A 63,628-nucleotide genomic window follows, 5' to 3' on the forward strand; every position below is an offset into this window, starting at 1 on the left:
CCAAAGGCGAGAATTAAGAACATTCTCTGTGTCCTGCCATTGGGTTTTTTTAAAAGCTATTTTGAGGTACAATACACATACCATAAAAGTCACCCATTTGCCACGCACAGTTCACTGTCTTTGTGTACACTCGTGCAACCATCACTGCCATCAAGTAGAATGTTTTCATCACCCTGAAAGGAAACCCTTACCCGTTGCCCCCAGCCTCAGGCAACCACCAGTCTACTACTTGGTCTCAGTGGAGTTGCCTCTTGTGAATATTTCATATAAATGGAGTCACACAACGTGTGGTCCCTTGGGACTAGCTAGCTTTACTTAATGTTTTCTGGGTTCATCTGTGTTGGTTACAGCTTATATCAGTGCTTCATTTCTTTTTATTGTCAAACAGTACTCCATTGTGGGCTAAGGCCCTTGTTCATTCATCAGTTGATGGACCTTTGGGTTGTGTCCACTTCTTGCTTATTAATACTGCTGCTTATGAACATTTACTTTTTCTTGTGTGGATATCCGTTTTTAATGTCTCTGCCATCAGATTTTATCCTCTGAGTTAATTGCATTGATTTTACCATCTCTCAGCCATTACTCATGTTGTCCTTACTGTCTTTTTAGTTTCTGTTCCTATTGAGTAAACCTATGTTATTCAGACTTGGCTCACAGTCTCCTTTCCAATGAACTTTCTCTGTTCTCCCATTAGCTTTAACTCTCTTGACACTTGTCATCTAGCCTGTGGAGAACAATTTAGTCCTTTATTTGACATTGTTTTTATTTTTTTCATGACAGGTAATTTCGTCTTCCTAAGTATAAATTTAAGGGATAGTAATATTTGATACGGGTGGTACTTATCCTTGTATAAATTGAAAATACTTTAACTTAACAGTTTTTCCGATAAAATTAAGTACTTTATACCGTATCCATAAATTCTTCTTGGAAACATTGGTATAGCAAAGCTTTTATTCTAAATGTATGCTAAGAAATGAAATACTAAATTGAGGGGTGCCTGGCTGGCTCCAGTCCGATCAGAGTCTGCCTTTGGCTCAGGTCATGATCTCCATGTTCTTGAGATGGAGCCCTGCATCGGGCTTTCTGCTGTCAGCAGAGCCTGCATTGGATCTGTTGTGTCCCTCACGTTCTGCGCCACTCAGACTCATGCTCTATATCAAAAAATAAACGTTAAAAAATGTGTGTATATCTCTATACACACACACACACACACACACACACTTATATAAGTGAAACTATTAATGAAAGCACTTAATCAAATAGAGGAGAAATGTTCAATCAAATGTTTAGGTTTTTGTTTCCCTCTCACTATGAAAAAGCACGCTAAATTTGTCTTTCTTTCTTACACAGCCAGAACTGTGATTTACAGATTTGTAGCACTTTACCAAAGCAAATATCTGGGGACAGCTTTTCTGATATGCTTTTACCACAAACCCTTAATCTCTTCATCAGAGTACATGCTAAAGCAGCCTAACGTAAAGAGTATGGACATGAAATGATTGAGGAACTTTAGTTTCGCAAGACTCGTTTATTTCCATGTCAGTGGCTTTCCCTTGCCTCTGATGGTCATGTAAAGGATCTACTACTGAATCAAAGAGGTGCTATTTGTACCGTAGTCTGTGAGCATTGTTCACTCAGTGGTATAGAGAGGAAGTAAGTTAAAAGGATTATAAGTGGAAAAAAGTACTGTTGGCTAGGGGCATTGGCAAAGTTTTTTGAAGTACTGAGGAGATATTCTGGGCCTCATGCTCCCCATATGCTACCACTTGCGGTGGAATGAAGAATAACTTCAGTATAATTTGTATAGGGGAAAACTTGTATTGGCAGGCCACCTGCCTAAACTATCACATTGCATTGGAACACAAACTACAGCAACAGTAATCATGCTACATGCAGACACTTAGAGCTGACTATGTGCCACGTACCCTTCTAAGTTGTTCATCTCTTATTTCCTAATTTAATCTTCCCAACATCCCAGTGGGGTAGATACTATTATTTATTTTGAGATCATTTTTTTAAGGTCCTTTGTTTTGAGAGAGACAGAGAGACAGAGAGAATGTGGGGAAGGGCATGTAGGGAGAGAGAGAAAAAGGGAGAGAGAGATAGAGAGAGAGAGAGAGAGAGAGAGAAAATCCCAAGCAGGTTCCTCATTGTCCATGCAGAGCTCGATGTGGGGCTTAATTACATGACCCTGTGATCATGTCCTGAGCTGAAATCAAGAGCCAGACACTGAACCGACTGAGCCACTCAGGTGCCCCAGTAGGTGCTATTATTACCTTCATTTTACAGATGCAGAGATTGAGACATGGAAGTTTTAGGTAGTGTGCTCAAGGTCATACAGCTCATAATGAGCAGAACTGGGAAATCAGACCCAGGCATTCTGGCCCCTACTAGGATATTACTTCTCAAATTCTTCCATAAAATATCTTGTTGTCACTGAAAACAGCATGTTCAGTTTTATAATCATGAGAATACCAACGTCATTCACCTATGTGAATGTGTAAAATCATAGTTGATGTGGTGCTTGGAATATGAAAATAGAAATGTTTACCATAAGGTAAATTCTTATATTTCCTCCATTTGACCAATAGATACATTTGTACATTTATGTGATCATATATAATTTAAAAACATTAACGATGTTATGTTTTTGTAGGAGAGTAAGGTTGGTAAACTATTCTGTAAGAGTGTTGAAACATTTCATCTTTGTAGGCCATAGTCTCTGTTGTAGAAGCTGAACTCTTTTGTTATGATCTCAAAGTAGCCATCAATCAGCATGTAGAGGAGAGAGTGGCTGGCTCCAAAAATATTTTACAGCAGCGCTTGGGCGGGTTAGTTGGCTGAGGTCCTGACTCTTAATTTCCACCCAGGTCGTGATCCCAAATCCCACATCATGAGACCAAGCCCCACATCAGGCTTCGCCCTGAGCTTGCAGCCTGCTTACCATTTTCTTTGTCTCTCCCTCTGTCTCTTTTCCCCACTTCTGCATGCTCCCTCTCTCTCTCTCTATCTCTCTCTCAAGTCAAAAAAAAAATAGTTAAAGAAACAGGTGATAGTGTTCTACTAGATTTTCAGTGGTTAAAATTATTTTTTCTCTATTTTAGTTGCAAGAAGAACAGGAACAACATGCAGAGGCCGTAAGATATGCTGAGGAGATAAAAGATCATGTACAAAAGTATAATTTAAACCTCACATAAAATAACTTGTTTATTTATAAAGCAGATAAACAGTGTAGTATGGGGAATGTACTAGTTATGCCAGTATATCATTGTTAAGCTGGATACAAATTCCAGCTTTGAGCTATTTTTAAATGCAGAATTGTGGCATATTATCTCTCAATTTTGCACCTCTTATCCACAAAACACAATGAGAAAAATCGCACAATTCCCAAATCTTCCTCTTGACAAAATTTTAAGAATTTCGGTAATACCCTCATTTGTTCAGAAAGTATGTGATGTTGTTTTAAACTTATGTGTGAGAATAATTACCTTAAGATCTGCATTTTAGGCTACAGGTTAAAAATGTCACGCAAGAAGCAACCATCAAACATCAAGCGGCCCAGATTCAAGATTTTGAGAGCAACGTGATAAAGACAAGATTGGTAAGTCGATCTCTTAATGTCTGTCCTACTGAAAAGGAATCCGTATTTCACTAGTAGTAGTACATAAGAATGTTTTGGATCACATGGAAAGGCCCACTGATCCAAATATTTGGTTGATATTGTTGCTATTTGCTACTAGCGATGGAATTCTTCGATAGAGATGAAGTTGATTGAACTCATAAAGTAATGACCTTTATAGTGAGATTTTCATAAAAACATTGTGAGAATAAAAAAAAAGCAACATTTTATATATACCACATTGAGCATTTGTTTTAGTCCACCTTTGGCTACTGTTAATGCGGCTGTGAACGATGGCATACAGATGTGTGAGTCCCTGCTAATATTTTTCAGCTTGTTTCAAACGTCCCCAATCTTTGAGTGGTCATTTGATCTTGAATTCTGACATTCTCTTGTAATCTCATCCCTTCAGTGAGAGTTTGAGAACGGGTTATTTTAATTTTTTTTCAACGTTTATTTATTTTTGGGACAGAGAAAGACAGAGCATGAAGGGGGGAGGGGCAGAGAGAGAGGGAGACACAGAATCGGAAACAGGCTCCAGGCTCTGAGCCATGAGCCCAGAGCCTGACGTGGGGCTCGAACTCACGGACCGCGAGATCGTGACCTGGCTGAAGTCGGACGCTTAACCGACTGCGCCACCCAGGCGCCGAGAACGGGTTATTTTAATGATGATTTGTTGTAATTTGTAATTACAAGTTTGCAATTTATCCTCTTCGTTACCAATGACCAGCAGATCATTATGCAAACGTCCTTCTCAAAGGAATGGACTTTTCTCCTTGTTGGATTTTGTAAAGGAAAAGAAATGCCAGTGAAAAAGGAGAAATGGCTGCTCTGTCAGGGCCTTACCTAGGAACATATTGCTCCTACCATTGCAAGTTCAGAAGCTCATTTTCTTTTTCCATTCACTTCAGTTAGTCAGACTTTCACAGATTTCACAATTCAATCTCAGAAAAGACTAATGTGCCATTCAGGATTCTCATTTATTGATATGTAGTGAAACCACAACTGTTTTCCAAGCAGAACAGTTAATGTCCTCAAACTCTCACCCTCCTTTGTAGGATTCTCATTGTAAATCCTAACTGGGAGCAATGAGGTAGATACACGGACCAACTCATTTCTGTCAGTCACAAAAGCTATATAATATACATGCCAGTTTCATTAGACAGCTATACCCGTCAGGGGAACTAGAACATTCTGTTGACTGGTCCTTTTTGTGACTGAAGAGATACTGAAAATTACTTCCTTTTCTAGACGTCTTATTAATGAGTCACATTGTATTAGGGAACTTTTCATGCGAGTAACATGATACTCAGTTGATCAGTCTTCTATGAATGAGAGCGATAGGCATTGTCCTGCTACTGTGTCCTGAAGAAATCATTAAGGTCTCAAAAACTAAAATTTGTAAGAATATCCGAAACTGATGAAGCTTATTAAAGAATAACGAGGGATTTTCTGTACATCTCTATAGAAAGGAATTAGGGTTATGGCATGAAATTACCTGTCACTTTAAGGTGTTCCCTGTGAAACAAACACTTAGATAGCTGTCAGCCAACTCAGTCCATAGCTCTGACTTCTCTAGAAGGTCCTTATCTCCTGAATCCCCAAACCAGGGGCTACCTGGGTGAAGACATTTGATGCACACAATTTTGAGGTGAAGAATCTGGATTGGGAAGAAGAGGTAGCTCTAGCCAACTTAACCTTCCTAACAATATAGTCAAGTATGGGTGTGAAAGGAACTTCAGAAGACTTCCGTAAGTTGAAATCTCTATGGACGAAGAAATTACTCAAAAGGAAACAAAGGCAAACCAGTGATCATCCAGCCCTTGTGATAAATGTCGTGTTATAAAGAAAAGCGAGACAAAGTATGCTGGTCAGCATCCTAAGGGTAAGGGTGCCCCCTAAGACTCAATAAGAAAAACACACTCAAAGTAACACTGAAAAGAGTCCAAATAAAATGTACACGATTAGCTGTCTACAAAGGCACTCCATGTCAAGTAATGATTTTTGAGTGCGCGGTTGAGGATGTTGTCTATGAGCACCTAGATGGAAGAGCGAAAAGGACACATGGCCTAGGTAAAGGGGCCAAAGCTGGAAATGTGAATTAGAGAATCTGGTTTTGAAGCCTGAAGAGCAATTCAAAACACAGATAGCAAGGGGCAAGGACTTAATGTCAGGGATTGCCGTCCTTCAGAAATAAGGTGTGGTTAAAAGAGCAGAGGGAGGGCATGGTCATTTTTCTCAGCTGCTGCTGAAAAGTGAAGCAGGATAGAGACCTTAATAAAATTAAAAAAAAAAAAAAGAGGTTCTTGATGACCCTCAAAATGTCTTAGTGGAATGATAGGAGTGAAAGTTAGATTTTAGTGTAAAAGAAGGAAATAAGTGAAGAAACCTTGAATCTGTGGATGAGACGATACATTAAAGAATGTTCGAGTCCACTGCAAGGGGAGAAGCGGTGTGATAGGTGGACAAAGCTTCAAAAGTTAAGCAAATGGTTACTAGAAAAGGAGAAATTGAAATCTTTCTTCCTTATGCAGCTGGTGCTGTGATTTACAGAGGTGTAGCACTTTACCAACGGCAAAGCTCTGGGGCCAGCTTTTCTGATATGTTGTTACCACAAAGCCTTAATCTCCTCATCAGAGTACCGGCTAAAGCAGCCTAATGTAAACAGTGTGGGCATGAAATGATTGAGGAAATTTGGTTTAGCAAGACTCATTTATTTCCATGTCAGTGGCTTTCCCTTGCCTCTGATGGTCATGTAAAGCATCTATTACTCAATGGAAGAGGTGCTATTTGTACCGTAGTCCATGAGTATTGTCCACTGAGTAGTATAGACAGGGAGTTAGTTAAAAGTATTATAAGTGGGGAAAAAAAAGTACTGTTTGCTAGTGGCATTGGCGAAAGTTGTGTGAAGTACTGAGGAGAGATTCTGGGCCTCATGCTCCCCATTTGCTGCCACTTGCGGTGGTATGAAGAATGACTTCAGTATAATTTGTATAGGGGACCACTTGTATTGGCATGCCACCTGCCTTAACTATCTCATTGTATTGGAACGCAAAATACAGCAACAGTAATCATGCTAAATGCATACACTTAGAGCTGACTATGTGCCACGTACCCTTCTAAGTTGTTCACGTATTATTTCCTAATTTTATATTCCCAAGATCCCAGTGAGGTAGATCCTATTATTATTTATTTTTCAGATCACTTTTATAAGATTCTTTATTTTGAGAGAGAGAGAGACAGAGACAGAGAGAGAGACAGAGAGAGATTGTGGGAAGAGCAGGTAGGGAGAGAGAGAGAGAGAGAGAGGGAGAGAGAGAGAGAATGCCAAGCAGGCTCCTCGCTATCCACGCAGAGCTCGATGTGGGGCTCAATCACGTGACCCTGAGATCATGTCCTGAGCAGAAATCAAGAGCCAGACGCTGACCCGACTGAGCCACCTAGGTACCCCAGTAGGTGCTGTTATGACTTTCATTTTACAGATTTAGAGACTGAGACACGGAAGTTTTAGGTACTGTGCTTAAGGTCATACAGCTCATAACCAGCAGAATTGGGAATTCAGACCCAGGCTTTCTGGCTCCTACTAGGATACTGCTTGTCAAACTCTTCCATGAAATATCTCGTTGTCACTGAAAACAGCATGTTCAGTTTCATAATCACGAGAACAGCAATGTCATTCACCTATGTGAATATTGAAAATCATAGTTGATATGGTGCTTGGAATATGAAAACAGAAATGTTTACCATAAGGTAATTCCCTATATTTCCTCCATTTGACCAGTAGATACATTTGTATGTTTATCTCATCATATATAATTTATAAACATTAACAACGTTATGTTTTTGTAGGAGAGTAAGATTGGTAAACTATTCTGTACCAGTATTGAAATGTTTTCGGCTTTGTAGGCCATAGTCTCTGTTGTAGAAGCTGAGCTCTTTTGTTATGACCTAAAAGTAGCCATCATTCAGCATGTAGAGGAGAGTGTGGCTGGGTCCAATAAGATTTTAGTTACAGGGGTGCTTAGGCGGCTTAGTTGGTTGAGCGTCCTGACTCTTAATTTCCACTCAGGTCATGATCCCAAACCCCACATCATGAGACCGGTCATGAGACCGAGCCCCACATCAGGCTTCACCCTGAGCTTGCAGCCTGCTTACCTTTTTCTCTGTCTCTCCCTCTGACTCCCTTCCCACTTGTGTGTGCTCTCTCCCTCTCTGTCTCTCTTTCAAGTATAAAATAACAAAAAAAAAAACATTTAGTTACAGAAACAGGTGATGGTGTTCAACTAGATTGACAGTATTTAAAAGTATTATTTTTTCTTTATTTTAGTTACAAGAAGCACAGGAACGACATGCAGAGGCCGTAAGATACGCTGAGAAGATTAAAGATCATATGCTAAAGTATAATTTAAACCTCACAGAAAATAACTTGTTTATTTATAAAGCAGATAAGGAGTGTACTATGAGAAATGTATTAGTTATGCGAGTATATCATTGTTAAGCTGGATACAAATTCCAGCTTTGAGCTATTTTGAAATGCAAAATTTTGGCATCTTATCTCTCAATTTTGCACCATTACCACAAAACACAACGAGAAAATTGGCACAATTGCCAAATCATCCTCTTGATACAATTTTAAGAATTTCTGTAATACCCTCACTTGTTCAGAAATTACACGATACAGTTTTAAAATTATGTGTGAGAATAATTATCTTAAGATCTGCATTTTAGGCTAAAGGTTAAAAATGCCAGGCAAGAAGCAACCATCAAACATCAAGCGGCCCAAATTCAAGATCTTCAGAGCAACTTGCTAAAGGCAAGTTTGGTAAGTCGATCTCTTAATGACTGTCCTACTGAAAAGGAATCCTTATGTCACCAGTAGAAGTACATAAGAATGTTTTGGATCATATGGAAAATTTCACTGATCAAAATATTTGGTTGATATTGTTCCTGCTTGCTATTAGTGATGTAATTCGTCTATATAGGTGATGTTGATTGAATTCATAAAGTGATGATGTTTGTAGTGAGATTTAAATAAAAATATTGTGAGAATCTAAGAAGAGCAACATTTTATATATACCACAGTGAGCATTTGGTTTAGTCCTCCTTTTAGCTATTGTATATAAAGGTGTTGTGAACATTGGCATACAGATGTGTGAGTCCTTGCTAATATTTTTCAGCGTGTTTCAAACGTCCCCAGTCTTTGAGTGATCATTTCATCTTGCATTCTAACTTTCTGTTGTAAACCCAACCCTTTAGTGAGAGTTTCAGAAAGAGTTCTCTTAATGATGATATGTTGGAATTTAAAATTACAAATTTGCCACTTATTCTCTTCATCAACAGCAGGTCATTATGCAAACGTCCTTCCCAAAGAATAGAGTTTTCTCTTTGTTGGAATTTGTAAAGGAAAAGAAATGCCAGTGAAAAAGTGGAAATGGCTGCTCTGTCAGGGCCTTACCTAGTAACATAGTGCTCCTACCATTGCAAGTTCAGAAACTCATTTTTTTTTCATTCAGTTGAGTAAATCAGCCTTTCAGAAATTTCCCAATTCAATTTCAGAAAAGACTAATGTGCCATTCAAGATTCTAATACATAGATATGTAGTGAAACCACAACTGTTTTCCAAGTGGAACACTTAATGTCATCCCACTCTCACCCTCCTTTGTAGGATTCTCATTGTAAATCCTAAGTGGGAGCAATGAGGGTGATACAATGACCAACTCGTTTGTGTCAGTCACAAAAGCTATATAATATACATGCAAGTTTCATTAGGCAGCTATACCCATCAGGGGAACTAGAACATTGTGTTGACTGGTCCTTTTTATGACTGAAGGGACATTGAAAACTACTTTCTTTTCTATACGTCTTATTAATGAGTCACATGGTAATAGGGAACTTTTCATGCGAGTAATATGACACTCTGTTGATCAGTCTTCTATGAATGAGAGTGCTAGGCATTGTCCTGCTACTGTGTCCTAAAGAAATCTTTAAGGTCTCAAAAACTAAAATTTGTAAGGATATCCGAAACTGATGAAGCTTATTAAAGAATAATGAGGGATTTTCTGTACATCTCTATAGAAAGGAATTAGGGTTATGGCATGAAATTACCTGCCACTTTAAGGTCTTCTCTGCGAATCACAAACTTAAGATTGCATTCGGCCAACTCAGTCCATAGTTCTGACTTCTCTAGAAGGTCCTTATCTCCTGAATCCCCAAACCAGGGGCTACCTGGGTGAAGACATTTGATGCACAAAATTTTGAGGTGAAGAATCTGGATTGGGAAGAAGAGGTAGCTCTAGCCAACTTAACCTTCCTAACAATAAAGTCAAGTATGCATCTGAAAGGAACTTCAGAAGACTTCCGTAAATTGAAATCTCTATGGACTAAGAAATTACTCAAAAGGAAACAAAGGCAAACCAGTGATCATCCAGCCCTTGTGATAAATGTCGTGCTATAAAGAAAAGCGAGCCAAAGTATGCTGGTCAGCATCCTAAGGGTAAGGGTGCTCCCTAAGACCCAAGAAGAAAAACACACTGAAAGTAACACTGGAAAGAGTCCAAATAAAATGTACACGATTAGCTGTCTACAGAGATACTTCATGTCAAGTAATGATTTTTGAGTGTGCGGTTGAGGATGTTGTCTATGAGCACCTAAATGGAAGAGTGAAAAGTACACATGGCCTAGGTAAAGGGGCAAAGCTGCAAATGTGAATTAGAGAATCTGGTTTTGAAGCCTTAAGAGCAATTCAAAACACAGAGAGCCAGGGGCAAGGACTTAATGTCAGGGGTTGCCGTCCTTCATAAATAAGGTGGGGTTAGAAGTGCAGAGGGAGGGTATGATCATTATTCTCAGCTGCTGCTGAGAAGGGAAGCAGGATAAAGACCTTAATAATTTTTTTGTTTAAAAAAAGGTCCTTTATGACCCTCAAATTTTCTTAGTGGAATGATTGGAGTGAAAGTTAGATTTTAGTGTAAAAGAAGAAAAAAGTGAAGAAAACTTGAATCTGTGGATGAGATGATACATTAAAGAATGCTCGAGTCCACTGCAAGGGGAGAAGCAGCGTGATAGATGGAGAATGTTTCAAACTTAAGCAAATGGTTACTAGAAAAGGAGAAATTGAAATCTTTCTTCCTTATGCAGCCAGTGCTGGGATTTACAGATTTGTAGCACTTTACCAACTGCAAAGCTCTGCGGCCAGCTTTTCTGATATGCTGTTACCACAAAGTCCTAATGTCTTCACCAGAGTACCTGCTAAAGCAGCCTAACGTAAACAGTATGGGCATGAAATGATTGAGGAACTTTAGGTTAGCAAGACTTCATTATTTCCATATCAGTGGCTTTCCCTTGCCTCTGATGGTCATATAAAGCATCTACTACTCAGTCTAGGCGGTGCTATTTGTACTTTAGTCCGTGAGCATTGTCCACTGAGTAGTATAGAGAGGCTGTTAGTTGAAACTATTATAAGAGGAAAAAAAAAGTACTGTTGGCTAGTGGCATTGGTGAAAGTTGTGTGAAGTACTGAGGAGAGATTCTGGGCCTTATCCTCACCATTTGCTGCCACTTGTGGTGATATGAAGAATAACTTCAGTATAATTTGCATACGGGGCCACTTGTATTGGCATGCCACCTGCCTAAACTATCTCATTGTATTGGAATGCAAAATACATCAAGAGTAATCATGCTAAATGTATACACTTAGAGCTGACTATGTGCCATGTACCCTTGTAGGTTGTTCATGTATTATTTCCTAAATTTATATTACCAAGATCCCAGTTAGGTAGATACTATTATTATTTATTTTGAGATAATTTTCTTAAGGTTCCTTATTTTGAGAGAGAGAGAGAGAGAGAGAGAGTGAGAGAGAGACAGATTGTGGGGAAGGGAAGGTAGGGAGAGTGAGAAAGAGGGAGAGAGACAGAGAGAGAGAGAGAGACAGAATTCCAAGCAGGCTCCTTGCTGTCCATGTAGAGCCCGATGTGGAGCTTAATCACGTGACCCTGAGATCATGTCCTGAGCAGAAATAAAAAGCAACACGCCGAACCGACTGAGCCACTCAGGTGCCCCAGTAGGTGCTGTCATTACCTTCATTTTACAGATGCAGAGACTGAGACATGGAAGTGTTAGGGTGTGTGCTCAAGGTCATAGAGCTCATAACCAGCAGAATTGGGAATTCAGACCCAGGCTTTCTGGCTCCAACTAGGATACTGCTTGTCAAACTCTTCCATGAAATATCTCGTTGTCACTGAAAACAGCATGTTCAGTTTCATGATCACGAGAATAGAAATGTCATTCACCTATGTGAATATTTAAAATCATAGTTGATGTAGTGCTTGTAATGTGAGAACAGAAATGTTTACCATAAGGTAATTTCCTATATTTCCTCCATTTGACCAGTAGATACATTTGTATGTTTATCTGATCATATATAATTTAAAACCATTAACAACGTTATGTTTTTGTAAGAGAGTAAGTTTGGTAAACTATTCTGGAAGAGTATTGAAACATTTTCGGCTTTGTAGGCCACAGTCTCTGTTGTAGCAGCTCCACTCTGCTGTTATGACCAAAAAGTAGCCATCAATCAGCATGTAGGGGAGAGTGTGGCTGGGTCCAATAAGATTTCAGTTACAGGGGCACTTGGGTGGCTTTGTTGGTTGAGCATCCTGACTCTTAATTTCTGCTCAGGTCATGATCCCAAACTCCACATCATGAGACCGGTCATGAGACCGAGACCCACATCAGGCTTCACCCTGAGCTTGGAGCCTGCTTACAAGTTTCTCTGTCTCTCCCTATGACTCCCTTCCCCATTCGGGTGTTCTCTCTCTCTCTCTCTCTCTCTCTGTGCCTCACTAAGTCAAAAATAATAATAATAATAATAACATTTGGTTACAAAAACAGGTGATGGTGTTTTGCTAGATTGTCAGTAGTTAAAATTATTTTTTTTCTTTATTCTAGTTGCAAGAAGCAAAGGATCGAGAGGCAGAGGCCATAAGATATGCGGAGAAGATGTAAGATCATATGCAAAAGTATAATTTAAACCTCACAGAAAATACCTTGATTATTTATACAGCAGATAAGCAGTGTAGTACGAGAAATATACTTGTTATGCCAGTATATTATTGTTAAGATGGATACAAATTCCAGCTTTGAGCTATTTTGAAATGCAAAATTGTGGATATTATATCTCAATTTTGCACCTTATCCACAAAACACGAGAAAAATGGCACAATTCCCAAATCTTCCTCTTGATACAATTTAAAGAATTTCTGTAAGACCCTCATTTGTTCAGATATTATATGGTATTGTTTTACATTTATGTGTGAGAATAATTATCTTAAGATCTGCATTTTAGGCTAAAGGTTAAAAATGCCAGGCAAGAAGCAACCATCAAACATCAAGTGGCCCAAATTCAAGATCTTCAGAGCAACTTGCTAAAGGCAAGTTTGGTAAGTCGATCTCTTAATGATTGTCCTGAAAAGGAATCCTTATGTCACTAGTAGTAGTACATAAGAATGTTTTGGCTCATATGGAAAATTTCACCGATCAAAATATTTGGTTGATATTGTTTCTGCTTGCTACTAGTGATGTAATTCTTCTATATAGATGAAGTTGATTGAATTCATAAAGTAATGATGTTTGTAGTGAGATTTAAATAAAAATATTGTGAGAATCTAAGAAGAGCAACATTTTGTATATACCACAGTGAGCATTTGGTTTAGTCCTCCTTTTGGCTCTTGTATATAAAGGTGCTGTGAACATTGGCATACAGATGTGTGAGTCCCTGCTAATATTTTTCAGCGTGTTTCAAACGTCCTCAGTCTTTGAGTGATCATTTCATCTGGCATTCTGACTTTCTGCTGTAAACCCAACCCTTTAGTGAGAGTTTCAGAAAGAGTTCTTTTAATGATGATATGTTGTAATTTATAATTACAAATTTGCAACTTATTCTCTTCATCAACAATGACTAGCAGGTCATTATGCAAACGTCCTTTCCAAAGAATAGCCTTTTTTCTTTGTTGGATTTTGTAAAGGAAAAGAAATGCCAGTGAAAAGGGAGAAATGGCTGCTCTGTCAGGGCCTTACCTAGTAACATAGTGCTCCTACCATTGAAAGTTCAGAAACTCATTTTTTTTTTCCATTCACTTGAGTTAATCAGCCTTTCAGAGATTTCAGAATTCAATTTCAGAAAAGACTAATGTGCCATTCAAGATTCTAATTTATGTAGTGAAACCACAACTGTTTTCCAAGTGGAACAGTGAATGTCATCCCACTCTCACCCTCCTTTGTAGGATTCTCATTGTAAATCCTAAGTGGGAGCAATGAGGTAGATACACTGACCAACTCGTTTGTGTCAGTCACAAAAGCTATATAATATACATGCAAGTTTCATTAGGCAGCTATACCCGTCAGGGGAATTAGAACATTGTGTTGACTGGTCCTTTTTGTGGCTGAAGAGACATTGAAACTTATTTTCTTTTCTAGACGTCTTATTAATGAGTCACATAGTAACAGGGAACTTTTCATGCGAGTAACATGATACTCGGTTGATCAGTCTTCTATGAATGAGAGTGCTAGGCATTGTCCTGCTACTGTGTCCTAAAGAAATCATTAAGGTCTCAAAAACTAAAATTTGTAAGGATATCCGAAACTGATGAAGCTTATTAAAGAATAACGAGGGATTTTCTGTAGATCCCTAGAGAATGGAATTAGGGTTATGGCATGAAATTATCTGCCACTTTAAGGTGTTCCCTGTGAAACAAACACTTAGATAGCTTTCAGCCAACTCAGTCCATAGCTCTGACTTCTCTAGAAGACCCTTATCTCCTGAATCCCCAAACCATTGGCTACCTGGGTGAAGACATTTGATGCACATTTTTTGGGGGGGGGTGTTACTCTTTTTGTTGTATCTTTAGTTTTATTTTTGTTTAATTTGCATCCCAATTAGTTAGCATTTAGTGAAGCAATGATTTCAGGAGTAGATTCCTTAATGCCCCTTGACCATTTAGCACATCCCCCCTCCCACAACCCCTCCAGCAACCCTCAGTTTTTTCTCCATATTTATGAGTCTCCTGTTTGTCCTCCCCCCTGTTTTTATATTATTTTTGTTTCCCTTCCCTTTTGTTCATCTGTTTTGTCTCTTAAAGTCCTCATACTAGGGAAGTCATATGAGTTTTGTCTTTCTCTGATTAATTTCACTTAGCATAATACTCTCCAGTTCCATCCACGTAGTTGCAAATGGCAAGATTTCCTTCTTTTTGATTGCCGAGTAATACTCCATGGGAAAAATATATATATATATATAAAACATCTTCTTTTTTTATTTTTTTAACATTTTACTCATTTTTGAGACAGGGGAGACAGAGCGTGAACAGGGGAGGGTCATAGAGAGGGAGACACAGAATCTGAAACAGGCTCAAGGCTCCCAGCTGTCAGCACAGAGCCCAATGCGGGGCTCGAACCCACGAACCGTGAGATCGTGACCTGAGACCAAGTCAGAAGCTTAACTGACTGAGCCACCCAGGAACCCCAAACATCTCCCTTTTAACGTGATTATTATCCATTTCTGTATCGTCTTTAAAGAACTAATCCATTCTTTTGCGCGTTTTTATATTGGATTGTCTTTTCATTATTGGAAGAGTTATTTAAATGTCCTACATGCAAATCCCTGAGCAGATATGGGATTTTCAGGTATTTTCTCCTAGTTAGTCACTTGCCTTTTCACTTTCTTGATGGTGATATTTGAAGCATAGTAGTTTTTAATTTTGATGAAGTAAACTTAATCTGCTTTTGTCTTTTGGTGTCATGTCTAAGAATCCATTGTCAAATCCAGTCACAAACATATACACATAAGCTTTTTTCTAAGAGTTTTATCATTTTAGCTCTTAGATTTTAAGTTAATTTTGTATATATGCTATGGGGTAGAGGTCTGATTTTATTGCTTTGCATGTGGATATCCATTTGTCCCAGTACCGTTTGTTACAAAGACTAGTCTTATTCCATTTAATTGCCTGTCACCCTTGTGGAAAATCAGTTCACTATAATGTGAGAATTTATGTTTAGATTCTCAATGTTAATACATTGATCTATATGTCTGTCCTTATGCCAGTACCATATCAAATTTTATGAAAACTTTTTCCTAGTTATCTTGCAAATTACCAGTCACTTATGTAATAATAAAAAGTCAATGTAGTAGAACTAAACTTTGCTCCTATAGAGATTTTTGTTTCTTGAAGGACCCTTTTGCCAGCCTTTGCCTTGCTGACCCCATGACTCGATGTGAAGTCAGGCTCAAAAAGATAAAATGCTCTTTCTTTAGTGTGTTCAGACTTCTATTTATTTATTTATTTATTTATTTATTTAATTTATTTATATTTATATATTTTTTAGAGCGGGCACAAGCAGGATGGGGGGCTGTGTAGGGAGAGAATGAGAGAGAGAGAGAGGGAGAGAGAGAGAGAGAGAGACGAGAGAATTTTTAGCAGGCTTCACACTTAGTGTGGAGGCTGACAGGGGTCTTGATCCCATGACCCTGGGATCATGACCTGAGAGGTTGAGGCTCAACTGACTGAGCCACCCAGGTTCCCTGCCTGTGCAAACTTTTAGTGTCTCAGTCAGTGCTGCCCACTTTCATTTCCATCAAATCTTGGCCATAGGATCTCTTGACTCAGTCTACTAACGTTTACTTCATTATATTTTATTATCTCATTATAATGCATAGACTCATCCATAGTTTTCACCATCTAGGAAGGAAAAGATTAACTCTAGGCTATTCCTCTTTCCTGTTAAGCAATCTTGCTAACCCGTCATCTTGCAATTCACAATGAGATCCTCTTCTGACCTGGTTCTTGTGTGTAACACTGGTGTTAATCCTGTTCTTGGCACAGATCATACTTTCTTGGAAAACACAGCAGCCTGTTTCCCCTTCTTTCACTTGAATAGAAAGATATGCTTAGCTATATGTTTTAGCTCAGCGTATAATTAATGGAATAAACATTATATCATTAAAATAATACAGCTGTACAAATTGCGGTAGTATTAAGTTGATTTATCAGAGACAAATACTACATTGGTAATTTGAATGACAACAAACTTTTGAAGCCAACTTGTATGATATGGAGAAGCATTGTGGGACAACACAAAGATGAAGTGATCTTACCTCCCCACACAAAGAAGGTTGGAGTAAGGTAAAGGAGAATGTGGAGTTAATTTAAGTAGTGCTAAAGGACAGTACATTTGTTTTGCTACTGAAAAGATGAAAAATGATTCCATGACATTCTCTTTATTTCCCCACTGAGGAAAGGAGAATGAAGATTGAGTATTCAATGGATTAAAAAATACTCAAAGCTGCCTATTTCCTTTCATTGAAATCAGACCAAAGGCCCAATTTTGGTTATCAAATTGACTCTTTCTAGTTTTTCAACTATTGTGCTTCAAATCGTATGTCTCTGTGCTTCTACCTTAACTTGAGGGGACATTCTAAAGAGGCATTCCTGCCTACTTGTAAGAATTGTTGGAATTGAAGGGAATCTTAGAAAAAGATCTTAGAGACAGGAAGAAGGCAGAGGAGTAGGAGGACTCTAGGCTTGCCTCATCCCACGAATACAACTAGATAACGATCAGCTCACCCTAAAAACCCCAGAAATCGACCTGAAGACTGACAGAACAAACTCCACAACAAAAGGGAGAGAAGAGGGCACATCAAAGAAGTTCCTTGATGCAGAAATGTCGACTAGAAGAGAAACAGATCCTGGGTTCTGCAGAGGGGAGGGAGTCGAGGTTGTGGGTAAGGGTGAGAGAGAGAAACGCACAGGGGAACACACAAAGAGAACATTTCCCCATAGCCACTGGCTTGGAAAACAAGAGGGCCTGCATTTCGTGAGTTCTTGCAACCAGTAGTGCGTAAAGTCTGGAGTTTTCAAGGGCATCCGATTTAGCTGGTTTAGAGCCCTGAGGTACTCCACTGCTCATGGACAGAGAGCAGGCAAACAACGTGGGGGCATATAGCATGGGTACAGTGGTCTGAAGAGTGCCTGGGGCACACAGTGGGGAGATTAGTTGCTCTTCTCAGAGCACGTCCCTCAGAGGCAAAGTTCAGAGAGACCTGTCTGTAGGAACAAAGCCGCTGGCTGCCACCATCTCCTTCTCCTGCCCCTCACCACAAACATAAAGCCACCTGCAGGAAGCAGTGCATTGCTAACACTGGTTACCTAACTTGCTTACACCAAACACCACCCCCTTGCACACTGGTGGAACGACCTTTCTCAATCACTCTTGCTTGAGTTCCAGCACAGCAGACCCCTCCCCCAGAAGACCAGGACAAATGCCTGCCCACACCACATCTCCCAACCAGAGAGTTTCCCTTGGCCTCAGTTCCAGTAGAGGTGGTGACAGGTCTCATTCCATAAGCAGACCATAGCACACCTAGTTAAAACCCGCTACATTCAGGCCAGGGACCAAACACTCACCAGACCAGGCGACGAGAGCCTCTGCAGACGACTGGCCTAAAGGATAGCATAGCCAGAACACAAGAGCAGAACACATGCAGCACACACTGGTGACACTCCCTGAAGTGCTAGACCCTGGGCATTACACGACGTCTTTTTCCTAAGTCCATTACTTTCGGGAGCAGGTGACATAACTGGCTTCTCTAACACACAGAAGCTGGCAGATACTTAGACAAAATGAAAAGACAGAAGCATTTATCCCAAATGAAAGGACAGGATAAGGCCATGGTCAGAGACCTAAATGGGACGGATGTAAATAACACGCCTAATGGAGAATTTAAAACCATGATCATAAGGATATTCACTGGACTTGAGAAAAGAATGGAAGACATCCGAGAGACCCTTACCACAGACATAAAAGAGTTGAAGAATCAGAGATGAAGAGTGCAGTAAAAATGAACAGCAAGCTGGAAGAAGCAGAGGAACAAATTAATGACCTAGAAGACAGAGTAATGGAAAGCAGTGAAGCTCAAGAAGACAAAGAAGAATTATCCAATGCAAGAATAGACTTAAGGCACTCGGTGACTCCGTCAAATGTAAAAACATTCATATGATAGGAGTCCCAGAAGAAGAAGACAGAGAGAAGGGGACAGATAATTGATTTGAAGACACAATAACTGAAAAACTCCATAATGTGGAGAAGAACACAGACATCCAGATCCAGGAGGCACAGAGAACTTCCATCAAAATCAACACCCAAGACATACTGTAATTAAATTTGCAAAATATACTGCTAACATCTTTTTTTGTTTTAGTGTTTTGTTTTTTGCTTTTTTTTTTATTTCCGTGACAAAACGCAGACACAAGCAGGGGAGGGGCAGAGAGAGAGAGAGTGAGAGAGAGAGAGAGAGAGAGAGAGAGAGAATCCCAGGCACTCTCTGTGCTGTCAGCGCAGAGCCCACCGGAGGGCTTAAATGCACGAACTGCGAGGTCACGACTTGAGCTAAGATCAAGTCATGCTTCACAGACTGAGCCACGCAGGTGCCCCACTGCTACAAATCTTAAAAGCAGCAAAATAAGTCATTCACTTCCAAGGGAAAACCCACAAGGCTAGCAGGAGATTTTTCAACCGAAACTTTGCAAGGCAGAAGGAAATGGCATGATATATTCAAAGTGCTGAATGAGAAGAATCTGCAGCCAAATATACTCTATCCAGTAAGGCTATCATTCATAATAGAAGGAGAGATAAAGAATTTCTCAAACAAAAATGGAAGGAGTTTGTGACCACTAAATCAGCCTGTAAGAAATATTATCGGGGACTCTGAGTGGAAAGGAGAGATCAAAAGTGACAGTATAAAGGCAGGAAATGTAAAAGCAGTAAAAATGTATATTTCTGTAAAAAAAAAAAACCCTCAAGGAATGCCCCCAAAAAGGATATACAATATAATAGCTTATCAAAACATGGGGAGGAGAAAAAAATGAGCTCTAACTTAAGTGACCATCAATTTAATATAGACTGCTACACACAGAAGAGGTGATATACAAATTAATGCTTATCATATAACAAAACCCACTAATAACCATGCAAAGAATAAAGAGAAAGAAATCCAAATATATCATTAAAGCAAATTAGAAAGACATCAAAGAGAGAAAAACAATAAAGGATTTAGAAAATCTCCAGAAACAACCACAAAACAAGTAGTAAAATGACAATAAATACATACCTGTCAATAATTACTTTGTATATTAATGGAATAAACACTCCAAACAAAAGACCTAGGGTGACAGGATGGATTAAAAAACAAGAGCCATCTGTATGCTGCCTATAAAAACCTCATTTTAGACATAAAGACACCTGCAGATTGAAAGTGAGGGGATGCTTGCACTGTTGGTGGTAATGCAAACTGGTGCAGCCACTCTGGAAAACAGTGCGTAGGTTCCTCAAAACAATTGAAAATCGAACTACCCTACGACCCCTCAATAACACTACTGGGAATTTATGCAAAGGATACAGGAGTGCTGATTCATAGGGGCACATGTACTCCAATGTCTATAGCAGTGCTTTCAACAATAGCCAAATTGTGGAAAGAGCCTAAATGCCCATCAACTGATAAATGGATAAAGAGATGTGGTTTATATATACACTGAAATACTACCTGGCAAGGAGAAAGAGTGAAATCGTGCTATCTCTTGCAATATGGATGGAACTAGAAGGTATTATGCTACATGAAATAAGTCACAGAAAGACAGATATCATATGTTTTTGCTCCTATGTGGAACTTGAGAAACGTAACAGAAGACCGTGGGGGAAGGGAAGGGGAAAAATAGTTACAGAGAAGGAGAGGGGCAAACCATAGGAGACTCTCGAATGCAGAGAACAAATAGAGGGTTGATGGGGGGCGGTGGGTAAGAAGGGAAAGTGGGTGGTGGGCATTGAGGAGGGCACTTTTGGGGATGAGCCCTGGGTGTTGTCTATAAGTGTGAACCACGGGAATCTACTCCCAAAACCAAGAGCACACTATACACACTCTATATTAGCCAAGTTGACAATGAATTCTATTTAAAAAAAAAATGAAAGCGAGGGGATGGAGAAAAATTTATCACGTTAAAAGAAAAAATAGCGATACTTTTGTTAGACAAAAGAGTCCTTAAAACAAAGACTGTGGGGCACCTGGGTGCCTCAGTCATTTGAGCGACCGACTAGGTCTTGGCTCAGGTCATGATCTTATGGCTGGTGGCTTTGAGCCCCATGTTGGGCTCCAGGCTGACAGCATGGAGGCTGCTTGAAATTTTCTCTCCCCCTTTCTATGTCCCTCCCCAACTCTCTCTCTCTCCAAATAAATAAACCAAAAACAAAGACTGTAGCAAGAGCCAAAGAATGCTACTGTATCATAATAAAGGGTACAATCCAATAGGAAGATCTAACAATTGTAAATATTTATGCACCCACCATGAGAGCACTCAAGTACATAAAACAATAACCAACATAAAGGAACTAATTGATAATAAGACAGTAATAGGGTACTTTAACACCCCATTTACATCAACACATCTTAACAAAAAAAATCACCAAAAAATACATCTTAACAGAAAATCACCAAAGAAACAATGGCTTTGAGCCATACGAGAAAGACAGATATCATATGTGTTCACTCTTATGTGGATCCTGAGAAACTTAACAGGAATCCATGGGGGAGGGGAAGGGAAAAAAAAGATGTTAGTGTGGAAGAGAGCCAAAGCATAAGACACTCTTAAAAACTGAGAACAAACTGAGGGCTGATGGGGGTGGGAGGGAGTGGAGGGTGGGTGATGGGTATTGAGGAGGGCACCTGTGGAGATGAGCACTGGGTATTGTATGGAAACCAATTTGACAAAAAATTTCATATGTTTAATAAAAAAAAAAAAAAGAAAAAGAAACAATGGCTTTGAATGACAGAGTGGACCAGATTGGATTTAAGAGATTTTTTTTCAGAACGTTCCATCTTAAAACAGAATACACGTTGTTTTCAACTATACATGGACTATTCTCAAGAATGGATAAAAAAAAAAGGCCTTAAATATTAAAAACAATACATGCAGGTTAAATAACGTGCTACTACACTGGAATGGGTTAAGCAAGAGATACAAGAAGAAACTTAAAAAAATACGTGTATACAAATGGAAATGAAAAAAAAAAAAAAACAATGGTCTGAAACCTTTGAGATGCTGCAAAAGTGGTCCTAAGAGGGAAGTACATAGCAATATAAGCCTACTTCAAGGAGCAAGAAAAATTTCAAACAACCTAACCTTACACCTAAAGGAGCTAGAAAAAGAACAACAAATGAAGCCTGAAGCCAGCAGAAGAAAGCAAGTAATAATGATCAGAGCAGGGGGCCCTTGGGTGGCTTAACTGATTGTCTGACTCTCGATTTTGGCTCAGGTCATGATCTCACAGTTGTGAGATCGAGCCCCATGTTAGGCTCTCTGCTGGCAGCATGGAACCTGTCTGGGATTCTCTCTTTCCCTCTCTCTCTCACTCTCTCGCTCTCTGCCCATCCCCCCCTCATGTGTGGTCTCTCTCAAAATGAAATTAAAAAAAGAAAATAAAGCAGAAATGAATGATAGACAAACAAAAAACAGATAATACTAGAACAGATCAATGAAACCTAGAGCTGGTTCTTTGTAAAAATTAATAAAACTGATAAATTGTTAGCCAGAGTAATCAACAAGAAAATAGAAAAGACCAAAATAAATAAAACCACAAATGTGAGAGTAGAAATAAGAACCAACACCACAGAAATACAGACATTTACGAGAGAATATTGTGAAAAAATGTATGCCAACAAGTTGGACAACTTAGAAGAATTGAATAAATTCCTGGAAATATATAACTTACCAAAGTAAAACAAGAAGAAATAGAAAATTTGAAAAAAAAATCAATAACCAGCAAGGAAACTGAATCAGGAATCAAAAAACTCTCAACAAACACAAGTCTAGGACCAGATGCCTTCAGACGTAAATTTTAACATGTAAAGAAGAGCTAATCCAAAAAAAAAAAAAATGTTTAACCTGTCCTTTTCAAATTGTTCCAGAAAAACATAAAAGGAAGGGAAACTTCCAAATTTATTCTATGCCAGCTTTACCGTGATACCAAAACCAGATAAAGACACCACAGAGAGAATTACAGGCCAGCATCTCTGATGAACATGCAAAAATCTTCAACAAAATAAGCAAACTGAATCCAACAATACATTAAAAAATCATTCACCGGGGGCAGAGGCAGCTGGGTGGCTTAGTGAGGTAAGCATGCAATTTTAGCTCAGGTTATGATCTCATGGTCCGTCGGTTTGAGCCCAGTGTCAGGCTCTGTTGACAGCTTGGACCCTGGAGCCTACTTCAGATTTCTGTATTTCCCTCTCTCTCTGTCCCTCCCCTGCTTGTGCTCCTTCTCCAAAATAAATAAACATTAAAAAAATCATTCAATCATTCACTATAACCAAATGGGATTTATCCCTGGTTTGCAGGGGTGGTTCAATATTTGCAAATCAATGAATGTGATACCTCATATTAATTTTCAAAAAAGCATAAAGTCATATCATTGCAATAGATGCAGAAAAAGAATTTGACAAACTATAACATCCATTCATGATATAAACTTCAAGAAAGTAGGCTTAGAGGAACCATACCTCAACATAATAAAGGCCATATATGGAAAATGAGCAGCTAATATGATCCTAACTGGGGAAAACCTGAGAGAAAAACTTCTTAGATGTTGCTTCTAGTTATCTGCTTCTTCTCATTAGCACCATTGGTTGTTAATAAATTAATCTTAACATTTATTACATCCTACATTAATGGAGAACAATTTCTCCTATACAGGTTTATGTGTCTTCTCTCTTTTTTTTCATCCACTTTTCAATTTATCATTTTTGTTTTTTTCTTAACAAACTCCCCAAAGGTTAGATTTCTTTTGTTCACATATCTGTTAGGAAAAGTGTGGCCAGGACAGCTAGTCTCTGCCCTGCTCAGCTTCAGGTGGGGCAACTGAAAGGTTTGGGGTTGGATCCATTTGAAGATTTGTTCACTGACGTCTGGTGGTTGATGCTGGCTGTTGCCTGGGACTTCAGTTCAGGAGGTAGCAGAAACACTTAAACTGACACACCTAGACCCTCTTTGTGGCCTAGGCTTCCTCACTAGATGGGGAGCTAGATTCCAAGTTAGCAGCCTGAGATACAGAGCAAAGCAGAATCGCCTTTTGTCACCTAGACTTGGAATACACACAGGATCATAGTCACATATTCTGTTCATTAGGAGCAAGTCACTAAGGTTGTTCCATGGTCTTTTTTTAGTGGAATTAATATTAAAACCTATGGACACCTTTAAAAAGCAGTATACTTTACCCACTAGCCACAAATGTTTGTATTCCTCCCACCTGAAAAATACATTCACTCCCCTCTCCCTCCAATACCTCCTGCAAGTCGCAGTTATCATGGCATCAGGTTCAGGGCTTGAGTCCAAGATCTTACCATCTTAATCAGGTGCAGTGGGGATAAGCTGCCTGGGTTATGGTATCTCAAGTATAGCCCCTTGAGTGCAAGTGTTCTCAATATGAGGACTTGAGAATGAAAGAGACAGTTATTTACCACTCACAAATGCAACATTCTAGTCAACTGCTGAGGACTCACCCATTCAGAAAAAGAAGATGGGAAGCACCCTAGTCCATAAGAGTTTTGAAATATAGCCTGATGCATGCTGTCAGTTCTTAAGTTAGGACTTAGTCCTAACCACGAGAATACTTTCTCCATGTCTTTTCCCTTTCTTTACTCCTTGAGCTCTTAGTTCCTTCCTTTTCATAAGGAATGACCTGTATTTGCAGCTGTTTTTTCATCCTGCTTCCTCCCTGTGGGACTTCTAAGACCCAAAGGCCTCTTTTCATTTTGCACTATTTGGCCCCTTTTAGTCCAAGGTAGCAAATAGTATGTTTGCTACTATATATCTCTTACCTTTTTTAGTTTTCTGTAAATATTACTGGATTTCATGCCGTGTTTTAGCAAAGCGACCCTCCCAAGTCCTTTTGAGATAAGCTTTTCGCTTCAGGTTTCCTGTGAAGCTCTTACAGGACAACGCCTTTAAAATTCGTCTACTTTTGGGGCTCCTGGCTGGCTCAGTTGGTAGAGCATGTGACACTTGATCTCTGGGTGCTGAGTTTAAGCCCCATGTCGGGTGTGGAACCCACTTTAAAAAAAATCTTATAGTCTTAAGATCCTTAAAGAAATTGGAGGCATACCTTAAATCTTTCTGTTTTCCTGGTAGCACCCTGGAGTTTCTCTGAACCCAAAAGCCATTTCTTTATTTTAGCATTATTTGACAGTTCAACATGTAGAGAGGCTGTAAATGAGAAACAGATACTTGAACCCAGTAAGTCCTGGTTCCTTTCAGTTGCATAGTCTTTCTTTAGTTTCTCTTTCCTATCCGTTTTACTTTCAGGTATTTTGTAGCATGACTTCCCTTTCGTCCAGTGTCATTTTCTTCACTTGCTTAGAAACCCTTGCTGTCAGCCTCTTCACAGGCCATCAGGTTTCCACTAAGAGTCTTGTGGAGGCCCTTTTTGGGTCTCATTCTTACACTTTTCTACATCTTTCCAGGTTCGACCTACCTCCTGGTTCAAAGGAAGTTTAGTTTCAGGTTTTTTTGAATAGCAGCACACCATTTTTAGTATCAGTATCTGTGGTAGTAATTTACTGCTGCGTAATAAGCCACCTCAAAACCTACTAGTTCAAAACAGCATTTCTCTTGTTCACCAATCTTTAGTTTAGGCAAAGCAGAGTAGGGCAACTCATTTCTTCTTCATTTGGCATCAGCTGGCATAACTGGAAGCTGGAGACTAGAATCATCTAAAGGCTTGTTCACGCACGTGTTTGGCTGTTGAGGCTGGCCTTTGGCTAGGACGTTGGCTAGTCTCAGCTGGAGTATCTACATGAAGACTCACTAGGTAGCCTGGGATTCCTCACCACGTGGTGGCTGCGTTCTAAGGGTGAGCTTCCCTAGAGAAAGAAAGTCAGAAGGAAGCTGTATCACATTTTCTAAGCTGGCCTTAAAAATCACAGCAGTTCTGCATATTCTGTTCACGAGAAACCAGTTACTGAAGCCAGCATATATTTAAGGGGAGGGATTTTCACAGAAGTATCAAGGAATTTATAAAACCACCACATCCACTCACCTTGTCTTACCAATCATATAGAATGGATGGAAGTCGTTCCCAACTCAGCATCCCTGAAACTCCAGCCAGTTTTGTTGTTGTGGTTGTTTTTGTTTAGTATGATCTCTTATTTTCTAGAAAGTAACAAAGGATTACAAGATAACAGTATTGAATTAAAAAAATTTTTTGCCTCAAAAACATATTTGGATCATCCAATTAAAGTTTTATACTGGGAGATGTGATTTCTGAACACATCCCGGAGAATCATTTCTCCTGGGAATGCGGTTCAAATTAGCATAAAACATTTGCAGTTCAGAAACAGGCCGTGGCATTAGAAGCATTACTTATAGATTCATGAATTAGAGTCTTATTTCCAGAGTCTTATCTTGGGACGTATTTGTTGACTTGGGCATACATAAGTCAATATGATATTGCTAAAACTTCTTTAAAAGCTATGGAGTGTTAAGATGGGGGAAGGGCTAAGAGACTTTCTCCTAAGAGGGGACTTATTTTATGAAAGAAAGATATGAAAAAATCATAGAAAAATAAAAGTATAGAATCAAGTGCAAATGTTGTGTACTAAAGAGAATGATAGCAAAGATCTATTTCAGTAACACCTAATGTCTTTAACGTGTCTCTTGATTTTCTGACTTGTTTAAGGTTCCACATTCTAAGACAGGTAACATTTTATTGCAAATGAGTTTATTTAAAAATTTGAGTGCCTGGCTGGCTCAGTTACTCTTGATCTTGAGATTGTGAGTTCAAGCCTCACACTGGGTGTAGAGATTACTTAAAATCTGAAAAAAAATGTTCATAGTAGTTTTGAGTTAGACTCTTTTCACTCCCTTCCAAACTATAGTGTTTTATTCATGCAGGCTGATGTCCTTACAACAGAACTGGAAACTACATCTTCAAAATGTCTACACCTGGACGCAAAAAATCAAGTTCTTCAACAAGAGTTATTATCAATGAAAGCTTTCGAAGAAGAACGTGAAAAACTAGAGAGCAACAACAAGAAGTTACAGCAAGAAGTAGTAAAATTGAAGCAATTTATGGAAATGAATATGGTAGAACGCAGTCAAGTGGAGCAGTATAAACGGGAGATTGAAGAAAGAGCACGACTGGACATAGTAGAAAAATTACACGAAGTCAACCTGTTTTTACAGGTTAATTGATTGATCTGTAATGTGCTTTAATTCATTTTACTGCAAATTACATTTTGGATAGATGTATTGTAGGGGTTTCCTCTACTTGCTTTATGGTAATTTGTAGATTTCTGGAGGCATTTGTTCCTCCCTTTAAAGATTTCAGTTTTCATCATTATTCCTACTAAATCGAGAGGATAAGAAAAAATGATGATTTAAACAACTAGTCTCACTATGAAGAGGAAAAGAAACATTATGATTTAAACATTGCACTGTACTTGGATTATTCTTAAGTTTATTGTTGACTTTAAAAATTTTCTCATTGATTCTATTATTTGAATTATCAGATTGCGTGAATACTAATACAGGAATGATTGAACTTTAATTTTATAAATCATGTTTAATTCAGTTGACATTGATGATAAATATTTTACACTTGAGCTTTTTTTCATTTAAAATTTCTCTCTGAAACTTTGACTCAGAACTAAAGGAAACAGGTATAATTAATTATTCAGATTATACCTATTTTGAAACTATCCTGTTAATTTTTTTTCATTAGGAACAAGCAGCAGCTCGAAAAAACTTGGACCAGTTAAGAGAAAATGATCATGCTTCAACGATAAATAAAATGGAACTTAGAATTAAAGATCTGGAATCTCAGATCTCTACAATGAAGACTTCTCAAGGATCTACTAAAACAGAGTTGGAAACCTACAGGCAACTCTACCTAGAAGAATTAAAACTTAGAAAGTCCTTGAGAAATAAGCTGAACAGGTAAGTCAACACAGAATCATAGACAAGAAATTTAGCTTATTAATTTGCCTCTAAAGCATAATTTCTGTGGAGCCGAGATCATGAGATGAGTAGGAAGTGAAAGCCAACTAGATCGTGTTATTTTGAAAAATGAGGTTTCTAAGTGAACTTACCTTTGAAATGTTAGTCCAGGACAGTTTGCATCCCTTCTCTTTTTTTCGGTTTTACAGGACCTCTTCCCCCACCCCACCCCCGCACCCCCCGCCCTGTATATTTTCCATTGATCGGATCTGCTAGTCTTTAAGTGCATTGTTCGAAGCTTTCTCATTTAGAAGCATATTATTATAAAATTGCTTGTCAGAATTGCCCTAAATAGAAATGTCGATGAGTTTCTTTTTGGAAGATTACATCTTTAACCTAAAAGGTCAGGTACTACTACTACTCATCCTGGCAGCTTGGTACATTTATTCTCTTGATTGTGACCTTTGGTATGATTCCTAGAGTGGGCCTTGAGACAAACTATCCTTTATGCTTTTTCTACTTTACATAAAGGCATCCAGGTGAAATACAGAAAGACTCACACAGGGCTGAAGGGTAGTATAATTCCCGAAGTGGCTAAAAAGAGCACCATGGTGGGAGGGAGGCCTGTGGAAGACTGAAGACAGAAAGGGCAGATTCTGCCTCCAGTGCCTTGGTAACTGTTATAAGCTAATTGCCTCTGTAGCTGTTTTAGTTCTTTCTGATCACACGTCTGTCATCTACTATCTCCCCTAGAGATTGTTGGTCTCAATGATTCCTCAGTGTCAAATGCTCAGTTTCTTTGAGATAAAAAGTGAAATGTACAAGAGTGGTGAAAGCAAACGCTTGAAAATGTCTTTGAGGGATGGTTTAGTTTTACATCTGTAAACAGGTTTACTAAATACAAGTATGTATATATAATGGCATCCTGAAGGATCCTGTCAGTACAGCCATTCCAGAAGACAGCAAGTATTATTTGTTAACCCATGTACATCACTGATAGCCACTTCTCTCCCTTCCCTAACTTGAATTGTTAGTTAGGAATCCCCCTGGAAACATAAGTATTTCTTTAGAGCAATTTTAAAAGTATAATTTTAGAGAGTAGGTGTGCTCCGTCACATGTTCAGTGTTAAAACACTGTTCAATGGCAAATGCTATTTACTATTATGGAAACCTAAAAAAAAAATGTATGTCATTTAGGAATGATTTAGGGGAAAAGAAAATGTATTTGTGTTTTTTAATCTTCACAGGGCTAAGGAGAGACTGTCAGAGAGCAATACAAATTTTCTTGTGGAGAGACAGCAGCACCAAACTTTACTCAGGACCCTTACTATGAGCCCAGGCCTGGAACCACCTTATTGTGGACATTTTGAAAATAATTTAGTACTCAATGGAAACTTTACTCCAAGAGGAAACTTAGTGATTCCTACCATAAACCCACGGCTGTCATATGACGACAGGGAGGCTTCCTTGTGGAAGGTTAGTTATATTATCTGTTTAGTTTGGGTTTCAGATATCTGATGTTGTTGCTTTTAATTTGGCAAAATTCTGAGTTAAGTAACTAACACATACGAGATAAAAGTCAGCATTATATGTGCTAAGAAAGAACGGAGGTAAATTGTATATATATACATATGTATATAATATATAATATTATATTTATATAATATTAATATAATTTTAATATAATAAAATATAATATAATACATTATAATATAATATTTAATATTTAATATAATATTAATATTAGTTATATAATATTAATATATAATATATATATATTAGTAATATATAATATATATTACATATATATATTAGTCCCTTGATCTCTCATTTCTAAGAGATACTTATTTTTATTTTATTTTAGTGAGAGAATGAGTGAGTGCATGCAGGGGAGGGGCAAAAGGAGAGGGAGAAAGAGAATCCCAAGCAGGTTTCGTGCTCAGCACAGAGCCGAATGTGGGGCTCGGTCTCAAAACCATGAGATCATGACCTGAGTCAAAATCAAGATTTGGACACTAAAAACAACTGAGCCACCCAGGTGTGCCACAAGAGACACCTAGCATTAACTGTATTCAGTAAATATAACTAAACTTACCCATGTTAAATTTCTTGAAAAGCTTTCATTTAAATTTGATTTTGGAAAGTAAATGTTATTGCCTGGTAACCACAGGTACACTTAGATGCTTGGACTTATTTTCAGTTGGCAGTGGTTCATTAACATTTGAAAGCTTTGCTATAATCCAGTTTGTCCACCCCTGTATGTCAGTGAATGATCATCCTCCAAACACTTAACGACATATGAATGTTTACTATTTAAAAGAATCCAGAGGGGTGCCTGGGTGGCTCAGTCGGTTCAGCGTCTAACTCTTGATCTCAGCTCAGGTTTTGATCTCAGGGTCATGAGTTCAAGTCCTGCATTGGGCTCTACGCTAAGCATGGAGGCTACTCTAAAAAAAAAGAAAAAAAAAAGAATCCATGGTAAGTCCTTTTTATGAATTAAATCAACTTGTAACACTAAAAAGGTTAATTTCTCTTTTAAGTTAAAAGTGTTGCTAGTTTCTTACACGAGAATACATCTTTAATTGCTTTCTTATTTATGGCACTCTTTTTTCTTTTTCCTTTTTTTTTTTGACTTATACCACCTTTGTTTCTATTTTTATAAAATATCTTGATGAGTGATTGTAGAGCATTTTATAAATAGCTAAATCAAGCAAATATTTGAATTTTTAAAATGAAGCTTTTATTTCTTCAAATGAGTTCTTTGCCCCTTTGTCTTTTCTTTTTCTGGAACCCCTTGAATGCAAGTATTATTACACTGAATGTTGTCCCACAGGTCCCTTAACCTAGCCTCATTTTTAAAATTCTTTTTTCTTTTTGTTTTTCGGCTTGGATGATTTCTACTACCCTGTCTTGCAAATTGTTGATCTGTTCTTCTGCATCTTCTTATCTGCTGTTGATTCCCTCTAGTGTATTTGTCATTTCTGTTATTGTATCCTTCAGCTCTGATTGGTTCTTTTTTATATTTTCTATCTCTTTCTGATGTTATCACTGGATCCATTCATTCTTCTCCCGAGTTCACTGAGCATCTTTATGACCGTTACCTTGAACTCTTTATGAGGTACATTACTTATCTCTGTTTCACTTAGTTTTTTTTCTTAGGTTTTGTCATGTTCTTTCATTTGGAATGTATTCCTCTGTGTCCTCGGTTTGTCTGACTTTCTATGTTTGTTCTTAAAACGGTTCCTTTCAACTTTTTCTCTCTTTCGAGTGAGCGATGCTTTTGAACAATGTACGTTAATTATGAAGTCAAGGAAGAAGAGAATGTTTCTGTAAGTGTCGTCTAGTCATTTTTCTTGGTGGAGCTGTGACAGGTGACACTGGGTAGGCGGCAAGTAACCCTGCTCTTCTCTTTCTAAATTCAGAACACAGGAGACAGGGAGATGGAGAGAAACTTAGTAGCTTTATTACTAATAAACACTAACAAATTGGAGGATACGATTTAGGTTATGTTAGCCACTTTGGGCTTCCTCCCAAATCGGGCACTTCCCCACACAGTTGTAAATTGAGGAAACAAATGCTTGACCCCCACCCCGGGGGCCGGGTGCTTACCACAGAGCTGAGAGCAGACCCAAATTCATGTTACTGTGGGCAGGCACATCTTTTCAAAGAGGAGATCCAGAAACACATAAGCACTGCTTAGCTCCTTCTCCCAAATTCACCCGTTAGGTGAGTCTCCCTTCCCGTCGGGAGGGAGACAGAGATAAGTCCACATGTGAGAAGTGAAGGTTCACCTATAATTTCCGACTGGATTTAAATTATAAATAAAGTGAATTGTGTCTTTTGTACATACCAACGAATGATGAGAGGTTAGACAGAAGCCTGCTAGAAGGGAAGGAGAAATCTGTGTTGGGTTTTAAATTTTGCTATAAATAACCACACCATGGGTTCACTCATTTGTTGATCGATTTTGATAAAACAAATTTTCTTTGGAAGGAATAAATAATGCTTTCAGGAAGAATTTCCTCAGTTTCAGCTTGCTTGCTTCACCTAAAGATTTTCTCTTTCAAGTTCTCTGTCCTGTGGTTTAAAAAAGTTGTGCTTGGGGTGCCTGGGTGGCTCAGTCGGTTAAGCGGCCGACTTCAGCTCAGGTCATGATCTTGCGGTCCTTGAGTTTGAGCCCCGCATCGGGCTCGGTGCTGACAGCTCAGAGCCTGGAGCCTGTTTCAGATTCTGTGTCTCCCTCTCTCTGACCCTCCCCCGTTCATGCTCTGTCTCTCTCTGTCTCAAAAATAAATAAACGTTAAAAAAATTTTTTTAAAAATTTAAAAAGTTGTGCTTAAAAATTGACGGCTACTAAAAGGAGTTAACATAATTTCTGTTCCTTTATTTTCATTCATGACTTTAACATTTGTAATTTAGTTAGAGAGCTACTATTGTGTGCCTCATACCTAAGCATTACTGAGCCACATGGCAAAGTTTTATGTATTCATTTTCTCTGAGTTATACTTTAAATACACGTATTTTTCCTGACTATGAGGAAGTAACTGGCATAGAACTATAGGCTTGGTAAGACCACAAGTGTATTCCTGGTCTGCATCTAGTTGGTTTCATGACCTCAGGCAAAGTACACTCTCTCTGAGACCTTTTTGTCTATTACGCAAAATTCGGGATTTTGACTAAATTAGTGACTTTTATATCTTCAAAATAATTTTTTTTCAAACAATAGAACGTAGTTTTTTTTTTTTTTGCATTAAACTGTATTGTGTAAAACAGAGAGAAATAGAGCTGTCTAACTAAAGGAGAGATGGAGACTACGGCTGTGACTTCCTTGTCCCTCAATCCTGCAGTGTCCCCAACCGAACCTTAGATTTCTATGGGCCATAATTGTATGTTAACAGTTAATGAGAAAATCCTTCTAATTAAAAATCCTTTAAAAATGTTCTTTGAATTAAAATTTGCTGATATATAGTTTTTCTGTGTATAATTTTCTCACCCTCTTATATTTCGGATCAATGGAAAGGTATACACAAGAGTACACATGTGTTCTTATTCATGGACTGGAAAGCTATTTTCACCATCGAAACACAGTTTTTACCTAGATATAAACATAAAGGTCACAGAGGTAAATATTTAGGAAAAGAGCTTTTGGGGAAAAGATGCAACATTACCTTGGTAGCTCCTTAAGTCATGTCATATAAAAAACGTGGTTTATATTTTATATCGTATTTATTAATGGTAATATAATATTGTTTGAATAAAGCCTTCCCCCATCACCTGGTATTGAGTTATTAGTTTTATAAGTCTGGTATAGTCATGTTGCCCCATTCATTTTATAAGGCCTGAATATAATGCTATTGTCAAAAAAGTGTTATGGTTCCTCAAAAACTTAAAAATAGATATTCATTAATTCCACTGCTGCGTATTTACCCAAAGAAAATGAAAACACTAATTTGAAAAGTTGTATGCATCCCTATGTTTATGGAAAGATTGTTTGCGATAACCAAAATAGGGGAGCAACCTAAGTGTCCATGGAGAGATGAATGGATAAAGACAATGTGTAATATGTATACAATGAAATATAGCTCAGCTATCAAAAAGAATGAGATCTTGCCATTTGTGACAACATTGATAGACGTAGAGGGTATTATGCGAGGGGAAATAAATCGCAGAAAGACAAATAAATACCATCTGATTTCACTTACATGTGGAATATAAAAAAAACAAAACAAGTGCACAAACAGAATCATAACTACAGAGCACAAATTGGTGGTTGCTAGAGGGGCGGTGGGTAGAGAGGTATGGGCAAAATAGATGAAGGGGAGTAAGAGGTACAAATTCCAGTTATAAAGTAAATAAGTCACAGGAATGAAGAATACAGCATATGGAATATCGTCAATAATATTGTATTAATGTTGTATGGTGACAGAGGGTAACTACACGTACGGTAGCAAGCATAGCATAGTGTATACCATGGTCCAATCTGAATTTGTATACTGAAAAACTAGTGTAACATTGTATGCCAACTATACTTCAATTAAAAAAAGGTATTAGGGAAAACAGTCTCTGAAAATATTGGGAAGCATGTCAGCCAAAACATTTGTCCTCACACCTAAGTTTGTAAAGACATTGGAATCCTTATCACCACAGTGTTGATTATGTTCTGTACACTATTTTGGAGCCCGTTTGGGGCATTCAGGGAGAGGCTACCTTGTCTAAGAAAGATGTAAATAAGTACATTCTAGACAGGAACAGTTGTAATATACAGTTGACCTTTGACCAACATGGTTTTGAACTGTGTGGGTCTACTTTACTTACACATGGATTATTTTTGGATACTGTACAGTACTGTAAGTGTATTTCCTCTTCCTTCCGTTTTTCTCAATGTCATTTTTCGCCCTAGCTTATTCTACTGTACAAAACATGTATGAATCGACTGTTTATTTTACCGGTAAGGCTTCCGGTCAACAGTAGGCTATTAGTAATTAAGTTTTGGGGGGATGAAAAATTATATACAGGTTTTTGACTGTACCCCACCCCTGTGTTATTCATGGGTCACCTGTAGTTGGAAATATTCGTACACATTTCATAAGTGGATAACCATAACTTTAATAAGTCAAGTGTTTCAAAACTTGGTCCTAATTTGGAGAAAGGAAACAAAGTTACAATTGAAAATTGTATGTTGTTTTCCTTATCGCTAATGGAGAAAGTTATAAATCAGAAGCTAAGTTTGGAAACTGTTGTAACCCCCTATTTTTCCTTTCTTCAAAGCGATTTTCTGAAATCTTTGTGTGCATATGAAAGGAAATAAGTGTTTTAGTCATAATACAGATAGCAAAACATTTTTACTCAATTTTTGCCAGTAGAATTTCCACATGACAGTAAGACAGTCCCACTTTCTTCATTTTATATGTATTTAAGAGTCAGTCCTGGAAAATTAACAGCAAAAAGCATTCCTTCAAATTTTGGTTTTCTACAAGTGAAAAAATGGAAAGCCCATTTTAAGGAACAATTCATTAAGGTAAAAAACTGATTAAACTTTCATAAATGGCAGTATTTCTAATCATTTCCAAGTAATAATTCAGCATACAATATGATTCTTGTTTAAACTTTTTTGTCCCAGTAAGATCCAACATCACGTTTCAGAGATTATACATATTCAATAGATCAATATTAATTGTGCTTTTTATCAGACTCACATAAATAGCATTATATATATATATAATGTACACATATTATATATATTAATATAATACACATAATACATTATATATATAACATACACATATTATATATACGTATACACACACACACGTATATATGTATACATATATACGTGTGTGTGTGTATGTGTATGTGTGTGTGCGTGTATGTATGTATCTGTTCTCCGTTATCTAAAACTAAAATAAAATAGGTAGGAATTTATTTTATTCATGTGATAGTTTTTCTGTTTAAGCAATCCCTAACTTTGGTTTAATCTCTACAAGTATTAGTTCAAGACCACATGTCCTAAGCTATATATAATCCCTACCATGTCTTTTGTTTACCTTACACATTCTAAATAATATTTGGCTTATTTCAGACGCGGCAGGAGTTGGAGGAAAGAATAACCAGAGAACTAGAAGAAGGTATGTTGCCAAAATGTATGAAGGTAGATATCATTGATTTCTGAAATAAACTATAAATAGTAAATGGCATCCCTTTCCGTTGTTTGGAGAATAGATACTACATTCACATTTTTTGTACATATCTAATAAAAAATGTAAAAGCACGAGCATAATGAAGAACACACTTCTTCCTCATTTAGTCCTCATGTGTCATAGGTCTTTTAAAATCTCCCACAAGTCTAGGGGCAAGCAGGTGGCTCAGTCGGTTGGGCGACTGATTTCAGCTCAGGTGGGTTCAGGCCCCACAGAGGGCTCTGTGCTGAAAGCTCGGAGCCTGGAGCCTGCTTCAGATTCTGTGTCTCCCTCTCTCTGTGCCCCTGCCCGCTTGTGGTTTGCCTCTCTCTCAAAAATAAATAAACGTTAAAGAAGTGTTTTCAATCTCCCTAAGTCTATATATCTGTTATTATTTCTGGCGACAATCTTCCTTCACTGGTGCCATCCCTATGGAACTGTCAACCTGCACAAGTCTCAGAAAAGGTGTGCTTTATCAAATTGTCGTTTCTGCTAGTGATAGAAGACCCAAAATGCCAAAGTCATCCTAGTAATGCTTGGTTAAGTAATTAGAGGTCATATAGCTGTCATTGACAGGTAACGGGTTTCAATCATCACTCATTGATTTTGTCATTGCTTTTGCCCTTGGGTAAAACTTCAAATTCCTTAGCATGGAATGAAAACACCCAAATCAGTTTGCTTCTTGCCAGATCATTCAGCCTTGTCTCTCACTCTTTGCCCTACTCTGCTGCTTTGCTCTAGCACCTTGTCAAACTAAACTACTCACAATTGCACAAGTGTTCTTCCTCACTTCTAGCTCTTTGTATGTGCTTCTTCCCTCTCCCTAGCATACTTTTTCCTTGTCCTTCAGGTATCAGCTGACATATCACCTTCACCAAAGAGCAGACAATATTGACACAAAACTGGGATGTCCCTTCCGTATGTTCCAGTAGTGCTGTGTTTTATACCTGTCACTTACATCTGTATACTTGGCTCTGTTTGGAAATGCCTGTTTGATTTTTCCGTTTATAGTTTATGATTGTTCAGGGTGGACTGTGTCCTCATCTTGTAATTTCACCTTGTAATGAAAAAACCAGAAACTCTGATATTTATCCACAATAGCAATTAGTTCAGTGTGCAACCCTGAGCAAAATATATTTAATACTAACCTTGGGTTTCATATTGCAGTTGTACGTAGGTATTTTTCATTTTTCTTAACACTCATAAAGGCCCCAACTTTCTTTTTTTCTTTTCCTTTTCTTTTTCTTTTCTTCTTTTTTTTTTTAATCAGTTGTAGTGAAAATTATTTTGGAGAAAGAAGATAATTCTTTCTTTTCCTTTTCAGCTGCTACCGAATTTGAATGAGGATCCTGTAGAACTCCTTTAGTATCTACTGATGATTCAATTCTAAATCAAGATCCAGTATGGAAAGCGTCACGAGAATATGTACAGATTTTGAACAAAAATTATATGATTTGAAAAATAAATAGAAAAAATTTACTGGATGCTTACCAAACATTTTCATTGTTTCCCAATTGAACACACTATATGGTAAAGTCTTGATTAAAGGAAAATGTTTTTGTATCATATGTGTGTAATGAAAATCTTTATAATATTTTAAACTATGTTTCTTGGCATCTCATTAACTTTTAAGCACATTTTGTACGTGGAAACCAGCACTAGAGGGTTTCACATATATCAGAGTGCTCCACTACCAGCTGTTTGAACAGCACCCAAACAACCAAGTTGCCATTAATACTTCAGTAGTGTTCATGGATGGCTTTTTGTATTTTCCAATTTTTATGACTATATGTGGGCCTAAAGATTTAGACATTATTTTGATGTATTCCTGCTATGGCTATTGCCAATGTTTATACATATTACAATTTTTTTATAGTGCCATAGAACCTATGTATAATTGTAATTGTAAACACTGATTTGTAGCTCTTTCCACATGGAGAAATAAGATTTGCCTAAGGCTTTTCACCTTTTCTATTTATTTATTTATTTATTTATTTTTGAATTGCTTTTTAGAAACAAAGTTAGAGAAAAGAAAAATTAGAGAGCAAAAAAAAAAAAAGAACCCCCCCTCCCCGCCCCAGAGCCATTTGCAAGTAAATTGCTAATGGGATGCCTGATTCCTGTAGCATTTAAATCCTACAAGTCAGTACATTCCACATAACTACCATACAACCGTCACAATAAGAACATTAACTCTAATACACTCGACTCTTAAACAATGGGGTTAAGGGCTCTGACCCTGCCCCCCACAGTCAAAAAGCCATGAACAACTTTTGACCACCAAAGACTTAACCACTACTACTACCAATAATCTTTTGTATATGTATCATACTCTATTCTTAAAATAAAGTAAGCTACAGAAAAAAATACCATGAAGAAAATTATGAAAGAAAATACATTTCCAGTACTGAAAAAAAAAAATCTGTGTGTAGTCAGTGCACCCATTAAAACTGTTTTGTTCAAATGTTCAGTATAATTCTATCATTTATTCCTCATAATTCTTTTTAAGTTTGGTCACTTATCTGTAGTATACGTTATACCAAGGAAGGTCCTGTTCAGAGCCATGTATTGAATTCAGTTGTATGTCTTAGTCTCTTTCACTCTAGAACACTTCCTTTGTCTTTCCTTGACTTTCATGACTTTTAACCTTTTGACGACTAAATTCCAGTAATGTGGAATGTCTTTCAATGTGGATTTTTCTTAGGTTTCCTTATGGTAAAATTCAGACCATACATGTTTCACAAGAGTATCACTACAACCTACTCTTTGCATCCTATCATGTGACCTACAATTTTGAATTGTCCCCATACTGGTGATGTTAATGTTGGCCACCGGAGGTAGTATCTGCCAGGTTTCTCGCCTGGAATGTTAACTTTCCACTTTCCAATTATTTAGTATTTTATGGGGAAGTACTTTGAGACATGTAAATATCTCCTTTCTCAGACACCCTGTGCCAGGCCACCTCTTCTGCAGATGATTTGCCCCCCTGCAGGTTCTGAAAACCCATGCTGGGCTATTCTTCCCCTGTGCAGATGCCTCCCTACCCTGTTCAGTCTGTGATACTTCATTATTCTATACCATTCACCTTTCAGGATTGCTCTCACTTGAGCTCCAACACTGTGCAGGGTGACTGTCCTACACGTAATGCCTTCCCCATTCTAAGCTCCAACACCTCACTCTGGACCCCCACAACTCCATGCCTCTGTTTCTAGGACTGGGAACTAAAATGTTGGGGATGATAAAGAGGAAAGGAAGGAAGGGCTCTACAGGTCCTTTATAATCAACTTGGCAAGCTCTCCAAAGCCGTTTCTCATTGGAATTGCATCGAATCGGCCAACAGTTTGTAAGGAAAGAAATTTCTTATACTGATTTTTCCAAAGAACTAGTCTTTTAATTATCTAAGCTTATTCCCCACAATATATTGTTTCTTACTCGAGTGTTTGTCTGCAGATTCTTTTGGATTTGGTACATGCAGTGACATATAATCTATAAATAGTGGCATTTTTTTTCCAATTCCTAGAGCTTTCATTTTTTTTTCTTTCCTACTACAAGAATGACGTTGAGTAAATGTGAGGATAGTGAGCGTTCATGTCTTCTTGAAATTGCAACATGTAAAAGTAGTTTTCTGTAACTATGTAGATAGTGGGGTTTTTAAAAGTGTATGTCTTTTATTAGTCTCTTAGTTTGCTCTTGCCGTTTACAACAGATCACCATCAACACAGTGTCTTAAAGCCCCACGCATTTATCTCACATTTTTATGGGTCAGAAGCTAAGCAATGGCTTAGCTGAGTCCTTTGTTCAGGTTCTCACAAGGCTGTAGCCAAGGTGTCCGCTAGACTGTGCTTCCCCATTTGGGCGCTTCAAAGGGGAAGAATCTGCTTCCAAGCCCATTGAGTTTGTTTTTAAGAGAATTTCCTTGTGACTGTATGACTGGACTCATTTCCACAGCTCTTTGCTAATTGTCGGCTAGTTGGAGGCTTAGGTCCTAAGCGTTCCCAGACACTTGTCTTAGTCCTTTTGGGCTGCTCTAACAAAATACCATAGGCTAATAAAAAGTAAGTTTTATTTTTCACCCTTCTGGAGGCTGGGAAGTCCAAAATGAAGGCACTGGCAGATTTAGTGTACAGCGACGTCCTGCTTCCTGGTTCATGGACGCTGGTCTTCCTGCTTGGTGCAGGGCCAAGGGAGCTCTCACAGCCCTCCTTTATAAGGGCACTAATCCCATCCATGAGGGCTCCACCTTCGTGACTTCATCATTTCCCACATCCCCCACTTCTGAATACTATCACGTTGAACATTAAGAGTTAACACATGAATTTGGGTGAGTGGGGACACAAATATTCAGCCTAGAGCAAGGCTGTTCCTTGTTCTTGGCCACATAGACTTCCTTAATACGGCCGCTTAGTTTAGGAGGCCAGCAAGGAGAATGTCACTTCAGAGAAGGCTCAGGCCTCCTTGAAGTGTATTCACATGATTAGATCAGGTTTGCCTAGCATGATCCTCTTTTGATTGACTCTGAATTAACTGAATTATGTCTGCAACATTCCTTTACATTTGCCATATTCTAAAAGCTAGAGTCAAGTCACAGATCTTAAGAGAACATAATTATAAAGAAAAGGTGACAATACTCAAGGGCAGATATAATGGGGTCACTTAGGGTCTTTCTGCTACAAGTATATTAAGGAAGTTCCCTTATAATACTAGTTTTCTAAGTTCTGTCATGAATGAATATTGAATGTGAAAAGATGTTTATTTCACATCTATTGAGATAATTTTTTTAACTGTTTATTTTTGAGAGAGACCAAGCAAGCCAGCAGGGGAGGGGCAGAGAGAGAGGGAGACAGGATCTGAAGCAAACTCTGCGCTGACAGTGGCGAGCCCAATGAGAACCCCACATGCTGCTTAAACACACATACTGTGAGATCATGACCTGAGCCTAAGTTGGATGCTTAACCGACTGAGCTACCCAGGTACCCTGAGATACGTTTTTAAAATATTTGTGAATGGGGGGTGAGGCCAAGATGGCGGAAGAGCATGGAAGTTTTGTGTGTGTCTCCTATCCATGAAATACAGCCAGGCCAACACGAAACCATCCTACACACCTAGAACACTGATCGGAGGAGTAACACAACAATCTGCACAACCTGAACCACAGAATTCAGCAGAAATTTACCCCAAAAGAAAGAGCATGAAGAAACGACAGCCAGGGATTTAACCAACACAGATACAAGCAAGATGTCTGAACCAGAATTTAAAATCACGATAATAAGAATATTAGCTGGGGTCGAAAATAGATTAGAATCCCTTTCTGCAGAGATAAAAGAAGTAAAAAATAGCCAGAATGAAATTAAAGATACTATAACTGAGCTGCAATCACGGATGGATGCAGTGGCGGCAAGGATGGACAAGGCAGAACAGAGAATCCGCGATATAGAGGACAAACTCATAGAGAATAACGAAGCAGAAAAAAAAGAGGGAGATTAAGGCAAAAGAGCACGATTTAAGCATTAGAGAAACCAGTGCCTCATTAAAAAGGAACAACAGCAGAATCATAGGGGCCCAGAAGTGGAAGAGAGAGATATAGGTGTATTAGGGTTATGTGAGCAAATCATAGCAGAAAACATTTACGAAACCTGGGGAAAGACACAGACATCAAAATGCAGGAAGCACAGAGGACCCCCCATTAGATTCAGCAAAAACCGACCATCAACAACGCATATCATAGTCAAATTCACAAAATACTCAGGCAAGGAGAGAATCATGAAAGCAGCAAGGGAAAAAAAAAAAAAAGTTCCCTGACCTAAAAGGGAAGAGAGATCAGGTTTGCAGCAGACCTATCCACAGAAACTTGGCAGGCCAAAAGCAGTGGCAGGATATATTCAGTGTGCTGAATCAGAAAAATATGCAGGGGCGCCTGGGTGGCTCAGTCGGTTAGGCGTCCGATTTCGGCTCTCGTCATGATATTGCGGTATGTGAGTTCGAGCCCCATGTCGGGCTCTGTGCTGACAGCTCAGAGCCTGTAGCCTGCTTCAGATTCAGTGTCTCCCTCTCTCTCTGCCCCTCCTCTGCTCATGCTCTGTCTCACCGTCTCTGTCTCTCTCTCTCTGTCAAAAAAAAATAAACATTAAATAAATAATATAAAAAAATAAATGCAGCCAAGAATTCTTTATCCAGCAAGGCTGTCACTCAAAATAGGAGAGAGAAAAAGTTTCCCAGACAAACAAAAATTAAAGGAATTTGTGACCACTACACCAGCCCTGCAAGAAATTTTAAGGGGGACTTTCTGAGGGAAGAAAAGTTGAAAACATATATATGTATATATATATATATACCAAAAGCAACGAAGATTAGAAAGCAGAGAACACCACCAGAAACTCCAAGTGTACAAGCATCATGATGGCAATAAATTCATATCTTTCAGTACTCACTCTAAATGTCAGTGGCCTCAATGCTCCAATCAAAAGGCATAGGGTAACAGAATGGATAAGAAAACAAGGTCCATCTATATGCTGTTTACAGGAGACCCAGTTTAGACCTAAAGACACCTTCAGATTGAAAACAAGGGGATGGAGAACCATCTATCATGCTAATGGTCAGCCAAAGAAAGGTAGAATAGCCATACTTATCTCAGACAATCTAGACTTTAAAATAAAGACTGCATCAAGGGATGCAGAAGGGCATTATGTCATAATGAAGGTGTCTATCCACCAAGAAGACCTAACAATTGTAAATATTTATGCGCCAAATGTGACAGCACCCAAATATGTAAATCATTAATCACAAACATAAAGAAAGTCATCGATAGTAATACCATAATCGTAGGAGACTTCAACACCCCACTCACAGCAATGGACAGATCATCTAATCAAAAGAAAAAAAAATCAAGAAGGGAACAATGGCTTTGAATGACACACTGGACCAGATGGACTTAACAGATATATTCAGAACATTACATCCTAAACCAGCAGAATATACTTTCTTCTCCAGTGCACATGGAACGTTCTCCAGAATAGACCATATACTGGGACATAAATCAGCCCTAAGTAAGTACAAAAAGATTGAGATCATACCGTGCATATTTTCAGACCACAACACTATGAAACTCGAAATCAACCACAAGAAAATATTGGGAAAGGTAACACATACTTGGAGAATGAAGAACATCCTACTAAAGAATGAATGGGCCAACCAAGCAGTTAAAGAGGAAATGGAAAAATATATGGATGTCAATGAAAGGGATAACACCACAACCCAAAACCACTGGGACACAACAAAGTCGGTTATAAGAGGAAAATATATAGCAATCCAGGCCTTCCTAAAGAAGGAAGAAAGATCTCAGATACACAACCTAACCTTACGCCTTAAGGAGCTGGAAAAAGAACAGCAAATGAAACCCAAACCAGCAGAAGACAGGAAATAATAAATATTACAGCAGAAATTAATGCTATCGAAACAAACAAACAAACAAACAAACCAACCAACCCACAAACATACCAGTAGAACAGATCAATCAAGCCAGAATCTGGTGCCTTGAAAGAATTAACAAAATTGATCAACCACTAGCCAGTCTGGTCAAAGAAGAAAAAAGGAAAGGACCGAAATAAGTAAAATCAAGAATGAAAGAGGAGAGATCACAACCAACACAGCAGAAATAAAAACAATAATAAGAGAATAGTATGAGCAATTATATGCCAATAAAATGGGTCATCTGGAAGAAATGGACAAATTCCTAGAAACATATACACTACCAACACTGAAACAGGAAGAAATAGAAAATTTGAACAGACCCATAACCAGTAAGGAAATCGAATTAGTAATCAAAAATCTGCCAAAAACCAAGAGTCCAGGGCCAGATGGCTTTCCAGGGGGAAATCCTACCAAACATATAAGGAAGAGTTAGCACCTATTCTCTTGAAACTGTTCCAAAAGATAGAAATGGAAGGAAAACTTGCAAACTCTTTCTATGAAGCCAGCATTACCCTGATTCCAAAACCAGTCAGAGACCCCACTACAAAGGAGAACTATAGACAACTTGCCCTGAGGAACATGGATGCAAATATTCTCAACAAGATATTAGCCAACCGGATCCGACAATACATGAAAAGTATTACTCACCACGACCAAGCGGGATTTATAACTCGGATGCGGGGCAGGTTCCATATCTGCAAAACAATTAACGTGATTCATCACATCAATAAAAGAAAGGGCAAGAACCATATAACCCTCTCAATGGATGCAGAGAAAGCATTTGAGAAAATACAGCATCCTTTCTTGATAAAAAGCCTCAAGAAAGGAGGGAGAGAAGGAGCATACCTCTAGATCATAATGCTAATATCATCCTCAGTGGGGAAAAATGGGAGTTTCCCCTCTAAGGTCAGGAACAAGACAGGGATGTCCACTCTCGCTACTGTTACTCAACACAGTATTGGGAGTCTTAGCCTCTGCAATCAGACAACACAAAGAAATAAAAGGCATCCAAATCAGCCAGGAGGAGGTCAAACTTTCCCTCTTTGCAGATGACACGATGCTCTATATGGAAAACCCGAAAGATGCCACACAAAACTGCTAGAACGGATTCCTGAATTCAGCAAATTTGCAGGATATGAAATCAATGCGCAGAAATCGCATTCCTATACACCAACATGAAGCAACAGAAAGAGAAATCAAGAAATCGATCCCATTTACAGTTGCACAAAAAGCCACAAAATACCTAGGAATACATCTAACCAAAGAGGTGAAAAATGTATATACTGAAAACCACAGAAAGCTTATGAAAGAAATTGAAGAAGACACAAAAAAATGGCAAAAAGATTCCATGCTCCTGGATAGGAAGAACAAATATTGTTAAAATGTCGATACTACCCAAAGCAATCTACATATTCAATGCAATCCGTATCAAAGTAACACCAGCATTCTTCACAGAGCTAGAACATATAATCCTAAAATGTGTATGGACCCAGAAAAGGCCCCAAAGAGCCAAAGCAATCTTGAAAAAGAAAACCAAAGCAGGAGACATCATAATCCCAGACTTCAACCTATACTACAAAGCTGTAATCATCAAGACAATATGGTACTGGCACTAGAACAGACACTCAGATCAATGGAACAGAATAGAGAACCCAGACATGGACCCACAAACGTATGGCCAACTAATCTTTCACAGAGTAGGAAAGAATATCCAATGGCATAAAGAGAGTCTCCTGAGCAAGCGGTGCTGGGAAACTGGACAGAAGAATGAACCTGGACCACTTCCTTACACCTTTCTTACACAAAAATAAACTCAAAATGGATGGAAGACCTCAATGCAAGACAGGAAGCCATCAAAATCCTCAAGGGAGAGAGCAGGCAAGAAACCTCTTTGGATCTGGCCCACAGCAACTTCTTATTCAAACACGTCTCCCGGAGGCAAGGGCAAACAAAAGCAAAATGAACTAGTGGGGACCTCATCAGACAAAAAGCCTTCCTGCACAGACGAAGGAAACGAATCAGCAAAACGAAAGGCAACTGACAACAAGGGAGGAAGGTATTGCAAAGACATATCAGATAAGGGTTAGTATCCCAACTCTACAAAGACTTCTATCAACACTCAACCACCCGAACAACAATAATACAGTGAAGAAATGGGCAAAAGACACATGAATAGACACTCTCCCAAGAAGCCAGCAGGCATCCCATTATCTCTCTGAAATAATAATTTAATTTCTTTTGGATAAATATACTCAGAAATGGGGCTGATGGGTCATATAGTAGTTCTATATTTTTTATGAGAGAGAAAGAGAGAGAGAGAGAGAGAGAGAGATGGAGGAGGGGCAGAAGGAGAGAAAGAGAATCTTTAAGCAGCCTCAATGCAAGGCTAGATCCCATGACCCTGAGATCATGTCCTGATCTGAAATCAAGAGTCGGGTGCTCAAATGACTGAGCCACCCAGGCGCCCCAAGGTAGTTCTATTTTTAATTTCTTGAGGAACCTCCATAGTGTTTTTAGTGGTAGCAGGACCACTTTACATTCCCACCAACAGCATATGAGCGTTTCCTTCTCTCCTCTTGTTTTTTGGATAATAGACATCCTAACAAGTATAAAGTTGTGTCTCATTCTCTGTTAATCAGCGATGTTGAACACATTTTCATGTATGTGTTGGCCATTTTTATGTCTTGGAAAAAGGTCTATTCAGGTCTTTTGACCATCTTTCAATTGAGTTTTCTAGCTAGCTATTGCATTGTATGAGTTCTGTATATGTTTTTAGATATTAACCCCTTATTGGTTATGGTTTGGAAATATTTTCTCCCCATTTCATAAGTTGCCTTTTTAAAAACGTTTTTATTTGGGCTCAGTTGGTTGGGCATCCAACTTTGGCTCAGGTCATGGTCTCAAGGGTTCGTGGGTTTGAGCCCTACACTGGGCTCTGTGCTGACAGCTCAGAGCCTGGAGTCTGCTTCAGATTCTGTCTCCTTCTCTCTCGGCCCCTCTCCTCTCCTGCTTGTGCTCTGCCTCTCTCTCTCTCTCTCTCTCTTCAAAAATAAACATTAAAAAATAAAATAAAAAGGTTTTATTTTAATGAGCCAGTGTTCATCATAACAAGTGCCTTCCTTAATCCCCATCACCTATTTCACCAATCCCCTCCACCCACCTCCCTTCGGGTAACCATCAGCTCTCTGTAGTTAAGAGTCTGTTTCTTGGTGTCTCTCTCTTTTTTTCCCTTTGCTTATTTGCTTTGTTTCTTAAATTCCAAATATGAGTAAAATCAGAGTATTTGTCTTTCTCTCTTTTACTTAGCCTTATAGTCTCTAGTTTCATCCATGTAATGGCAAGATTTTGTTCTTTTTTGAATGTTTACTTCCCTTGCTCTAGGAGATACATCTCAACAAATGTTGATATGACTGATGTTAGAGAAATTACTGCCTATGTGGTCTTTTAGGATTTTGATGGTTTCAGGTCTCACATTTGGATCTTTAATCTACTTTGAGTTCATTTTTGTGTATAGTTTCAGTAAGTGGCTCAGTTTTATTGTTTTACAATTGGCTGTCCTGTTTTCCCATCACCATGTATTGAAGAGACTATCTTTTCCCCCATTTTAGATTCTTGCCTCCTTTGTCATAGATGAGTTGACCTAATAAGTGTATACTTATCTCTGAGCTCTCTTCTGTTCCATTGATCTGTTTGTCTTTTGTGTGCCAGCACCATACTGTTGTGTTTATTTTTTTTTTTTTACTTTTTATATTCTCATTATTTTTTTTCTTCCTTTTAACTTTAGAGTCTGTCTGCTTTTATTTATTTTTCTTTTTTAGGACCATCTTGTTTTGATTACTGCAGCTTTGTAGTGTATCTTGAAATCTGGAATTGTGACACCTCCAGCTTTGTTTTTCTTTCTCAAGATTGCTTTAGTTATTTCAGATCCACTGTGATCAAGAAAAAAAGAGACAGACCCAAATAAATAAAATCAGAAATCGAATAGGAGAAGTCACAAAAGACACCACAGTAATACAAAGTAGTATAAGAGAATACCATGAACAATGATATGCCAACAAATTGGACAATGTTCAAGAAATGGATAAATCCCTAGAAACATGTAATCTTCCAAAACTGAATCAGGAAGAAATAGAAACTCATTTCTGATTTTGTTTGTTTGAGTCTTCTTTTGTTTTCTTTTCAGTGCAAAGTTTCCTCAACCCTTTCTTTTAAAAACCAGCTTTTAGTTTTGTTCATCTTTTCTATTGCTTTTCTGGCTTCTCTTTTCTTTCTTTCTTCTTTCTTTCTTTCTTTCTTTCTTTCTTTCTTTCTTTCTTTCAGGTTTGTTTGTCTGCTGTTTGTTTATGTATCCAATCTATTGATCTATCTATCTACCTACCTATCTATCTATCTAACTATCTAGGCCGAGAGAGAGGGAGAGAATCCCAAGCAGGCTTTGCACTGTCAGAGCCCGACATGGGGCTCAGTGTCACGAACCATGAGAACATGATCTGAGATGAGATCAAGAGTCAGATGCTTAACCAACTGATCCACCCAGGTGCCCCATCTGCTGTCTTTCTTTCTGCTTTGATCTTTATTATTTCCCTTCTTTTCCAATATTTACTCATTGATTTTCTGTCTGGATGACCTATCCTCTGTGGAAAGTAGGGTATTAAAGTCTTCCATTATTGTGTTTGTTTTTCTCTTCGGGTCTATTAGTATTTGTTTAATATAGGTAGGTGTTCTTCATGTTGGGTGTGTATATATTTATGAGTGTTATATCTTCTTAATCAATTGACTCCTGTATCATTGTATAATGACCTTCTTTGCCCTTTGTTACTATTTTTGGCTTAAAGTCTATTTTGTCTCATGTAAGTATAGCTACCCCTGCCTGCTTTCTTGTGGTTTCCGCTTGCATGGAATATCTTTTTCCATCCCTTCCCTTTTAGACTATGTACATTAAAGCTGAAGTAAATCTCCTGTAGGAAGCATACTTTGGGTCTTATATATATTTATCCATTCAGTCACTCTATGTCTTTTCATGGGAGAAGTTAATGCATTTCTTAAACAAGTTTTATTTGAGATGGGGGGAGAAGGGTAGAGGGAGAAAGAGAGAGACTCTCAAACAGGCTCCATGGCGAGCAGGGAGCCCCTGACGTGGGGCTCAATCTCATGACCCTGGGATCGTGAGCTGAGATGAAATCAAGAGTTGGGCACTTAACCAACTGAGCCACCCAGGAATCCTTTCAATACATTTTCACTTAGAGTACTTACTGATACGTAAGGACTTGCTTAAGCCATCTTATTGTTTCCTGGCTGTTTTGTGGTTCCCTTCTACCTTTCTTCCTCTTTTGCTGCCTTCCTTTCTGAACTGATGTTTTTCTTTAGTGGTATGCTTTGATTCTCTTCTGTTTATTGTGAACCTATTGTAGGTTTTTGCTTTCTGGTTACCATGAGACTTGCACGAAGCATCTTACATATATAACAGTCTATTTCATACTGATGACAATTAAATTTCAATCACATACAGAAACCCTACCCTTTTGCCTCCTCCCTTTATATTCTTCATGTCAAAGTTTACTTCTTTTTATGTTGTATATTCATTAATAAATTATTGTACCTATAGCTGTTTTTTTAAACACTTTGTCCTTTCACCTTTAAACTAGAATTAAGTAGTTAACACACCATCATATTGGAGTAGGAGTATTCTGAATCAGAGTATGTTTGTCTTTACCAGTGTGTTTTATATTTTCATGTGTTTTAATGTTAGTAATAAGCATCCTTTCATTCCAGCGTGAAGGACTCCTCTCAGGATTTCTTACAAGACAGGTCTAGCTGTGGTGAGCTCCCTCAGCTTTTCTTTGTGAGGGAAAGTCTTTATTCTGCCTTCATTTCTGAAGACAACTCTGCCAGTTAAGTCTTCCTGGTGGGCAGTTTCTTTCCTCTGTACTTTGACTATATCACTGCATTCTCTCCTGGCCTGCAAGCTCTCTGCTCAGAAATCTGCTTTAGCTTTATGGGGTTTACCTGGTATGGGAGTTTTGTTTTGTTTTGTTTTGTTTTGTTTTGCTTTCTCTCCCATTGCTTTTTAACTTATTTCTTTGACTTCAATTTATTCAGTTTTATTATAATGTGTCTTGGAGAGGATTATCATGGATTTTTTTTGTCTTTTTTTTCAATATATGAAATTTATTGTCAAATTGGTTTCCATACAACACCCAGTGCTCATCCCAAAAGATGCCCTCCTCAATACCCATCACCCACCCTCCCCTCCCTCCCACCCCCCACCAACCCTCAGTTTGTTCTCAGTTTTTAACAGTCTCTTATGCTTTGGCTCTCTCCCACTCTAACCTCTTTTTTTTTTTCCTTCCCCTCCCCCATGGGTTCCTGTTAACTTTCTCAGGATCCACATAAGAGTGAAAATATATGGTATCTGTCTTTCTCTGTATGGCTTATTTCACTCAGCATCACACTCTCCACTTCCATCCACGTTGCTACAAAAGGCCATATTTCATTCTTTCTCATTGGCACATAGTATTCTATTGTGTATATAAACCACAATTTCTTTATCCATTCATCAGTTGATGGACATTTAGGCTCTTTCCATAATTTGGCTATTGTTGAGAGTGCTGCTATAAACATTGGGGTACAAGTGCCCCTATGCATCAGTACTCCTGTATCCCTTGGGTAAATTCCTAGCAGTGCTATTGCTGGGTCATAGGGTAGGTCTATTTTTAATTTTCTGAGGAACCTCCACACTGCTTTCCAGAGCGGCTGCACCAATTTGCATTCCCACCAACAGTGCAAGAGGGTTCCCATTTCTCCACATTCTCTCCAACATCTATAGTCTCCTGATTTGTTCATTTTGGCCACTCTGACTGGCGTGAGGTGATACCTGAGTGTGGTTTTGATTTGTATTTCCCTGATAAGGAGCGACGTTGAACATCTTTTCATGTGCCTGCTGGCCATCCGGATGTCTTCTTTAGAGAAGTGTCTATTCATGTTTTCTGCCCATTTCTTCCCTGGGTTATTTGTTTTTCGGGTGTGGAGTTTGGTGAGCTCTTTATAGATTTTACATACTAGCCCTTTGTCCGATATGTCATTTGCAAATATCTTTTCCCATTCTGTTCGTTGCCTTTTAGTTTTGTTGGTTGTTTCCTTTGCTGTGCAGAAGCTTTTTATCTTCATAAGGTCCCAGTAGTTCATTTTTGCTTTTAATTCCCTTGCCTTTGGGGATGTGTCGAGTAAGAGATTGCTACAGCTGAGGTCAGAGAGGTCTTTTCCTGCTTTCTCCTCTCGGGTTTTGATGGTTTCCTGTCTCACATTCAGGTCCTTTATCCATTTTGAGTTTATTTTTGTGAATGGTGTGAGAAAGTGGTCTAGTTTCAACCTTCTGCATGTTGCTGTCCAGTTCTCCCAGCACCATTTGTTAAAGAGACTGTCTTTTTTCCATTGGATGTTCTTTCCTGCTTTGTCAAAGATTACTTGGCCATATGTTTGTGGGTCTAGTTCTGGGGTTTCTATTCTGTTCCATTGGTCTGTGTGTCTGTTTTTGTGCCAATACCATGCTGTCTTGATGACGACAGCTTTGTAGTAGAGGCTAAAGTCTGGAATTGTGATGCCTCCTGCTTTGGTCTTCTTCTTCAAAATGACTTTGGCTATTCGGGACCTTTTGTGGTTCCATATGAATTTTAGGATTGCTTGTTCTAATTTCAAGAAGAATGCTGGTGCAATTTTGATTGGGATTGCATTGAATGTGTAGATAGCTTTGGGTAGTATTGACGTTTTGACAATATTTATTCTTCCAATCCATGAGCAGGGAATGTCTTTCCATTTCTTTATATCTTCTTCAATTACCTTCATAAGCTTTCTATAGTTTTCAGCATACAGATCTTTTACATCTTTGGTTAGATTTATCCCTAGGTATTTTATGCCTCTTGGTGCAATTGTGAATGGGATCAGTTTCTTTATTTGTCTTTCTGTTGCTTCATTGTTAGTGTATAGGAATGCAACTCATTTCTGTACATTGACTTTGTATCCTGCAATTTTGCTGAATTCATGTATCAGTTCTAGCAGACTTTTGGTGGAGTCTATCGGATTTTCCACGTATAATATCATGTCATCTGCAAAAAGCGAAAGCTTGACTTCATCTTTGCCAATTTTGATGCCTTTGATTTCCTTTTGTTGTCTGATTGCTGATGCTAGAACTTCCAGCACTATGTTAAACAACAGCGGTGAGAGTGGGCATCCCTGACGTGTTCCTGATCTCAGGGAAAAAGCTCTCAGTTTTTCCCCATTGAGGATGATGTTAACTGTGGGCTTTTCATAAATGGCTTTTATGATCTTTAAGTATGTTCCTTCTATCCCCACTTTCTCAAGGGTTTTTATTAAGAAAGGGTGCTGGATTTTGTCAAAGACGTTTTCTGCATCGATTGACAGGATCATATGGTTCTTCTCTTTTTTTTATTAATGTGATGTATCACGTTGATTGATTTGTGAATGTTGAACCAGCCCTGCATCCCAGGAATGAATCCCACTTGGTCATGGTGAATAATTCTTTTTATATGCTGTTGAATTCGATTTGCTAGTATCTTATTGAGAACTTTGCATCCATATTCATCAGGGATATTGGCCTGTAGTTCTCTTTTTTTACTGGGTCTCTGTCTGGTTTAGGAATCAAAGTAATACTGGCTTCATAGAAGGAGTCTGGAAGTTTTCCTTCCCTTTCTATTTCTTGGAATAGCTTGAGAAGGATAGGTATTATCTCTGCTTTAAACGTCTGGTAGAACTCCCCTGGGAAGCCATCTGGTCCTGGACTCTTATTTGTTGGGAGATTTTTGATAACCGATTCAATTTCTTCGCTGGTTATGGGTCTGTTCAAGCTTTCTATTTCCTCCTGATTGAGTTTTGGAAGCTTGTGGGTGTTCAGGAATTTGCCCATTTCTGCCAGGTTGTCCAATTTGTTGGCAAATAATTTTTCATAGTATTCCCTGATAATTGTTTGTATCTCTGAGGGATTGGTTGTAATAATTCCATTTTCATTCGTGATTTTATCTATTTGGGTCATCTCCCTTTTCTTTTTGAGAAGCCTGGCTAGAGGTTTGTCAATTTTGTTTATTTTTTGAAAAAACCAACTCTTGGTTTCGTTGATCTGCTCTACCGTTTTTTTTAGATGCTATATTGTTTATTTCTGCTCTGATCTTTATTATTTGTCTTCTTCTGCTGGGTTTAGGCTGCCTTTGATGTTCTGCTTCTAGTTCCTTTAGGTGTGCTGTTAGATTTTGTATTTGGGATTTTTCTTGTTTCTTGAGATAGGCCTGGATTGCAATGTATTTTCCTCTCAGGATGGCCTTCGCTGCATCCCAACGCGTTTGGATTGTTGTATTTTCATTTTCATTTGTTTCCATATATTTTTTAATTTCTTCTCTAATTGCCTGGTTGACCCACTCATTCTTTAGTAGGGTGTTCTTTAACCTCCATGCTTTTGGAGGTTTTCCAGACTTTTTCCTGTGGTTGATTTCAAGCTTCATGGCATTGTGGTCTGAAAGTATGCATGGTATAATTTCAGTTCTTGTAAACTTATGAAGGACTGTTTTGTGACCCAGTATATGATCTATCTTGGAGAATGTTCCATGTGCACTCGAGAAGAAAGTATATTCTGTTGCTTTGGGATGCAGAGTTCTAAATATATCTGTCAAGTCCATCTGATCCAATGTCTCATTCAGGGCCCTTATTTCTTTATTGACCGTGTCTCTAGATGATCTATCCATTTCTGTAAGTGGAGTGTTAAAGTCCCCTGCAATTACCACATTCTTATCAATAAGGTTGCTTATGTTTATGAGTAATTGTTGTATATATTTGGGGGCTCCGGTATTCGGCGCATAGACATTTATAATTGTTAGCTCTTCCTGATGGTAGACCCTGTAATTATTATATAATGCCCTTCTTCATCTCGTTACAGCCTTTAATTTAAAGTCTAGTTTGTCTGATATAAGTATGGCTACTCCAGCTTTCTTTTGACTTCCAGTAGCATGATAAATAGTTCTCCATCCCCTCACTCTCAATCTAAAGGTGTCGTCAGATCTAAAATGAGTGTCTTGTAGACAGCAAATAGATGGGTCTTGTTTTTTTATCCATTCTGATACCCTATGTCTTTTGGTTGGTGCATTTAATCCATTTACATCCAGTGTTATTATAGAAAGATACGGGTTTAGAGTCATTGTGATGTCTGTATGTTTTATGCTTGTAGTGATGTCTCTGGTACTTTGTCTCACAGGATCCCCCTTAGGATCTCTTGTAGGGCTGGTTTAGTGGTGACAAATTCCTTCAGTTTTTGTTTGTTTGGGAAGACCTTTATCTCTCCTTCTATTCTAAATGACAGACTTGCTGGATAAAGGATTCTCGGCTGCATATTTTTTCTGTTTAACACACTGAAGATCTCGTGCCAATCCTTTATGGCCTGCCAAGTTTCAAAAGAGAGATCAGTCACGAGTCTTATAGGTCTCCCTTTATATGTGAGGGCACGTTTATCAATGGGCAAATTTTTTTAATAAAAAAATAAAATTCCCTTTATTTATATCAAACTCAGTTTGGCTAATGTGAGAGAATAGGTATTAGAAAAGGAGAAGGGGTGGGAGGCAAAAGAGAAGGGAGGAGAAGAGGAAAAAAATGGAGCACAGGGGCTGCTGGAGAAGGACTGGGGAACAGAAGGAAATGGAATCTACATGGTGATAGAAGATAAAAGGAATGTTTTGTCTGCTTCATTTTATCTAGACTGAAGGTGGAGAAGAAGTAGACTAGATCAAATTTTAAGTTCTAAACTATATTCTTGAATTCCCAATACCCATCCTCTCCTCATACAAAAGGCATTTTCTGAAGGATGGAGAATCCTATCCTGACACAGTAGACACCATTCTCAAATTGAAGGCCAGAGGGTCTTCCTGAATTGAAAGGAAGAGCCTTTAGAGTCTTCCTTAATTAGAAGCCATGTCATTTCTAGGCCATGTGACAGCTTCACCTGGAGAAGTGTAGAGTTCTGAAACCAATCTTTCAGAGCCTTTCAGGCTTTGATAACTCAAAAATAAGCGATGAGCTCATTTTGGAAATGCTACATTCCTTTTATGAAATGATACAGAAAAACTGGTGGAAAATAACTAACAGTGGTATTTTTGATTGACATTCTAGACCCACACAAACATTAGTAATCTAGATAACGAGATTAATAAAATAATCTGGAATTAAGAATCTATAATTAAGAAACTAGATAAAATCAAATCCCAGGGTACATATTTTACTATAGAATTTATTCGCACTTCACAATGCCTGATTTAGGAGCAATTGTAGAAATATACTTGTGTTTTGAGATGAAAAACACACATTGCTGTTGTGCTAGAGAAATACTTTATAAAGATGGGCAGGAAGAGGCCCTGTGTTTGGATGTGTACATTATAGAGTACTTGTGAACACCTTCACCCTACCATTTCCTCTTAAATGTTTAGGAGAACAGCTGAGCCATTCTCTCCATAATGTAGACATGGTTCAACAAATGGAATTCTCAGGTCAGTTCCTCTATCTACAGACTTTAAATGTGATACAGAAGCCACTAGCTTTATAGCACACCAGCGATGAACTCAAGATGTAGCTATAATTAGGACTTGGAAACACAGACGAAAGACAGAAGGAATCTTCAGTTTCCTTTACCATAACTTTGAAAATAGAAAACGGGTGCCATCTTGTGGTTATTTTAATAAGGTCGCTCTTAAACAATGACTTTCTGGAGAGGCAACTTAACAAAATCTCCTATTTCTTTCTCCTTGAAAATACTGTTAAAATTATCTTTCTTAAACTCTTGGACTTGGTACTCTTACAATCTGGAGATTTCATTAAAATGCTAGACCTACCCACATAAAAACACAATCACAATAATATTAGGTGACTACCAACCATGAAAAACATGGCAAGCAATTTTCATAATTCTTAAGAACCGCTCAAGACCTGCCTCTCGGTTGCGAGCATGTTGAAAGTTAGGTAAAGGTTTTTGTAAAAATGGTGACATGAACACAGGGGTCCCTCCATCCTGGGAACTGCGGGTGGAATAGATCCAAGATAAATACCCACTTTTCAGCCCACTTATTTACTTCTAACTTGTTACAAGAAGAATATATGTTACGTTTGTAGTTAACAAAAAGAATCACTAAACCAGGGGTACGAGGTTCACCTTACCCGAGAACTGTGTTACTGGATGCTCCCCGGAAAGGTGACACCACATTTTGTGTGTGTGTGTGTGTGTGTGTGTGTGTGTGTGTGTGTAAGTCTTGTAGAAGAGGCATGCATCTTACCATTAAGTAGTGTTTGTGTACTAACTTCCTGGGAGCATCAGGCATGCCACAGACAAATTTGGGGCTGGATGGGCTATGAGTCAAAACACGTGCTCCCCAATGGAAGCCTCTCGGATCTGGGCACTAGCCGCCGGAACTCAAACAGATTTCCGCAGAATTTCTCCAGGAAACCTTCGTGTGGGGCAGAGACGGGCGCTCTGTCCAGTGGCTGCTTTCTAATCTGCTGTCATGTTTGAGACCCTGGCCTTTCCTTCCCGGAAATGAGCCTTCGTCCCTGCAAGGTGGCGCCAGAGGCCTGGCCAAGGCGGAGGCGCAGGCGGAGCGGGAGCCCCCAGCGGAGGAGCCTGGGCCCAGGTCCCAGGCCAGGCGGCAACCCGAGGCAGGGCCTGGCTCAGAGCCGCTCCCGGCCTCTAAGCACGAGTCAGAGCAGTTCTTCGGTGGAAGACAGGAACCCGAGATGACTTGGGCTTAGGGGCAGTTGCCAGTGCCCACTGGGGCGCCCCATTCACATCCGGTGTCAGTGAGGGGGGATTCCTCGCTGCCAGCATCACCGTCGGAAAACCAGGTGTCCGAGAGACCCCGTTGCCACACCGACTGCCTGGAGGCGCCCCTCTCCTGCCTCTTCCAAAGGCTGGGATGCGAAGAGGGCGCGCACCCCTGGATCTTCCTGCTGGTGCCCATGGTGCTGACGGCCGCTCTGGGCACCGGTTTGATATACCTGCCCAAGGATGTAGAAGAAAACCTTGAGGAGCCGTACACCCCAATAGGGAGCCCAGCCAAGGCCGAGTGGTGCTTTGTGCAGGAACGCTTCACCGCCAACGACTCTTACCACTTCTCCATCTCCAGGAAGAGCACCGAGGTCTATTTCGCTTGTATGCTAGCGGTCTCCAACACCACCTCCCTGCTAGAACCAGCAATCTTATCAGAAGTTAGTAAAGTGGATGACGTGATCCAGGATCTGTATGCGATGGGAGAAAACGGAACCCAGATCCACTACAATCAGGTGTGTGCCAAGCCCCAGGGTCTCTGCGTGCCTTCCAACCCACTCCTGTATGCCTGGCAGATGAACAGGGACCTCGACCTGAGAAATGTCACTTTCCCAATCTACAACCACACCGGTCAGCCCATCTACCTGGCTGGCACCATTGGAGGAACATTCTTAGGTGAGAGGATGGGAATGAACCAGTTACTCCTGGAAGCCAAAGCCGTGAGGCTGCTCTACTACCTGAAAACTGAGGATGGAGAGGACAACGAGCATAGTAAGAAATGGTTGACCCATTTTGTGAACCAATTTAGCAACATTGAAAAGAGTCTGGCCTCGAAGAGGATCCAGGTATCTGGTGGCTGAGTTTTATAGGGAGACCAGGAGAAGGTGGGAGGGGTAAGAACACGTTTTCCAAGTAGTAGCACTCCTGGATTATTTATTGGAGTCCTTGACTTGCAGCTGGGAGTGCTCTACTCTGTTTGACACTTAATCCAACTTCCTTAATCTCACACACCAAAGGATGCCACACAGCATAAATCCTTAATAATATTCTGGTGGAAAACACAAATCCTACATCCTTAAGGTAGGTCTGCTCAGTGCAGACATTGATTATCAGGTTTTCCAGTCAAATTACTTTAAAATCCTTCCTCTTAAAGTCTTTGCTATTTTGGGGGAACCCTCTGAAATGTGTTTGGGGTTCGTTGGAATAAAAGCAAAAAACTTTTAAAAAGTTCCATGGTATTATTGAAAGGAGAATTAGCTCACCGTTTACCAAGTAAGTTATATAGCCTAGTGCCAGGCACATGCTAGCTATTCTGTAACTAATAGTTGTGAATAAGCCTGGTCAAAGTGAGACAACTATTGGAAAAATACCAGATCCTTCTGAAATATCGATGAAATTAAAATAGTAAAAGACAACGACCTACTAAAATTTTAGAAAAAGCCACAATTTCTGTAATTATGAATCGTTTCACAATCTTAGGTAGATCTCAGATTTTGTGTATTCAGGAGGTTTAAACTTGGGTTTCTGAAAGAAACTTTGGAAAGCGTGCCACAGATTTGTGGGAAGAAGCACACCTATGTTAATCTTCTTTATTCTAAAATCACGATTCACATATTTTGATCTTTTACTAAATCTTAACCTGTTTCAATCAGTAAGCTATAGTGTTTCAATAGGGTTTGTAACTCACACAAATATTGGAATGAGAAGTTATTTACTTGACTAAATTTTTGTGGCAGGTGGTCTACTTTACATCAATTCCTACACAACTGGAACTTGAAGCAACTTTGATGACAGTGATCCCTTTGTTTCACTTGGCATACCTTCTAATCATATTATTTGCAATACTATCATGCTACAGGTGAAATGGTTTCATTGTTTCTTAACTCTTTTTAACAGATATTTTTGGGTGGCAAAATACATATAAATGATATAAAATATGCCAATCTAATCATTTTTAAGTGTATATTTCAGTGGCATTAATTACATTCACACTGTTGTGCAACCATCACAACTATCTGGTTTTTTTTCCTCATTTTTATGTTTCTACGTTTATTTATTTTTGATAGAGAGAGACAGAGCACAAGTGGGGGAGGGGCAGAGAGAGAAGGAGACAGAATTGGAAGCAGGCTCCAAGCTCTGAGCTGTCAGCACATAGCCTGCCACGGGGCTCGAACCCACAAACCGGGAGATCGTGACCTGAGCCGAAGTTGGACGCTTAATGAGCCACCCAGGCACCCCACAACTGTCTGTTTCTAAATCTTTCCATCCCCCTAAACAGAAACTGTATAACCCTTAGGCAGTAATTCTCCATGGCCTCCCCCCAGTCCCGGCTAACCTTCATCTGCTTTCTATCTCTATGAATTTGCTTATTCTAGAGATTTCATATAAGTGGAATCACACAATATTTGTACTTTTGTGACTGGCTTATTTCACTTGGCATAATGTTTTCAAGGTTCCTCTATATCCTAGCACGTATCAAAACTTCATTCATTTTTATGACTGGTATTTCACCGTATACATACAGCACTGTTTGTTTATACACTGAACTGTTGATGGGCACTTGGAATGTTTCCACTTTTTGGCTTTTGTGAATAATGCTGCAACGAACATTGATGTACAAATATTTTCTTGAGCTCCTGTTTTCAATTATTTTCAGTATATACCTGGGAATGGAATTGGTGGGTGGAGTGATAATTCTATGTTCAGTTCTTTGAAGAACCGCCAAATCCTACCAGCAAGGTATAAAGGTTCCAATTTCTCCGCATCCTCACCAACACTTGTTTTTTGTTTTATTGATAATAGTCAACTTAATAGTGACAAAGTGTGGTTTGATTTACATTTCCCCAATTACTAATGATCTTAAGTATCTTTTCATGTGTTTATTGGCCATATGTACATCTTTGGAGAAATGTCTATGCAAGTCCTTTGCCCATTTTTTAATTTGGTTGTCTTTTTGTTTTTGAGTCCTATTGTTGGCGAGTACTTTGTATATTTGGTTTTAAGTTTATTTTTTTTTATTTCGAGAGAGAAGAAGTATGAATGGGGGAGGGTCAGAAAGAGAGGAGAGAGAGAGAATCCCAATCAGGCTCCACACTGCCAGCACAGAGCCTGATGCGGGGCCTGAACCCACAAACCATGAGATCATGACCTGAGCTGAAGTCGGATATTCAACTGACTGAATCACCCAGACACCTCAGTATTTTGTATGTTTTAAATATTAAACCTTTATCAGATATATGATTTATAAATATTTTCTCTCACTCTGTGTACTGTCTCTTCACTTTCTTGATAATGTCTTTAATGCACAAGAGTTTTTAATTTTGATGAAATCCACTTTATCTTATTTTGTTCTTTTGCTACTTATACTTATATCTAAGAATCCATCGACAAGTTCAATGTCATGCACATTTGCCCTGTGTTTCCGTCTAAGAGTTTTATGGTTTTAGCCTTCATATTTAGGTTGTTGATCAATTTTTAGTTCACTTTTGTATATGTAGTGTGAGTAGGGGTTTAACTTCATTCTTGTGCATGGAAATCCATGTGGAAATCCATGTTTCCATGTTGATTGCTGGAAATCCAGTTTTCCAAGTCCCATGTGATGAACAGACTATTCTTTCCCAGTTGATTGGACTTGGCATCCTTGTAAACAATCAATTGGTTGTAGATGTATGGGTTTATTTCTGGACTCTAAATTATATGCCATGAGCCTACATGTCTGTTGATGTGCCACTACCACACTGTTTTGATTCCTGTAGCTTTGTTATGAGTTTTGAAATCTGGAAATCTCAGCCCTCCAATTTTTATCGTCTTTTTCATGATTATTTTGGATATCTAGGACCCTTGCAATTCCATATGAATTTGAGGGTTGGCTTTTCCATTTCTGGGGTGGGGGGAAGGTCATTGAAATTTTGATAAAGATTGTGTTGAATCTGTAGGTTGTTTTAAGTGAGATTAACATTTTAACAATACTGTCTTCCTCCCCGTGAACTAAGGTTGCATTTCAATTAACTTAGGTCTTCTTTAGTTTCTTTCACTAGATTTTTGTAGCTTTCTGTCTTTCACCTCCTTGGTTAAATTTATTTCTAAATATTTTATTCTTTTAGACACTAAATGGAATTGCTTTTTTCATTTCATTTTTGGATTGTTCATTGCGCATATATAGAAACACAACTGGTATTTGTGTGTGGATCTTGTATCCTGCAGCTTTGCTCAATTTGTTTATTAACTCTATTAGTTTTATTGTGGTTTCTTGGGAATTTTCATATATAGAATCATGTAATCTGTGAAAAGGGATGTTATACTTCTTCATTTCCAATTTAGATTCCTTTTATTTCCATTTCTTATTTAATTCCTCTGGATAGCACTTCCACTTCAATGTCAAGTGTCATTGGTGAAAGTGGGCATCTTTATCTTGTTCCTGATTTTGAAGGGAAATCTTTCAGCTTTCACTTTGGATTATATTGTTAGATATTCACTTCTTATAATGGTCCCTATCATTTTGAGGAAGTTCCTTTCTATTCCTTGTTTTTGAGGGTTTTTTTTTTTTAATCATAATTGGGTGTTGGATTTTGTCACATGTCTTTTTTGCATCTATTGAGATGATCGTGTAGATTTTATCCTTTGTTCTGTTAGTGTGATATGTTACTTGATTGATTTTTCCCATGTTGAACCATTCTTGCATTCCTGGGATAAATCCTAGTCGGTAATGATGTATAATCTTTTTAACGTGCTATTGAATTGGGTTTGCAGAATATTATTAAGGACATTTGAATCTACATTCATAAGATATTGATCTATAGTTTTCTTCTTGTAATCTTTGTCTGGGATTGGTATCAGTATAATGTTGGTCTCATAGAATGAGTTAGAGAGTGTTTCTTCCTTTTCAACTTTTTGGAAGGACTTGAGAAGGATCGGTGTTACTTCTTCTTTACATGTTTAGTAAAATTTACCAGTGAAGCCATCTGGTCTTGGACTTTTCTTTTTGGGTTGTTTTTGATTACTGATTCAGTCTTTTTACTTATTCAATGTCTGTTGAGATTTTCTATTTCATCTTGAGTCAGTTTAGGTCATTTACGTGTTTCTAGAAATTTGTGCATTTCATATAGTTTGTTGGCATAAGTTGTTTATAGTGTTCTTTATTTTTTTAATGTTTATTTACTTTTGAGAGGGAGTCACGAGAGGGAGAGAGGTGGTGGGGGGTGGGGGCAGAGGATCCAAAGTGAGCTCTGCACTGACAGCAGTGAGCCCCATGCAGGGCTCAAAACCATCAATCGTGAGATCATGACCTGAGACAAAGTCGGAGCTCAACCAACTGAGCCACCCAGACAACCCTATAGTGTTCTTTTATAATCCTTCATGTTTCTCTAAGGTTAGTAGTAATGTCTTCAATTTCATTTCTGATGTAGTTATTTCTGTCTTCTTTTTTCTTTGTCACTCTAGATAAGAGTTTATCAATTTGTTGATCTTTTTAAATAATCAATTTTTGGCTTTGTTGGTTCTCTCCATTGTTTTTCTAGTCTCAATTGCATATATCTCTATTCTAATCTTTTCATTTCCTTCCTTGTTAGCTTTGGGTTTTGTTTTGTTTTATTTTGTTTCTATTTCTGCGATATGTCTAGTACCGTAAGGTGATTGAAGACCTTTTTTTTCTTTTTTAATGTAGTATAAATTTACCTATGAGCACTGGTGTTGCTATATCCTGTAAGTTATGTTTTGTTGTGTCTTTATTTTCATTTGTTGCTAAGTATTTTCTAATTTCCCTTGTGATTTCTTCTTTGACCCATTGGTTATTTGATAGAGGGTTGCTTAATTTCCATTCATTTTGAATTATCCAGTTTTCCCTCTATTATTGATTTGTAGCTCCATTCCATTGTTGGTTAAAAAGACACATTGGGTAATTTCAATATTTTTACATTTTCAGACTTGTTTTGTGACCTAACATATGCTCTATTCCAGAGAATGTTTCATGTTCACTTGAGAATAATGTATATTCTTCTATCATTGGGTTGAGTGTTGTATATATCTCTGTAAGGTCTAATTTATTTAGTGTTGTCCATTTCTTCTGTTTCCTTATAGATTATTGGCCTAGATATTTTATACATTATTGAAAGTGGCATATTGAATTCTCCATCTATTTCTGTCTACAAATCTGTTAATATTTGTTTCATTTTGGGGTCTCTATTGGCAGTGCATGTATGTTTGTAGATGAATCTTCTTGATGAATTGTTCTTTTCATCAATATAAAATGCCCTTCTTTGTCTCTTTTAACAGTTTTTAAAATAAAATCTATTTTGTCTTATAGAAGTATATTCAATCCTGCCCTCCTTTGGTTATATTTATATGGAATATCTTTCTCCATCCTTTAGCTTTCAATCTATTTATGTCTTTGGATCTATAATGAGTCTCTTGTAGACAGCATATAGTTGAATCATGTTATTTTATCCCTTCTGTCAATTTCTACCCTTTTATTCAAGAGTTTAATCCATTTACATTTAAAATAACTGCTGATAAGGAAGGACTTCTGCTATTTTGCTATTTGTATTCTGTGTATCATACAGTTTTTTTGTCCCTCACTTCATCCATTATCCCTTTTTCTATGTTTAGTTTCTATTTTTCTAATTTGTTTGATTCTCTTCTCATTTCCTTTTGCCATGATTTTGTGAGATTTTCTTTATGGTTACCATGCTGATTCATATAATTCTAAGTTTAAAACAACCTACATTAAACTGATACCAACTTAACTTCAAAAACACACAAATCTGCTGCTTCTATACACCTCTGTCCCCCACTCTTTATGTTGTTGTTGTCACAAATTATGTCTTTATACGCTCTATGCCCAATAACAGAGTTATAATTATTTTTATGTTCTAAATTCTGTAGGTAATAAAATGTAGGATTATAAACCAAAAATATAATAATACTTGCTGTTATATTTGACCAAGACCTATGTTTCCTCATATGACTTAGCATTACTTTTTATTGTTCTTTCTATTCAGCCTGAAGGATTCCTTTTATCATCTCATATAGGGCAGGTCTAATTAACAAGCCCGCTTAGCTCTTGTTTATCTGGAATGTCTTAATTTCTCCTTCATTTTTGAAGGACAGTTTTGATGAATACAGAATTTTAGTTGATGTTTTTTTTTCTTTAAGCACTATAAATATCCCATTGTCTCCTTGCCTCCATAGTTTCTAAGAAACAATCAGCTTTTACACTTATTAAGGGTCCCTTATATTTGGTGAGTTGCTTCTCTCTCAGTGCTTCCAAGACTCTCTTTGCCTTTGGCTTTCAATGATTTGATTATAATGTTCTCAGTCTGGGTCTTTTTGAGTTCATCCTATTTGAACTTCATTAAGCTTCTTGGATTTGTAGCTTCATATCTTCTACCAAATTTGGGAAGTTTTCAGCCATTATTTCTTTAAATATTCTTCCTGCCTCCTTTTCTCTCTCTCCTGGAACTCCCATAATGTGTATGTTGATCTACTGACTGGTAGACCCAAGATCTCTGACGTTCTTCTCACTTTTCTTCATCCTTTTTTCTTTATGTCTCTTAGACTCCATACATTTCAATTGTCCTATTTTCAGTTCACTGATTCTTCTGCCTATTAGACCTGCTGTTGAATGCGTCTAGTGTTTTTGGGTTTGTGTTCTGTCATTTCAGTTATTGTATTTTTCAGTTCCAGAATTTCTGTTTGGTTCCTTTAAAAAATTTCTACCTCTTTATATTATTATTTTGCTTACACATTGTTTTTCTTATTTCCTTGTCAGAGCTCTTCTTTAGCTCTGTAAGCATATTTAGAAAAGTGTTTATAGTCTTTGTCTAGTAAGTCCTAGCTCTGTCTTTCCTCAAGGATGATTTCTGTCTATTTATTTTGTTTCACACATAGTTTGAACCACACTCTCCTCTATCTTTATATACCTTGTGATTTGTTATTGGTGGTGGTGGTGGTTGTGTAGAAAACTGGACATTTGGCTAACTGGAAATCAGATTCCACCTTCCCCAGGGTTTTCTGTTGTTTTCCTACGTGT

General features: G+C 38.3%; 2 protein-coding genes and 1 long non-coding RNA gene across 5 annotated transcripts; 2 read left to right on the top strand and 1 right to left on the bottom strand.

Moving 5' to 3' along the window:
- Positions 1-7,833: 7,833 nt before the first annotated feature.
- On the top strand, positions 7,834-36,805 carry LOC115528681 (ankyrin repeat domain-containing protein 26-like). The gene is made up of 7 exons (XM_032595431.1): positions 7,834-8,017; positions 8,348-8,441; positions 26,611-26,901; positions 27,440-27,654; positions 28,902-29,130; positions 35,234-35,279; positions 36,655-36,805. Exons 1-7 carry the CDS (start codon positions 8,010-8,012, stop codon positions 36,672-36,674), a joined length of 903 nt encoding a protein of 300 aa, XP_032451322.1. The 5' UTR covers positions 7,834-8,009; the 3' UTR covers positions 36,675-36,805.
- On the bottom strand, positions 19,755-36,582 carry LOC115528683. Of its 3 annotated transcripts, XR_003973345.1 has the most exons (4): positions 36,479-36,582; positions 25,757-25,869; positions 24,824-25,580; positions 19,755-19,833 (listed from the first exon to the last, which is right to left on the bottom strand). It is a non-coding gene; the product is annotated as an uncharacterized LOC115528683 (long non-coding RNA). The 3 variants fall into 3 exon arrangements; XR_004344309.1 differs by lacking the exon at positions 19,755-19,833 and having other exon boundaries at positions 23,463-25,580; XR_004344310.1 differs by lacking the exon at positions 19,755-19,833 and having other exon boundaries at positions 23,463-25,580; positions 36,289-36,582.
- An 18,377-nt stretch (positions 36,806-55,182) lies between the features above and the next one.
- Positions 55,183-57,464, top strand: LOC115528049 (patched domain-containing protein 3-like). The gene is made up of 4 exons (XM_030335824.1): positions 55,183-55,291; positions 55,396-55,551; positions 55,660-56,447; positions 57,339-57,464. Exons 1-4 carry the CDS (start codon positions 55,183-55,185, stop codon positions 57,462-57,464), a joined length of 1,179 nt encoding a protein of 392 aa, XP_030191684.1.
- Positions 57,465-63,628: the final 6,164 nt, after the last annotated feature.

The sequence above is a fragment of the Lynx canadensis genome, chromosome D3 (genome assembly GCF_007474595.2).
Source record: "Lynx canadensis isolate LIC74 chromosome D3, mLynCan4.pri.v2, whole genome shotgun sequence".
NCBI classification, from domain to species: domain Eukaryota; kingdom Metazoa; phylum Chordata; class Mammalia; order Carnivora; family Felidae; genus Lynx; species Lynx canadensis.

What these genes read in the sequence shown, in the direction of transcription:
- LOC115528681 (XM_032595431.1), top strand. An exon ending in TTGAGAAATAAGCTGAACAG is followed by an intron (nt 27,655 to 28,901) that starts GTAAGTCAACAC and finishes TAATCTTCACAG; the next exon opens with GGCTAAGGAGAGACTGTCAG. An exon ending in AACCAGAGAACTAGAAGAAG is followed by an intron (nt 35,280 to 36,654) that starts GTATGTTGCCAA and finishes TTTCCTTTTCAG; the next exon opens with CTGCTACCGAATTTGAATGA.
- LOC115528049 (XM_030335824.1), top strand. Translation starts at nt 55,183, where the DNA reads ATGGGCTATGAGTCAAAACACGTGCTCCCCAATGGAAGCCTCTCGGAT. An exon ending in TTTCTCCAGGAAACCTTCGT is followed by an intron (nt 55,292 to 55,395) that starts GTGGGGCAGAGA and finishes CGTCCCTGCAAG; the next exon opens with GTGGCGCCAGAGGCCTGGCC. An exon ending in TGGCCTCGAAGAGGATCCAG is followed by an intron (nt 56,448 to 57,338) that starts GTATCTGGTGGC and finishes TTTTTGTGGCAG; the next exon opens with GTGGTCTACTTTACATCAAT.